Genomic DNA, 72,089 nt, shown 5'->3' with positions numbered 1-72,089 from the left:
TTAAAGAAAACCGCATGAAGAATACAAAAGGAATAATAATTAATATAATTTATGACTTACCTGTTAAGTGTATTTTATAATAATATGCATATTATATTTTAAAATATAAATTTAACTAGTGTTTTGATACAATATTATTGGGAGAATGGGAAATAAGTGTGGAAGAGACAGGGTACAGAAGAGTAAGAGAGAATTAAACCCTCATCATTCATACTGAAGGCAATAGAAAATTTAAAACTGTAAGGAGTAGCAATAAAGACAAATCTTTTTATAAATATGGAGGAAATCACCAAGAGAAGTGACAAAAGTATTGGAATAAATTTCAAAGAGTGAGTTATTGGAAGGGTAGACAATACAAGGCTCTTTTCCTTCTGAGACTTGTAAAACTGTATGATTCTCTAAATTATGTTCATGTGTCACTTAGATAAAAGTAACTATTATATTGGACATAAGTAAGTAGGTTATTAAAATACTGCTGCCAGTGTGGGTTTCCTGTGTGCGATTGAAAGTACTCTACAGGAAGGAAACCCATGTCAGTTCTGTTGAACAGTTAGGGTGAATTTTATTTGTATTTTTGTGAATGCATCCAAATTCACTCCCATCTGCATCTCAAATATAAGTCTGAGAAGATAAAAAGAGGGACCTAATCTAACTTAAAAGATTATGAAGGGTTTTTCTAAAGAATGTTTACTTTATCTTGGTGCTGAAGGATGAAAAATGTTAAGCAGCACAGAGGGAGAGAAGACCATGTGAAAAGCATCCAAAGAGAGAGAAACTTGGAACTGAATTCCACAGCCAGAGGATGAGGTGTACGGGGAAGGAGAGCCTGGTCTGGTGGGGTGGAGGGATCCAAATGCCAAATGGTTCAAATGAAGCTGGAGAGATCACAGGAGCAAGATCATTTAGGGTCTGGGGGTCATGGTAAAGATTTTAAGTTCAGAAAAAGTTAGATTTTCTTTAAGAAGACAAACTTGGTGCAACCAAGGAGAATATAGGTGAAGAAGAAGGAGGAAGAGGAGGGGAAGAAGAAGAAGAAGAAGAAGAAGAGGAAAAAGAAAGAAGAAGAAAGAAGAAGGAGGAGGAGAAAAAAAAGAGAAGAGAGAGAAGAAATAAAAACAATTATTAATACCAAAGTAAGCACAAAAAGGAAGAATTACCACAATGTTATTTATGAATTAGCAATGAAGTACATCTATAGCAACAATGTAAGCAACATGTCAATACAATTCTTGTAGGTAGATTGAAGAAGGCAGGTAGTGCTGTTTTAAGAACAGAGTAAGGGGGCTGAAGATGGCAGGAGAGTAGTGGAAGCTGAGTCCACTTACTCTTGCTCCCAACTTGCATTTTTGGCTGATCTTTGACAATTAACACCAATAATCAATAAAATCTTAGCCAACATGATGTTTTGAAGCCAAGGAGTACAGAAAATGCTTTATACCGTCCGGTAAGGAGCTGTTACAAGCTGAAGGGGAAATGCCCTGTGCATTGTGCCTGCAGCAGCAGAGAGATCACACAAAAATCGCAGCCTAGGAGCTCCCTCCCATCTCGGAGCAGGGGCTCCAGCCCCACACAGGGGTCCCCACCCTTAACTAGGAAAGCTTTGGGAGGATATACGGAGTCTGGGAGACCCAGGTCACACACATACAGTGAGCAAAACATCCATAATGGTAGCACCAACCTGGAGAATTTCAAATAGAGACTCAGTCTCCTAAAATGATCAAGTTGCCACACTTGAGTCTTTCAGAGGTAACAGCAGGCTGCAACCAACTATGACCATGAAAGACATTTTGCTTTTTGGGGAGAGTATGCACAGGGAACCAGTTACTCCATATTGCAGAATGGGTACCGCAGAGTCTTTTTAAAAAGGAGCTGAAAAGTGGCTGGGCAAAGACTACTCACACAGCTGCTCATCCAGCAAAAAGGGCAGATTGAAAGTGCAGTTCATTCTCACTGAATCCAGATGGATAAAGAGTTCAGAAAGTTTTGCAGAGGGGGTTTGCTGGGCCCTGCCCAGCTCAGCTAGCAGGTCAGGGGCTTTGCAGAACAGAGTTCAGAGCTGCATCGCTGGCAAAGACAGTGGGCTTAAAGTTAGATAGGCAAGAATGGAGCACCAGAGATTCTTAGCAGCCAGGCGGATCACCTCCCCCATTGCAGAGTAAAAACATCTAAGAAAGGAAAGGTATGCCCATCCCCCTCCTGTGGAATAGTTCAGCCAGCCTAAGGAGCTGCCGGGTGCATTTCCACAGGCGAAAGAAAGGGAGACACTAAGGGGGCGCCTTTCTGAACTTTTCTCAGTTGTGACAAAACATGCTGGTTTCTTGGGCCCTATTCCACTGAAACCAGTTGGGTAGAGTACAAAATTGGTGCAGCAAGAGGAATTCAGGTCTCCTCCTAGCTTCAGCTCTCATACAGATCCTACATCAGCACCAGGCAGGAATGAGTTGACCATTTTGCACAGACTGGTCTCTCACATGAAACAGCTAACTCATCAGAAACTATACATATTGAAAATAATCTGGGACAGACCAAGAGGTGTGGTGCAGTGGCGGAGGAACACACCCTTCTTCCCTGAAATGTGATCTGTGCCTCCAAGGGGAGACCCAGGGGCCCCATCCTCCCAATAGTCAGAAACAGATAGGTCAGTAGTGAGGTTGACTAATGGCAGAACAGCAGATAGAGGCAGTGGGAGGTGTTACCTATGGTGCTTTCAGACATTGGATGACCCATCCGTAGGGCTTGTGCTGATAAAAAGACAGCAGGGCAGAGCTATGAGAACCATCCCAGATGCGGCCAGACGTGAAGGAGCCAGCCACAGATGATGGATCCGCTTGTAGCCTCTAACGGGTTGCCTAGAGCTAGACAGGGACGATGCCTGACATTGCCAGAGTTGCACCCAGAAGGAGACACCTGCAGCCAAGTCTGGACTCTGCTGAGATGATTTCCACCTCGTTCCTTTTCATTGTTTGCATGATTTTTTCTTTTGCATAGATTTTAATATTTTTCGTTTTCTTCAGTTTTGTTCTTATTAGTTCACTATCTTTTTTAATTTCAAATCTCATATTTTATTTTTCCCTTGTCTTACTCCATTTTTCCTTCCCTTTTTCCCTTTCAATTTATTTTATTTTTCCCTTTTTTTGGCCTTGTTTCTATTCCTTACTCTTGATGTTTCTCCTCATTTTATTCTTTTAAAATCATTGTTCTCTCCTTTGGTCATTTCATATTCCTTTTTTCTGTCTTATAGTATGCTTATTCTCTTTCCACCTTTGTTGGTCTTTGCTTATTTGTCATTGATATTGCATAACTGTTGTTTTTTCCCCAATTTTGTCCCTATTTTTCATAATTTTTCTTTTTTATTATTTCAGACCTCATATTTTATTCTTCCCTTCTCTGGCTCCATTTTCCTTTTTTTTTTTCTTTTTCTTATTTATGTTTCAGAATTTATTTTACCCTTTCTTCACTTCGTGTCTACTCCCTACTCTTACTATTTCTCCTCTCTCTACTATCTTTAAAGCATTTCTTTCCTTTAGACATCTCATAATCTTTTTTATCTTTCTTATAATATTATTACTCACTTTCCACCTTTAATAATGTCTACTCATTTGTCATTGAAATTGCTGTAGTTGCAGGGGGAAGGTGTAATATGGCGGTGAGCGAAGGAGCAGCGCCGTGGGTCGACGCTTGTCCCAGTATGGGCAACAACTGCTGCGGGCAGATGGAGCGCATCACGGGGAGCACGGCACTCTAGGATCTGAGGGTTACCAACCAAGGCCACCCGAGATGGGAGCAGGGACTCTGAATTCTGCAGACCCCGTCCGGGGGTGTCACGGATGGGGGAATAAACACACGTTGTCACAAAAACTTCTCTGTTTGCCAGGAGAGGGGATATGGCACATCCCTCTCATGAGGAAGGCCCAGAGTCCCTTTGTTCAAAGGCTTTTGTTGAAAGGGTTATCAGTGGGGCCAGGTAACAGGAATGCACAGGTTATCTCATTACATCCGTATGTTAATGTTCACAGAGAATGGGTGATGTTTTGAAGAAAATAAATGGCGTGAACACATCAATTTACATGAGTCCCATAGGAGACTGGTAAACAGGAGAGAGGACTAAACATGAGAGGGTGGTAAACATAAGAGTGCCTAAGAGTATAGGTTTAGGGTCTATGAATAATGTATATTTCTTTCTCAGTATGAGCTGGCTATAGTTTCTGAGAGAAGAACAAAGTACATTTTTAAAAATTTACTTTTAGGCCTGATTTCCCTGGGAACTGCCAGATCTGGTTTAGGACTGACTTCAGTATTGTTTTGAGCCTGAGCCAGGCGAGCAGAGGGAGCTGCCAAGGGACAAGGAGACTTCTTTCAGATAGAATGATGACTCCAACCATGTCTAAGCCAAGCCAAGGGGCGCGAGCCTTATTGCCCCTTCTCTGTGTCCTCCAATTTCTTGTCTGCCTCCCATACTGGCCAATATCTGTCTTAGGTTGTTATCTCTGCATGAGATAACTTACCTGACATGGATCGCTGACCATCACAGGGCCAAGCAGAGAGGCAGGATCTACACTGCTGCCAGGGGAAACAGATTAGTCTCCTCAGCCTGTTTCTCCAAGGCCTCCCTGATTATTTCCAGCCTTGGGGCCCTTCTGCCTGCTGGCGGGGTTACAGTTCCTGAAACCAGACAGGGCATTTCCCAACAGGAAGGTATTTTTGCTGGCGTGGGTTTTGTTTTTCGTGTTGCTTTGTTTTGTTCTATCAGCACTTGTACAATAGTAGAGGAGATTAAGGAGACCACATCAGTGAATCCCACAGGACTCCTACCACAGAAGGCCACCCCACAAGGACAGGGAGTCAAAGCAGATAAATCTACATAAAATTAAACAGAAAGAGTCACCCAAAACAAAGAGACAAAGAAACAACTCCCAGTGAAAGAAAAAAGAGATCCCCGGAAAAAAATCTAAAGAAATTGTGGCAAGCAATTTATCATAGAGTTCAATGTAATGGTTATAAAGATGCTCAAGGAACTTAGTGAGAACTACAAGGAACTTTATGGACTACATCAGTATGAAAAAAGACATAGGAACTGTGAATAAGAACCAGGTGAAAACGAAGAATACAATATCTGAAAAGAAGAATACATTAGAAGGAATTAAAAACAGGCTAGATGAAGCAGAGGATCAAATCAATGAGTTGGAAGGCAAGGTAGAAAAGAAAGCTCAGAACAATAAAACAAAACAAAAAATTTCAAAATGAACAGATAGGTTAAGGGAGCTTTGGCACAACATGAAACATAACAATATTTACATCATAGGGATACCAGAAGGAGAAGAAAATGAGTAAGGAATAGAAAACCTGTTTGAAAATATAATAATGGAAAACTTCCCAACCTTGGTGAGGAAAAAGTCATGCAAGTTCAGGAAGCAGAAGGTCCCAATCAAGATGAACCCAAAGAAGCCTGCTCTACGACACATGGTAATAAAAATGGCAAAACTTAAAGACCAAGAGAGAATCTTAAAGGCAGCAAGGGAGAAACAGCTGGTAACATAAAAGGGAGCCCCAATAAGGCTATCAGCTGATTTCTCAACAGAAACACTATAAGCCAAATGAACTGGCACAAAATAATCCAAGTTATAAAGAGCAAGGACTACAACCAATACTACTTCATTCAGCAAGGCTCTCATTCAAAATGGAAGGAGAAATAAAGAGTTTCTAGACCTATCTCCCACCCCTAAAAAAAAACAATTGCAATAAAGGGAGGAACACAGGTACAAAGTGAAAAAATGGCAAGGAAGAAATACCTATCGATAATAGCTTTAAATGTAAATGGATTAAAAGCCCCCAATCCAAAGACATAGGTAGCTGAATGGAGAGGAAAATTCAACCCACACCTCAGAACAAAAGTTTCCTACAGGCTGAAAGTGAATGAATGAAAAAGATATTCAATACAAATGGACATAAAAAAAAGAACCTTTGGTAGCAATTCTTATAGCAGAAAAAATAGACTTCAGAACAAAGACCATAACAAGAGACAAAAATTTCACTACATAATGCTGAAGGGAGTAGTCCAACAAGATATTACCCTTGTAAATATTTATGAAACCAATATAAGAGTACCTAAATATATAAGGAAACTGTAGAAGACCTTGAGAAAGAGATTGAGAGCAATACAGTCATTATAGGGAATTTTAACACCCCGCTGTAAGCAACAGATAGATCTTCCAAACCAAAAAATTAACAAGGATATTGCAGCATTGAACAACACTCTAGATCAAATGGACCAAATTGTTATTTACAGAATATTTAATCCCAAATAAGCAAGACATACATTATTTTCAAATGAGTATAGATTGTTTTCAAAGATAGACCACACAGGAGGACACAAAACAAGACTGAACAAATTCAAGAAAATTGAAATCCTATCAAGCTTCTTCTCAGATCACAATGGTTTGAAACTAGAAACTAACCTCAAGAAAAAAAAAAAACTCAACAATATTCAAATACATGGAGGCTGAATAACATGTTATTAAATAATGAATGTGTTAACAATAAAATCAAGGAATGAGTAAAAAATTACCAGGAAGAAAATAAAGATGAAAACACAACAACCCATAACCTATGGGACACAATGATGGTAGTCTTGAGAGGGAAAGTGATAGCAGTACAGGCTAACTAAAGAAAATAGAAAAATCTCAAATAAACAACATAACCCTGCATCTAAAACAACTAGAGGAACTACAGGAAACAAAACCCAAAGCTAGGAGAAGGAAAGAAATAATCAAGATTAGAGCAGAATTAAATGACAAAGAGACTAAAAATAAATAAATAAAAAAATAAAAATAATTCAATGAATCCAGGAGCTGATTCTTTGAAAGGATAAAGAAAATTGACAAAGCTTAATCCAGAATTATAAAGAAAAAAATTCAGAGGACCCAAATAAATAAAATCAGAAATGAAAGAGGAGAAGTAACAACTGATACTACAAAAATATAAAGGGTTGTAAGAAGTTACCATGAACAACTATAAGCCAAGAAATTGGACAACCCAGGTGAAATGGATAAAGTTCTAGAAACATACAATATTCCAAAACTGAATCAGGAAGAAGAAGAAAATCTGAACAGACTGATAACACCCAGCAAAACTGAAGCAGTAATCAACAAACTCCTGGTACACAAAAGCCCTGGACCATATGGCTTCACAATACAATTTTACCAAACATTCAAAGAACTAACACCTATCCTTCTCAAACTATTCCAACAATTTCAAGAAGAGGAAAGACTCCCATATCTCTTTTTAGGAGGCCAGTGTTATCCTAATCGCCAAACCAGGTAAAGACACAACAAAAAAAGGAAATTACAGGCCAATGTCTCTGAGGAACATAGATGCTAAAATCTTCAACAAAATATTAGCAAGCCAGATCCAGCAATACATTAATATTTTATTGTGATCTTACACCACAATCAATTGGGATTTATTCCAGGAATGCAAGGATGGTACAACATTCATGAATAAATAAACAAAATGAAGGACAAAAATCACACAATCATATCAATAGATGTAGAAAAAGCATTTGATAAAATCAGCACCCATTTATAATAAAAACTCTCAGGAAAGTGGGAATAAAGGGAGCACACTTAAACACAATAAAAGCCATATACAAAAACCTACTGCCAATCTCATACTCAGTGGGCAAAAAATGAAAGCATTTCCATTAAGATCAGGAATGGACAAAATGTCTATTTTCAGCACTCATTCAATATAGTGCTGGGAGTTTTAGCTACAGTATTCAGACAAGAAGAAAAAATAAAGGCATCCAAATTTGGTAAGAGGAAGTAAAACTGCTATATTTGCCAATGACATAATAGTGTACATAGAAAACCCTTTAGATTCCACCAAAAAACTACTTGACCTATTTAGTGAATTTGGCAGAGTAGTGGGATGCAAAGTCAATATTCAGAAATTGATGACATTTTTCTATACCAATAATAACTCATCAGAAAGAAAAACTAAAAATGTCCCATTTACTATATCAACAACAACAACAACAAAGAAAACGTACTGAGGAATAAATATAACCAAGGAGGTAAAAGACCTCTACTTGGAAAAGTGTGGGACACTGAAGAAATTGAGGAAGATACTAATAAGTGGAAGCATATATCATGTTCATTGATTGGAAGGATTATCATTAAAATGCCCATACTACCCAAAGCAATATATAGTTTAATGCAATTCCTATTAAAATACCATGCATATTTCACATATCTAGAACAAATATTCCAAAAATTTACATGAAATCCACCCCACAAAAGAGAAAAAAAAAAGGAAAGCCACAGAAATCTTGAGAAAAAGAAAAAAGTTGAAGAAATCACACAACCTCTACACAGGGCCACTGTAATCACCATGGTACTGGCATAAGAACAGACACATAGATCAATAGAACAGAATAGTGAGCCCAAAAATAAATGCATGTCTCTATGGTCAATTAATATTTGACAAAGTGGATATTAGTATACAATGGAGTAAAAATACCCTCTTCAATAAATGCTGTTGGGAGAATTGGACTGGTACAAGCAAAAGAAGGAAAGAAATTAGATCACCAACTCACACCATACACCAGAACAAACCAAAAATGGATAAAAGACTTAAATATAACTCTTAATACCATAACAATCCTAGCAGAAAACTTAGGCAGAAAGATTTCAGATACCTCATGTAGCAATATTTTTTGATATATCTCCTAAAGCAAGGGGAATAAAGGAAAAAAATAAACAAATTGGACTACATCAGTTAAAAACCTTCTGCATAGCTAAAGAAACCATCATCAAAATGACAAGGAAACCAACTGTATAGGAGAACATATTTGCCAATGATATGTTGGACAAGAGTTTAAACTCCAAAATATATAAAAAACTCATGACTCAACACCAGGAAGACAAGGGATCCAATTTAAAAAATGCATAAAGGACCTGAATAGATACTTCTCTAAGGAGGACATACATAGGGCACATAGGCATATGGAAAAAATGCTCATCACTAGCCATCAGAGAGATGCAAATTAAAATCACAATGAGATACCACTTCACACCTGCCAAAATGGCTATCATTAATAAATTGACAAACAACGAGAGCTGGTGAGGATGTAGAGAAAAAGTAACCCTAGTGCACTGTTGGTGGAAATGCAGACTGGTGCAACCACTGTAGAAAACAGTATGAAATTTCCTCAAAAAATTAAAAATAGAACTACCTTTTGACCCAGTAATACCATGGCTGGGAATTTACCCTAAGAATCCTGAAACACCATTTCAAAAGAACTAAGCACCCCTATGTTCATAGCAGTGCTATTTAGAATAGCCAGCTGGAACCAGCCTGAGTGCCCATCAGTAGATGAATGGATTAAAAAACTGTGGTGCATTTACACAAAGGCATGCTACACAGCAGAAAGAATGAAGGATTTGCTACCTTTTGTGACAGCATGGATGGAACTGGGGACTATCATGTTAAAATAAGCTGGAAAGACAAATACCAAAAGATCTCACTTATAAGAAGAATCTCATGAATAAAATAAACTAATTAGCAAAATGGAACCAGAGGCATAGAATCTTAGAATAGATTGACAGCAGTAAGAAGGGAGGAAAGAGAGACCTGTTTGAAAAAAAAGGTGTCAGGATTAGTCAAGGAACATATATGAAGGACCCATGGACATGGACAACAGGGTGGGGATTAACTAAGGAGTTGGGGTGCAGGCTGGATGGAGTGGGGCAAACAGAGAAAAAATTGGAACAACTGTAAAACCTTAAAAAAAATAAAGAGCAGAGTATTATTTTCATCATTTTCCATGTGTGTGTGTTTTTAAGGAGGGAAACTAGAAAACTTGAAGGGCAAGTCCAGGTGTAACTTATTTATTTATATGCACACATAATAGCCATAGTGACATTATTTACAATTTAGAGAGGAAAGTCTTATCAAGGGGAATGACCATTGTTAGACTATGAAGTATTTTACTTTCAAACAATCTTTTCATTGTTCTGCTTTCTACATATTACACTACCTGTAATGGTATTCAAAATAGGATCAAATTTGCTCTAGGAAAGGAAGCTGACCTATAATGTGAGAAAAGTTTTTTTTAATTATCAAATATTATACTTGGATTCTTTTGCAGAAAATTAGCTTTGAGGAACAAAATATTTAAGAAACCATTTCTATATTTTCAGTCAGGTTGGAAGGTAAAATTTCACTTAGAATAGACATTGAAAACCCTGTTCTCAACCAGGCTTTGGTCCTGTGAGTATTAAATGTTACGTCTGCCCATGTGATGCAGCCTTGCACAGGTATTTAAATAAAACCCAAGTAAGTTAAAACCATATCTGGTGAATTTTGAGTGTCAAACCTGTTAGATTCAACTAATGATTGCAATGGTTAAAAAAGCTGTGTCAAATAAGGAATAGTTTTAAAGTACTTCTTAATGGACAAGGACAACTTTAAATTCTTTCTCAATAGAGAAAAATCAAGAATGGAAAACATCAGAAATGCAGTAGATGGAATATAGATGTAAGAGTAAAAACTGCCAAAAACACCGCTATACAATATTAGCCAAATTTTCCCTCATGAGGCTCTCTCACTGAAGAACTCAACCCATACGAGCAGCCTGATCCAGGAAACTCTTAGAGAATGCTTTAAACAGGGTAATGCACCCTTTGAAAATGTGAAAAACTTAAAAAACTTTAATGTCACATTCATACAGGATTTCTTTAAGAGATTCAAAGATTTCTGATATAATTTCTGGTACTGAAAGAAAAAGTACTCCTTGCTAATTAACTATTGTGATTTTGAATTGAATTCTGGACACCACTCAAGTGTGCAAATTGTTGTCAGGGAAAAAAAGAAATAAAGTGAACATGGATATATACAAGAATGAGAGGAAGGAGAGAGGGAAGGGAGGGAGTAAAGAAAGGAAAAAAAGAGGAGGATGATGATACTGGTGATGATGATGAAGGTGGTGATGAAACTTAAAATGAACCTAAAAAGCCAGGGACATGTGACAATCTCAGAGCATTCCCAAGAGCCCATGTGGTGCCTCCTTGTCTGACAAAAGGCATTTCAATGCAGTTGTATAATGGAGATGTAGTCCAGTTTCAAGGGCCATTTTTTATTTTGCTTGATTTCAAAAGGAGGGGGGAGAAGGCCATGTTTGCTTAGACCCAGAGCAATTTCCATGGCAACCCACAAACAGAAAGTGTACTGCTCATTGTGAGTAATCACAGTTGCAGAGGCAGCTTATGAAAATAAGCTCCTGTAATGGGCAGAATTTATGACCAGCAGAGTGATAGATAGGAGGTTAGTCCAATCACAAGGAATGAGTCTTTATTTGCCCTGTCCATTGGCATGTGAAATGTGTTGTAGATTGTTGACTACTCTATATTGGTTCCCCTTTGTTACTTTTGCTAAAATGAAAAGTTATTTTTTCTCCTTATTTTCAACATTATTGTATTTAAGTCACTTCAAGTATGTTAAGAGTGATTAGAGTTGCCTTTAATCACATAGGTTTGTAGAGTCACAGACAAATGTAATAAATGAAAGAAGTGAAAATCATAAAGAAATCTCTTGCCCTGGTGAAATGGGATGTAAACCAAGGGATTCCCAGGAAAATAGGAGAAAATCCCCATAGCCCATGGTTTGGGGGATGGAGAAGCAGACAATATGGCTTAAGAAACTTTTCATAGCAAAGGCTACTTTAATAGCTGTACTACTGCCTTGGGACAGAGTGAGAGTGACTTTCAGGATATATCCTGACTCTTGATGTTGCTAGGGAGGCAGTTTCCTCTGGATCACTGAGTCACTCTTGCCCTGATTTGGAATGCCATTAATGTAAACTATACAGAAAACTGGCAAATAAATTTAACTGGCAAATATAGCTCATTGTAGGAGGAGTTGAAGATGAGGTCACGCAGGAGGCTCTGGGTCAGGGTTTAAGCTAAGGGCAGGAAGCCATGAGGGGATTCGGACATGTGGCTTGGCAGGGAGTAGAGGAGCCATAAGGAAGGAATGATGTAGCAGCCCTGTGAGAGGGAGAAGTAAGCAAGCAACTATGTAGTTTATTGTCAGGATCTGGCCATGTGGCCTGGTGTAGTAAGAAAGGAGACATAGTTGCCTCCTACAACTGTGCGTGTTCTAGCTGACTCTGAAGACTCCCTCTTGCCAAATGCTGACCTGCTGCCTTGCAAACCCAGACTCTATCTGGAGTCTCAGGATTTATGTCTTTCCTGGACTTCACCATGATCCAGAGCACCATGGTACATGCTTTTCTGGACTATTACATGGAAGCTGATGACAACATACCCCAGATCCTGATGGACAGAGCTGCTGCGAGACTGTTTGCACAACCAGACTAAATTTATATGAAAAATTGGAGAACTTTTGGAGTTTTGGGCTTGTAGCTTGGTGGGGAGCAAGGGAAATGCTGGGTCTCCTGGGAAAACAGAGCTCTAAGCTTAAGTGCTCTGAGTCCCACCAAGGTTGGAATATTGTAAATAAAGACCTGTTCCTTCCAGCATTAATTGTTGGGTCATTCACCAAAGTGCCTCGTGGACAGGCTCCTGTCTGCTTGGTTACAGTTTTGGTGAGCACAGATGGGACTAAAGAAACCTACAATCAGGTATGAGCCACTGGGTCATTCACCAAGGCACCACATGGATGAGGCCCTATTTGCTCGGTAATACTGGCTGGTATTGCTTGATTGGTTGTAGTGTTGTCCCTTAAACCAAAAGATCACAGGTTCAATTCCCAGCCAGGGCACATGCTTAGGTTGTGGATTTGGTTCCAGGTCAGGGTGTGTACAAGAGGCAACCGATCTGTTTTTCTTTCATATCGATGTTTCCCTCCTTCTTTCTCCCTCCCTTCCACTCTCTCTAAAATCAATGAGCATGTCCTTGAGTGAGGGTTAAAAGAAAATCTTGATCTGGGAGCTAAAGGGAGCAGTTAGGTGCAAATTTCAGTTGTCAGACTTTTTCTTTATTAATAAAGCCAGGCTTTAGTATAGGGTAGTAATCTTCCCAGCAAGACAACTATATTTTCAAGCTTTCTTTGTTGGCCTCATTATCCATGTGTTACAATTTTTGGCCAAAAAAAAAAAAATGTAAGCTGAAATTTGATAGCTTTTTGAATGAAAATTTTACTTTTCTGATATTGGCTTCACCCTTCTGTTTTTTCACTTTTTTTCTTTTTCCTAATAGCATTGTGACGGTGGGGCAAAAGTTGTACAGGCCATTTTTCAGATCCAAGAGATTCAATTTACAAACACTGAGAATGAAAGCCACAAGTTAAAGATGGTATAGAGACCTGTTGAAGGAACCTAGGACATCAATGGCATCATGGAGATCATATATTAGTAATGAATTGTCTAACTCTGGAGTCCTCATTGGGTGAGAAAAATAACCCACCATTATTTGGATAAACCACTATTAATGGATTTTGTTAAAGCAGTGACCTTATTGGAGTTGTGAAATGGTCAGGGGAGTAGGTGGAATACAGTGTTTGGGAAAAGTGTCTCGAGTGTGTTCTGAGAGCTGAAGGTAGACTGTAGTATGCATTAGTTTTCTTCCTCAGTGTTCTCTCTTCTCCTTTGAAAAATATTCCCTTCCTTTTGAGACATTGCTCTCCTCCCAGCATCACATACCACTTCAAAGTTTCTGAAGCCACTATTTCTTAAATAATTTGCTTGCATATTCATAGTGATTAGTGGAGTCATGAGCTATGGAAGAACATGGTTACATTCATAATACCTGGGGCCTAAAAAGAGTCAAGTCTAGTGACCACACTCCTTTCTGGGAATTTTCAAATTGGAGTTGAGAGAAGGAAGAGCCACTTCCTCCCTCATCAGAAGTTTGAGGATATGAACTTAGAACTTCTATAATTTTATGAGGAGAGGATATTGACTTTAACCCCATGAGAGAACCAAAGATCATAGACACTGAGAATTCTACTGCAATGTGTCCAGAAACCCAATTCTCACTGCTCTTATTGTGGCTAAGTGAGCCAACAAATCCTGTATTTGTTTAAGTTAGACCAATTTCAATGTACAAAGAGGCATCAGGTTTTATTTCTAACTATTTTAAAACATAGACTAATTTCAAATTTGTGGTATTTATACTTAATAACCTAATTCTTAGAGTCATTAAATGGCCTCTCATTAACTGATTTGTTACCCTTGACAGAAATGTGGGAAGTATAATCATTTCTTCATTTAAAAATACGCCATGATTGAAATCATAGCCAATTAGTTAACAGATTTAAATTCATTAAAGAACTCAGACCCAATTATGACTAATAGTACTTTCTATAAAATTATAACTCATAGTAAGTAACCATAATGACTTGGAAAGTCATCTAATATTTTTCTCTCTGCCATTTGGATTTATATTTAAAAGTTCAGGGTTTTGAACCAGTCTAGTTATATTAAACGAAAATAGTTAATTAATTTCCCCCAAATAGTTTGTACCTACAAACATTTTTATTTTGATTAAAAATGAAAGTATAGTTCTTCAAAAAGACTTCGCTTCCCATTTTTATTGTTATAAATCAGTGTTTCTTAAACTTCAACATCAACAAAAACAAGCAAACACCCTGAAAATAAAACCATTTTGGATACCCAATACTGGTTAGAATAGTACAAAATAGTACATAATATGTGTATAATAGTATCTAATAGAATGTACATAATATCATAACTAGCTATACATTAATATATACAAGTTTTGTTCCATGACACAATTAACATCAACAAAATTACAAAATTTATAACAATTATGTGTAATGTGATAAATCATATGCCCTTTAATAAAAAAACATGAGCAACTATCAAAAGCTGATATATGATGTTGACTCCTATAGATTCTTTTGTCATGAGTGGGTTATACCTGTGCTATGACTGACTCAGTTCTCCCACTGTTGACCTCTATCTGAACCATAAAATCTTTATGTGGTACATGAAGTCACTGTGATTTTATTTGGGTTGGCACAAAAACTTCTTTTACATATTAAGGTTATCTCTATTTTTGTCATTACCCTAATAATACATAGTGCAGTACATGGTGGCAATCTCATGAGGTTAAAAACTTATTTTAAAAAACTAGTTTATTCTATAAAAATATACACTGGTTAAAATTATACCTGAAAAAAAATTGTTCTTCTTTATAATTGTAAAGAAGGTTCACAAAAATGAAAATACAGTTTTGGGATCATTATTGCCATCTTGGTTTTATAACAATCTGAAATTAGTAAGTGTAAAACATTTTGGGGGGGAGGTGATTACTCTGTACCCACACTGAGAAATATAATTAGATGAGCAACAAAATTGTATGGGTCATAAAATGATATGTAGAATGAATATGTAGAATATTATTTTTAGATTATTAGCAATATGAGAGCAAATAAACTCTATTTTTGCTACTGTAAATAAGTATAAAATTGAAAAAATACAGAATAAAGTTGTTTTCAGACACTGGAAGAAAATAGCATAGGAACTAGATTTCAGATAAAAAGGAAAAAGCTAGCCTTACAATTGTCCTGAATTTTTGACTAAAGGAACATTTCACATTGCAGTACATGACAGGAGATCACAAAAAGATAATGGCAGTCATACCAATCCTGGGGGATAAGAAAGAATAAATCTGGAGGACACATACAACCTGATTTCAAGACTTACTATTAAAGCTGCTGCAATCCTGAGAACTTTATTTGGCCTTTGAGTGTTTTCCAGTCAGTCTTCTCTCTCTCTTTTTTTTTAAATGGTCACATCAAATTTACTTATTTTTTCCATTTATATTGTTAGGACTATTTCATTTTTTAAATTTTTAAATCACATTTATTCTGGAAAAAAAAAACTGCTACAATCAACTGTGCAGTATTGGTGTAAGCATATGCCACTGGACCGTTGGAACCAAACACAGAGTTTAGAAGTAGACCAAAACATTCAATTAATTTTTCCAAAGCATGCATTCATTCTTGAAGAATACTTTTATTGGATATAGAATTTTTATTAATATTTATTTTATTTCAGCACTTTAAAGAGGTTGCTCCACTCTTTTCTGGCCTTTATGATTTTTGATGGGAAGATTGTTAGTGTTTGGTTTCTTCTTCTTTTGTATGTAATTAATGTCATTTTTCTTTGACTGCTTTCAAGATTTTCATCAGGTTACTATAATGTTCCAAGCTATGGTTTTCTTTGATTTTATCACATTTAGTTTTACCAAATTTAATGAATATGTAACTGTATGTCTTCCATTCAATTTTGGGAGTTTTCAGAATTATTTTTTCCAATGTATTTTTCTGTCCACTTCTTTTTCCTTGTGTTCTTGTACTTCATTGCTCTTGTAATTGGCATTTTGAAATTTTCCCACAGATCTGTGAGGGTCTGCTTATTTATTTTGTTCAATCGCTTTCCTTCTCTGTTTTGATTATATAATTTTGATTGATCTATCTTCATTAACCCTTCCCTCTGTCAGTCCTATTTGCTATTAGGCTATCCAGTGAATTTACTATTAAATAGTGTATATATTTAAGTCTAAAGTTTGCATTTGCTTGTTTTTTAATAATTCACATGTCTTTGTTGGGACTTTTGTTTTTTCATTCATAATGAACGCATTCGTTTTTACCTCATGAAGCAGAATAAAAACAGCTGTTTTGAAGTATTTGTCATATAATTTTTAGCATCGCCATTATCTTCAGGTTGACGTCTTTTTATTGTCTTTTTTCTTGAGATTGGGTCCCATTTTCCTGGTTCAATATATGCTAAAAATTTTTATTTTCTATCTTGAACATTATAAATACAATGTAGTGTGAATCCTAGATTATAAATTCCAAAGTGCTGATATGTTTGTTTTTATATGGCAATTAACTTGGTTATGCACAAATATATCAGTTCAGCTCTTTAAGCTTTAGTTGTTACCTGCTTGTAGTTTGCTCAGGGCAGAAGTGGCTCAGGGAACAGCATGGACTTAAGAATTTATGCATAAAATTAGGCACCTCTGATTATCTTTTCTGGAGCTTTCCTCTCAATCTTTAGAAACTGTTGTTGCCACCAGAGTCTTTCATCTGATTCCAGAAAGATGGTAAGAATTTGAGTCTCTTACCATTATAGTCAAGGTCAAAGAAAAAACTCACTTGGTTAGATGTTTGCTCCAAGTTTTGACTCCTCTCCACAAATGGCCTGCCTTCATTCATTCTCCAGGTATGAAGAAAAGCCTTCAGGTATTTTTTGTTGTTGTTGTCATTCATTGTGTGTTAATTCTTTATTGGTCAACAGACCACATATAGTTCCATTGTCCTGCTGTTCTTGTGGCCCCACCTGGTTTGCAGTTTTGCTTGGGTCTTTCTCCTTTTCTTGCAAATGTACTTGAATGTCTTTTGATAGGACCAGTGACTCTTTAGCCAAACATAACCTGCTGCTTGCCAGGGGTTCTTCTGCTATCACAGGCTTTGGTCCAGAAAACCAAATTCTTTCTTCAGCACTGTAAATGTAGCTGACTAATCATTTCTCAGATCTTCCCTCCTTTCTTCAAAATTACAAACTGGAGGAGAAGATAAAAATACAGAATGAAATTAAACTAAGATTTAAAAAGGGAAATGAAAATGACAAATTTCTTAATCGGGGTTTAAATTTTTATCTATTCATTCTGATATCATTCTTTGTTTGGTTTTGTTTTACAGTTTATTTTCTGGTTTGGAAGAATGAGCAGTGGGAATTTTAATGGGTATTGCCAGGTTTCTTGCTTCATTTTGCGCTGTGTCTCTTAGAGTTTCATTCAATGAAAGTTCTCCATCAGAAATATTATGGATGACATTATCTCAGGGGTACTATGGAAGAGATCCCTACCCTCATGTAAAGTTGGATTTAATGTCTCTAAGGTCACTTTCAGCTCTAAGACATAATGATACACTTTGCAATATATCACATCACATCTGAAAAGAGCTATTATTTTTACTTAACTATATATTTTAGGACAAATAAACCATTGGAATACATAGAAGTTGTTCAAAGAATATACACCTTTTCATACTATTCTGAAAATCACAAAATTAAAGGAACCTGGTTTAATAATAAGGGGTCCATTTGTTGCTTTTTTACACAAGAAGTCTGCCATTAACCTAACAGAGGCTCCACACAGAAAAAATAACTCTGCAAGAGAAGAAGCCAGAAAGAAAATTAGCCCTGTGCTGAAAGAGAACCGATTATGGTTGATTTGATGATATTAATGGCATTTTTCTCCCTTTGCAGTATTGTGAAACTTAAACATTTTAATGGTGCTCATATCCTCGCATGGAAGGGAAAGATTACATTGCTCTAAGCCCTTTGTAAATTTTAGAGCATATGTTATATAGTAATTTGATTCTCAGACTTTACTGAGTTTAGGGAGCTTCATTCCTTTGATCAGAAGCTGTGAAGCGAGAGCTACTCGGGGCTCCAGATCCCGTCTGCCAGCCATTGGCTTTCATAATAGTTCCTGCTGCCAAGTGGACAGAAACAGATTATTTTCTGGTTCCCAATTTCTGAGCCCTGCACTGTAGGTTAGACTAACCCATAAAGTTGACTTTGTATATACAGTACTCTGAAATGGCATAATCAACACATTTTTCTTCCTGCACATGGCAGCATAAGAGAACATGCTCTATTAATTGATCTGCTGAAACCTTGGTCCACAGGGAAATAAATCTTTCAGCCCTTGGGTTATAAGAACTGTAGTTTTTCTAGGGCAGTACAGATCTTTTAATTTGCTTTTCTGTGTAAAGCCAAACTTTAGTTTTCAGTCCTCTCATATATTCAGGAACACTAGAAACCATTCTTATCTGCCTACTATTTTAATAATTATTATATTTTCTAATATTAGATTCCCCTATTTTTCATGGCCAGAATATATAGCTACAACAATGATCTCATTTAGAACAACAGTAAAAGTAAAATAAATTAAGGATATATAGTTGTTCAATCCAACCAAGACGCCAACTCCTGAACCATTTCTATTACTGAAGAACAACTGAAAATCAAATTATTGATAAAATCAAAAAGATGCTGGTGGTAGGGTCAATCACTGTGTCTTAATTTTTCACTACTCTTCGTATTTAAAACCTTTGTCATGTAATTTTCAAGTTTTCCCACCAAAGTTTACCCCAGTTACTTCAATCTCTCCCCTTTGGGTTTGGCCCATGGACATGAGTGAATGTAACATGGCTAAAGGCAAAAATAGCAATGGCATGAATGAGCTTACTCTCCTGAACTTCTGCCATTGAGAGAGGAACTGGTCCTTTGGTCTAAGGAGACAGACATACCAGGGGAGACTATGCGGCTGCTCTGAGGCAGAGATCAGCCTAGGTCAGCAGATATTTAGCTAAAACACAGACTCATGAGCAAGCTCTGCTATCACTGAAGTGGCTCAGCCAATTTTCATTCAGAGACAGAGTGGTGAATATTTATGTGAAAAATGGTTTTTTTCCTATGAGTTTGTGATATTTTATTACGGAGATCTTACTAATGCTGTGTACTTTTGGTTAAAATGATTATCACAAGTTCACATTTACTAAAGTCCATGTCTTTAGCTCATAGTGGATCTCCCTAATGACCTTTACAGAAACTCAATTACCTTAATCACCTGTAATTCTAAAATGTGGTCATAGAGTAAAACTATAAAAATTTTCAGTTATGAAAAGATATGTACTCAATTTTTTAGAAAATTAAGTGGCCAAGAACAACTCATTTTCATGGAGTTACATAATTAATCACCCACTGCAAAAGTAATTAAAGCATTCAGTGAAAGCTGATTTATTTTACCATCCTAGAAAAACCTAGTTTAGATTATAATGAATAGTGACATGTGTCTATATAGTGTACCTCATTCTGAGTTCAACACTGTCATTTCACATCAGTCTTTACAAGATCCCATGTGGCACTGGAAGAAAAATATGCTTATTTTAGTTGATAGGAGTCTCAAAAGCATGTGTTACTTTAGATATAAAAGAAATATTGAAAATGATGTTGGTGTTAATATGAAGTGAAAGGACTTCAAATGTAAGGAGAAATTCTCATATCTATAGCCACCAAAAAGTATTTATGGCTTATCAATTCAGTACTGTGAAAGATAAACTATTTATTCCCACCTATTCTGCTTCAAAACTTTTACCGTTTTGTCAAGGATATTCTCATCTATGTATTCTCATTTGGAGGAATCTGAGTTGGAAGCTCAATGCTTTAAATACTTAATACTAGGGAGAGGCCATGGTAGATATTGTTGCTGTCATCAGCCTCCACTGAGTAAGCAAGCAAGGATTGCCAAGATTAATGAGTGCTCCCCCATGGAAAGGTCATTTTGCAGTGTGGCAGGAAATGTTTTCCAAAGTTCTGTTTGTAAACCAGGAGATCCCAGCACTCCCCATTTAACCAAGTTTTACCTATTTGTGAGTATTCTGGCCTACACAAATTTCCATAATTCTCTCTCCAAACCCACTCTGTGGAATCATTGCCAAGCTCACCCATAATCATTATTTTGCTTTATGACATTTTTGGCACTTTCTGGTTGTTGGTACCATCTCCAGGCCATTCCCCTGGAACTGGGAATCCTTTGACAGCTTGTGTGATTATTTTCTTCATGTCCTAATTTGGCCTTCCTTTACTACCACTGAGGAACTTCTAGGTCTATGTGTATATGAGTAAAGAATAGCCTAGGTAAACGCTTAAGAAAAAACACTCAGGTAGATAGAACAAAAAATGAGATTTCTGTCAATGAAGGGAATTGATTCAAACAGTGATGCTAATGTTTAAGGTATGACTGTGTTTCTGGTGGATGGCTGACATTGATGGAAACCATAATTAAACCTCTTCAGGGAAAGCACTATAAAAAGAAATATCTTATATATTAACCTGACAGTGGTATGTGTATTTAGCATTTGGTGGTATTCTAAAGTTAAAAATATCTCAGCTTTATTCCTGACTAGATATAGCCTCAAAATTAGGAATGGCAGTGCCCTAAAATTTAGCCTTGCTGTCAAGTGTATTAATTATTTTATTTAACATGCATTTATTTAAAATCTACCATGAACTAGATCTGGTCTTAGTTGCTAAGGGAGCAGTAGGGATCATGTATCTTTGCACTCATAGAGTTCACATTCTAGTGGCAGACATAAACAATAAACAATAATTATGTTAGGGCTCAGTTACATTTGTAAGGAATGCTGTATTTAAAAAGAAATGCCGAACTCAATAAAGTATATAATACAATCTAACCTGGTGAGAGAAAGCAAAGAAAAATAACATTTAGCTAAAATAAAATTTCAAAGATGGAGTTAAATAAGTTAGTGAAAAGTTCTGGGTGCGTAATTTTCATGCAGAGAAAAGTACACCTGAAGCTAGTGGGGAAATAGTGTGCCTCAGTTTCCCATGGCTACTATAGCTGAGTGCCACACATTGAGTGGCTTCGAACAGAAATTTATTCTCTCATAGTTCTGCAGATACAGATAGAAATAAACTTGAGACTTAGAAAAACAAGAAAAGTTGGACATGCACGCTAAATGTAAAGGATACTCCTAAAGTAATTGAAGTATAAGGTTGAAGTAAAAATGTTAAGGACATATTTATCTAACTATTGTTAGTAAAGAGAAAAAATAAAGAATAAGTATAGGAAACATAAAACCTTAATAAAATGGTGGAAGTAAGTCCAAATGTATCATAAAGCCACATTAATATTATCCTTGCCTACTAAAAAACTGGAAATCTAAAATATAATTTTTACAGTTTTCATTCTGACTAGCATTACAACAGGAAGATGTGTTATAGGAGTTGAAGATGGATTGAAGTGTAAAGGGAAGTACAAGTTCAAAGAACATTTCACTATTGGTGGTGGGAATAGAAATAGAATATGGTAGATATTTTAAGGACTTTTAAGATACTCTTGACTTTTACATTCTGCCTCTAGACTTTTCCAGCCCTCTCTTCCCTAGATCCTCAACATGGGCTGAGACACCAGCCAGGTTTCCAGCCTCCAGGTGGGTCAGCCCTGTGATCCACTCCAGATCTTCTGTCCTGTTGCTGGCATGCTAACTATCAAGGACCAGCTTGGCTCTGGATCAGTTTTTCCAACAATGGCAACCAACTTTTACTTCAGTTCCTAGTTGATTCATTCCCCTAAACGTGTAGACAAAAATCCAAATGGCTTGTAGCTCCTCATTCCAAAAGAAGACCTAGAGGCCAGAATTAAGCTGCATAATGGTGATTTGAAAGACAATAAAGTTTTAAAATTAAAAAAAAAATTAAAGAGATACTTAGGAGTGGGTTTAATAGTTTATTTTGTATTCCAAGTGTTGGAAACCCATGTACTCCTAAATCTTTAAAATAACTGACTATAGGTACCAGTCCCCCCAAAATGAGACATCTTGTCTCCCCTTTCTCCTTGCAATATCTCCCAAGGTTTGTATGTAACCAATGTGTCTGTCCCTTAGGCACCTCATCCTCACATCTTGTCTCTTCTGAGTCTTCTGTCTGTATTATACATTCCGTATCCTGAAACTTTCTCCCTCACCTTGCCTCAAATGTGTGATATAAGTCATTTCTCTGTTTCTAGTAACCAGTAATATCACAAAGCATTTAGTATATCAGACTTTTATTCATAACAAGGAGTCACAGTAGTGTAATAGAAGAATAGTATCGAATTTAAAACATTAGTCATCCATTTACCTTAAGACTTCCGTGGACATCACAAGTTTATCCCTGGTCATCATTACCCTTAAGGCTATGTCCCTAAACCATGTGATATGGCTTTACTTCTTTTGTTCTTACATCTAAATCTTCCACTCTTTTTGTAGGGCAGCTCATTGCACACTGCTTTCCTGAAGAAAGAGAAAAACAGAAAACTTTATTTTTCTAATTGTTTTTATGTAAGCAGTTTTATTCTTTTTTTGTACTGCTCCTTCATTTTAGATGTTAAATTAGAGGAAACTTTTAATATCCAATTAGACTATAAAGACATTTTGTAATATAAATAACCATTTTCTTCTCAAAAGGAAATCTAAAGTTTAGGGAGATTCCCAGGTTTCTGCTTGTACCATTTATTGCTTTGGAAGCATCGAAAGGCCAGGGTTTTGGGAGGTGGAGGGAGAATTGGAATTACGAAATCTATTTTGAGAATGTCACATGTCTCATGTCGAGTTTAAGGTGCAAAAGCAAAACCCATTTGAACTGCAAGTTGAGGAAGAAGCTAGGCAGACACACAATATTGTAGGTGACAGAACTATACACTTTAAGAATTCTTTTCATATAGGTAATAATTTATATGATAAACACAGAAGGTAGTACAGTGTGAGAGGATAGCATTCAGTCAGACACAACTCCAACATTCAGAGTTCGACTGGATGAAGAGCAGGAGGGACTGAGGAGTTGCCAGAGAGACAGAACAAAATCCAGGCAGATCTGGTGATGGCATAATCCGTGAGGGCAGGGATGAGAGAGAGCATTTTTCAAGAAATTTCTGATTAACAGTGTGTGTCGCTGTTACCATGGTGTCCAACAAAGGAAGATAAAGATGATCCATGAGGTATAATTAGCAACTTTAAAAAAAATTAAATCAATTTTATTTGCTGTGCTAGCAGCCTGACTTCCTGATGTAATTAGCAAGTTTTAATCATAGTTTCAGTGGAGACATATGGGTGGAAGTCATATTGGAATGGATTTACTTAATGAGGCAAGGATACAGAGACTAAATACATATACATAGTTTTCTAGAAGTTTAGCCTTTAGCAGAGGAACTGAGTAGTTGGATGGAAAGGTAAATTCGAGGAGGAAGGGTTTCTCTTTTCTCCAACAGAGAGGATTGATCATGTTTCTTTCTTTTTTAACATGTTTAAAAGCTAATCTGTAGAAGTGGGAAAGATGATGAAAATACTTTTTAAAAAAAAACTAAGAGGAGGGGGATAAAAACTCCTGACAGAATATATATGCTATCTGAGGCTGTAGACTAAGCAAGCCTTTATATTCACTTGAGTAAAATTTAAAACAATTATACACACAGAAAAATCTTACACTAAGTATTGGATTTCTGCTATTCAACTAACTAAATAAAGGGGCACAGATTAGTGAAAGGCAAATTATCTTGGAGAAAGTTTCCAGTTTTTGTATGTCTTTTCATTAATTAACTAATTAATTAATTAATATATTTATGTATTTTGGCAGCAAAAGACATTGTAAGTAGGAAATGTAACAAAATCATTTTCTTTTCTAGTGTCCTTGAAAAGAGTAACATTTTTTAATCTAAATTTTCTTATGTTCAGTTTTTAATATTTGTATTTTTCCATTTCATTGTTGTACAAAATATACTCTGAAAGAATGCTGTGTTTTATTCAAAGGGAAAAAATTTCAACTCCGAACTCTTTGGATGTAATTGAAGCAATAATGCAATGCTGAATTCCTTACAGTCTGCCCATCATGTTTCTATCCACAGTGTTAAACTTCTACTTTTTGGAAGTGAGAAATGTGAAAGTTTGACAGTCATAGTCAGTGGATAAGTTCACTTCTGGAATGTGTTTGTATAAAGAAGCCCTGGAAAAAATAAAAATTAAAAAAAATAATAACATATTCAAAATTTTTGGGGTTTAGGATATATACCTTTGTTGGAGAGTCTTATTCTTCCTATTATAGTCTTTTTCAGAAATATATGGGGCCCTGTCCTAGCAGCTCTGTTGGTTAGAGCACCATTCCAGTACACCAAGGTTGCAGGCTCTATCTCTGGTCAGGGCACATATAAGAAGCAACCAATGAATGCATCAAAAAGTGGAGCAACAAGTCAGTATTTCTCTGTCCCCATCTCTCTCTCTCTCTCTCTCTCTCGCCCCCCATCCCTCCCCTTCCCCATTCCCTCCATCTTCCTTCTTTCTCTAAATTAAGAAATAATTTTTTTTAAGAAAACAAGTATTTTAATCGGGACTTTGGCTCAAATCTGTGTTGGCCTCTTGCCTTTCTCCCTGAAGAGCATGAGCTTCAGAATCTGTTCCAATTTCTCCACAAACTACCAGACCCTGAGATCCTGCTGTGGCCCAGCCACCGACCGGCCAGCCAGCCAGGCACGCAGCCAGCATTTATTCAGGCACGGAGGGAGCTTGGGCTTGCAAACCAACATGTCCCACTCCATCAGCATATGGGTGGGTGGGGGTCTGGGGGAGCAGCTGGTTGTGGGGATGACCGGGAGTCTGACAAGCATAGGGGGAACACAGAGCCAGAGGAGTCTATGCAATGCCTGAATGACCCCTTGGCCTCCTACCTGGAGAGGGTGAGAAGCCTTGAGGCTGATAACTGGAGAATGAAGAGAAAATCCGAAAACACCTAGAGAATAAGGGACCCCAGAACATAGACTAGGGACACCATTCCAAGACCATCGAGGACCCGAGGGCTCAGATCTTTACAAGTTCTGCGTGCAATTGCTCTGCAGATTGACAGTGCCCATCTTGCCGCTGAAGACCTCAGAGTCAAGTGTGAGACAGAGCTGGCCATGCACCCGTCCCAGGAGAGGGATGTCAATGGGCTCAGAAAGTTTAATATACCCCTTTTATTTATTTACTCAAATTTCCATTTATTTGAATTCAGCTTCTCTAAACAAAAGAAGTACTTAAGTGTATCATTCTTTCTGTTCTTATAGATAGACATTTTCTCTTTTGTCCGTTATCTTACTCTTAGAAAGTTTCCTAAATTTGAATAAAAAGTATTTGAGAATTCCTATTTATTTCTTGAGGCCATATCTATTTCTTAAGAATAACTTTTTCTCAAATGGCTCATATGGCATCAAGAATTTTCTTTTGTGTTACTGAAAGAATATTCATGAGTTTTGATACCCACATGAAATATGATATAAACTACATTTGTTAACAACAACAACAAAATAAACCAAATAACCAACCAACCAAACAAACAAAAAACAGCTCTGGAATTCAAAGCACCAGTTGAAGACAATTTTAATGACCCCTTATCATAATAAAGACATTGTACTAAGTGTAGGAGATTAAAGAGTAATGGGACTTCTGGAGTTATGTTTTAGGAACCCCATTCTAACTAAAATTTTATGTATACATATGGGAAAGGGAAATACTATAGGAACTATAACCAAGATCTTACATATTGACATTATGCTTTAGGAATCACTGTCTAAGTAGCATCCTCACTCAAAAAAAAAAAAAAAGAAAATTATATATATATATAAAATTAAAAAGGAATTCCAAAATTAATTCACATTTCAAGAAAGACACTAAATAAGAAGCAGTCCATAGGCCCCTCATATCATTTTTCATTGCCCTTCTCTCATTTCCTTGGTTCCCTCTCACGTTCATACACTATAGACCTTCTCATTTACCACTATGTAGAAAAAACACTCACTGTACTACTCAAGACTTCCAGTCTCTTCCATTTACCACTTCATTTTCCCCACCCTTACAATGTCCACCCACAATCACAGCCTCATAGAACATCCAGTGTTCTTACCTTTGCTGACTATTTTGCCTTACAGAGATAGAGAAATCATGAAACAAAATATCTAGGAGAATTGGTTAAACTTGTCCTTTCCCTTGACAGTTGTTAGAAATTAATCCCAGGGCCTGGAGCATGAGGCAAAATGTTCTGGGATTTTTTCTTTCCTCTACTTCTGATTGTTTGCTGTATTTCTGTGTTGTATATTTCATATATATGATATATGTTGTTCATATCTTTATTAAAGCGTGGTGTTTAAGTTATTTTACAGTAATATTTGTTTTGCATTTGGGTACTGTTTTGGAGTACTGAGGTATATTGAGTGATATTTTTAATCATGTTCTTTGGACTATGTTATCTTTCTCATAATTAGGCTTTCTGGTTTTAACTTTTAAGTCATATATTTATTATTCATATTTTCATTTTATCACTTTGAAATATATTTTTGTCTTATACTTCTTTAATTTTCTAATATCTTTGGCTTATTAATTTGTATAGCTTCTTAAACTATCTTAATTTTTATTTATTTCTTCATTTTATATTCATTCTTTAGCTCCATAAATTGTTATTTACTTTAATTTACTCCTAAAGCTTTTAAAGGTTACTTTTAAACATTACTATTTTAGCCCTGGCTGGTGTGACTCAGTGGCTTGAGTGCCGGTCTGCAAACCAAAGTGTTGCCGGTTCAATTCCTAGTCAGGGCACATACCTGGGTTACCAGTCAGGTCCCCAGTTGGGGGCACGTGAGAGGCACGTGCCTCTTACATTGATGTTTCTCTCTCTCTTTCTCCATCCCTTTCCCTCTCTCTTAAAATAAGTAAATAAAATCTTTTAAAAAATTACTATTTTATTTCTTGTCTTATCCCTTCTTTTTTGGTTCCTATACAGTCGTACTATTAGTAGACTTCAATTTTTTGCCTTATTGATATTATTGTTATAATTTTGGCCTTGTCAAAAAGTACATCTTTACATTTCTATTGTAATTCATTTTTACTCTTCTAATTTTAAAAAATTTACATCCAATTTTAATTTTTCTTCTAACTTTCATCTTGAGTGTTACTTTATAATTTTAACATTTTAACTTATTCTCATCTTTTAAAGTTGGTATAAAATCTAAAACTTCCAGAAGAATGGATAAAGAATATGTAATATATAATGAAATATTATGAAGCAAAAAAAGAAAGAAAACTTGCCATTTGCAACAACATGGATGGATCTAGAGGGTGTTATGCTAAGTGAAATAAGTCAGGCAGAGAAAGACTATGGTTTCAGTTAAATGTGGAATCTAAAAACAAAACAAAACATATGAACAAAAAATAAAAACAGACTCATAGAAATAGAGGTCAAAGAGATGATTACCTGATTACCAGAAAAGAGAGGGTGTGGGGATAAGTGAAAAAAGGAAGGGGAATACAGTCAATAATATTTTGATAAGTTTGCACTATGGCTATTACTAGAATTAGCGAGGTAATTACATTGTAATGTATAAAAATGTTGAATCACTATATTGCACACCTGAAACTAATATAATCAATGTAAGATTATATACCAATTATATTTAAATAAGAAAATAAATTTTCTTTTAAAAGAAAGATTAAAAACTAAAAACAACTTCATAGTTTCTGTGATAGATGGGGAAATCCCACATGATGGCTGAGATGTGTTTTCAGATATAACACAATCCCACATTAGGGCTAGTGTGGAAGGGGAAGTGATTAATTTCAGCTTACGGAAGACAGGTGGACAGCAAAGGAAATGGTATTTCAAGTACAAAAGAGAATCTGCTTCATTGAGGTCTTTTTAGGTATGCAGCATGATGAAAGCAATTTACTCTAATAAATCCCTTTATTTTTCTAACAAACAAGGGCAGTTGCTATTATAATACCCAATTTATAACTAACTCAACTGAAGTGTCATGAAGACTAATTTTTCCTGGGTTGTCCAGCCAATAAAAAATAGACGCCATGTCCATCGGACTAATATCTCAGTCCTTTGCATCATATTAACTCATTAAAATGGTGGGCCAGGCATTGACAGAGAGCCACTGTGACCCTAACTACTACTAAATGAGCAAAACCAAAACCAACTAATATACCAACTGCGAGGAAAATGACCTTCCTCATAAAAATATATTTGAAATCATATGCATTTTACTTGCTTTATCAAGGTGGTTATTAAAAGTGAGGGGCTTACATTTTGAAATTTACTCCATAACTGAGGTATTCAATACTGAGAAGAAAAATTTCACATAGGGTGCCTTCTAGTGGCTATTTTTTTCTCTCATTAAAATTCAAATGTTTAATCTCATCCACTAACATTAATAGAAATTTTCTCAGTAAAGTAACTACTAATTGGCATCTAATTACCATAAAATGTTCCTGGGAAATGTGACCATATCATGAAATCACTGGATTTGTTATAATTTTTGTTTAGAATTCTGAACTAGTACTATGATGCTCCTTAAGCTTTCCACTACTTTATAAACACTCTTGTTGGCCACAGAGTATTTGTAGTGTATATGCCAAACTTAATTCAACTAAGAGCCTGAATTTGTTTTTCAGTGTTTTGAAAACTGCATAAATTTTGATGATTGACACTCAGAGTATGATTCTTTTTCCTGGACTGAAAAATAAATTAAATCTTTCTACTTTTGAATAATAAACACCCACAATTTAAACAGAGTAAGAGAGCTTTGGTTATTTGTTTTTCAAAGTGAATTCACTATTAGAAAGTAGACCTGGAAGAAACAACCTTTGTATTCATTTGATTTAAAAATTTCTCAGGAGAGATAATAGTGACTTGTGTTAATACTTTTAATAGTTCCCCTAATATTATCAATGCATTCTTCTTGGAAAAATCAATTAAAGTCAGTGTTATTACTTGCGTAGCTTCAATTTCTTTCTGATATTACCAAGTGAGTTAACATGTCAAGTAAACAGCATACATGACTTAGACTACTAAATTACAGGTTTTGAATCTTATACGTTATCGCTTTGAGCATATTTACATGTGACTGTAATCTTGTTTATATTGCACTGATTGTTAATTAAATTTTTAAATAATTTAATTGTATTAATAGCCTTCATCTTCAATATTGAGATTATAAACTATTTCAGATAATTTAGTAAATTTCTTAATTTTTCATTAGCAAACTAAAGCCAAGATTTTTTACAATGCTTATAAAGAAATCCATACAAGACATCTAGTGAAAGCCATATACAGTCTAGGTAAAGCAGTAAGGGCTTCAAAAATAATGAAAAAAATCACAATTATGATAGTAAATCATGAAAAGAAGTACCTGTCAGGTAATAGAAACCACATGGAAAATAAACCACATTTCATTAGATAAAAAGGTTATCCAGTTTTTGTTGTAGCTAGAAAGTTAACTTTCCATTCAATCGCATTATATCCCCTTAGTTCAGGGTTCTAATAACTGCCTAAGATACTCTTTTATTACTTTACTGTTTTAAATTTTTTGTTTACCTTTATTTTTGCTTTTTAAAAATATGTTTTTTCCATGTATTTCTTGTTGGCTCTAGGAATTAGGAGGAAAATGCTTGTAAAAAATTGAGGGGGGGTGGAAGTAAAAGAGGATATGGGGGAATAAATGGTGATAGAACAAATAAAAGTAAATTTCACAAAAAAAAATCATCATTACTTTCAGTACAGATAAATTAAGATGAGCCAAAATGAGCATTATTAAGCTACTAGTTAAAAATGCAACAAAAAGGCCTAAGTAGACAATTACACAAAGAGGTAAGCAGGGACATATTAAGAGTCATCTGACATCATTGCTTATCTGATCTCTCCCTGTTGGTCCTTAATCACAATAATACTAGCAGAGAGGAGCTGGCAAACTGAGGCATCATTAGTTACTCCTCTCAGATAATGACTTGACTTAACTGGGTGTCCTCTTCAACCTCTCTTTCTGAAGTTGATGTAGAGTATGGTCTGGACACAGAACACTGGTTTTAATGTGAGTATCAAGCGTCATCTCAGCAAGGAAGGTGTAAATGTATCAGTCCAACCCGCTATGAGGCTGTCAGCCCTGCAGGGCTCCCCCAAAGCCTCTGCTCTGCATCGGGTCTTCTTTTAAAGGTCATTGGATCAGAGCGGAGAAGAGAAGATCTGTAATACAGCTTCATCAGAGTTGGCCCTTTGTTGTGATTTGGGCTCATTATAGTTTTATATTTCATTTGTAAATAATAGAAAATCAAGCTAGCTTACATCTCTCCCCCTCTGTTGCTACCTCACATAATGGAAACAGGTAAGGATGACTCATTTCCAGGATCCAGGGTCTCACACAGGATTCTATCCCTCTCTAAGCTCTGTATTCCTCTGACAGTTTTCATTTTCAAGCAAATAAATAAATAAATAACAATCACCAGCAGTTGGAGATTTACATCACCTTTAGAGTAACAGTCCCAAAATGAATAGGATGCCATTTCTCAATTGGCCCAATAAAATTTCTGAGGACCACTGATTGCTCTAATTTGAATCATTTGCCTATCCATGCCCTTACAACTATATTCATATCAATGTGGTACTCTGATTGGTCGCTCATGACATGTACCCAGATTTGTGTAGCTCATGAGAGCCCACCACAATTTAAACAAAAGAAACAAAAAGTGAGGCATTTAACATATCTTTAAGTAGATATGACATTGCTGATAGCCATTTCCCTATTTTTAAGTTGATTTACTTTGGTTATTTTTTTAAGTATATTTTATCGATTATGCTATTACAATTGTCCTATTTTTTCTCCCCTTCCTCCCCCTCTGCCCTGCACTCCTACCCCCCGACCCCGCCCTCCACACCACTCCCGCCAGCATTCCCCACCTTAGTTCATGTCCATGGATCATATAGAGAAGCTCTTTGGCTTTTCCATTTCCTATACTATTCTTGACCTCCCCCTACCTATTTTGTACCTACTAATTATGCTTATTCCCTGTACCTTTTACCCCATTTTCCCCACTCCCTCTCCCCACTGATAACCTTCCACATGTGATCTCCATTTCTGTTCCTGTTCTACTTATTTTTTTAGTTTTTTTTTTTAGGTTCAGTTGTTGATAGTTGTGAGTTTGTTGTTATTTTATTGTTCATAGTTTTGATCTTCTTTTTCTTAGGTATAAGTCCTTTTAACATTTCATATAATAAGGGCTTGGTGATGATGAACTCCTTTAACTTGACCTTATCTGAGAAACACTTAACCTGCCCTTACATTCTAAATGATAGCTTTGCTGGATAGAGTAATCTTGAATATAGGTCCTGGCTTTTCATGACTTTGAATACTTTTTTCCAGCCCCTTTTTGCCTGTAAGGTTTCTTTTGAGAAATCAGCTGATAGTCTTATGGGAACTCCTTTGTAAGTAACTCTCTCCTTTTCTCTTGCTGTTTTTAAGAGTCTCTCCTTATTTTTAATCTTGGATATTTTAATTATGATGTGTCTTGGTGTGTTTCTCCTTGGGGCTTCTTTGGGACCCTCTCAGTTTCCAGGACTTGCATGTCTAATTCCTTTGTCAGAAAAGGAAAGTTTTTCTTCACTATTTTTTCAAATAAGTTTTCAATTTCTTCCTCGTCCTCTTCTCCTTCTAGCACTGCGATGATTCAGATGTTGGAACATTTAAAGTTGTCCCAGAGGTGCCTAAGCCTCTCCTCATTTTTTTGAATTCTTGTTCTTTCATTTTGTTCTGGTTGAATGTTTATTTCTTCCTTTTGTTCCAAATCTTTGATTTGAGTCCTAGTTTCCTTCCCTTCACTGTTGGTTCCCTGTATATTTTTCTTTATTTCACTTTGTATAGCTTTCACTTCTTTTATTTTGCATCTGTACTCAATCATTTCTGTGAGCATCCTGATTACTAGTGTTTTGAACTCTGCATCTGATGGTCTGGCTGTCTCCTTGTTGCTTAGTTATTTTTCAGGAGTTTTGATCTGTTCTTTTTCATTTGGCTATTTTTCTTTGTCTCTGTGCACTTGTTACATTGTAAGGGGCGGAAACTTAGGTATTCACCAGGACAGGACAACACACTTTGCTGTGCTTTGGTGCTGCCTGGGGGCAGGGGCAGAGAGGGAACAATGCCAGGCACTTGGCTCTTGCCCCTTTTACAGTCATTTCCCCCACTATTCACAAGCAAATTGGGCCTCTCTGATACAGATTCTCAGGTGGGTGAATTTGTGTATGTTAGGACCCCATAGGTCTCTCCAATAGACTCTCTTGTGAGATTGGTGGTTTCTCCCACCACTGCAACCCCCACAGGTTTTTACAGCCAAAGGTTTTGAGGCTTGTTTTCTCCATGCTGGAACCCTGGGTTGCATGGTCTGTCTCAATTACCAGTTGTTCCTCCTGGTTATCAGGTCTGCCAGCTGCTGCCTTGCTGTACATCCCCTCTGCCCCGGCTGTCCATCTCTACCAATTTGGATGAATGTTTCTTCTTTAGGTCTTCGGTTGTTGGATTTCCACACAGTTTAATTTTTTGACAATTCTGGTTGTTTTTTGTTTCTAAATTGGTTGTCCTTTTGGTTGTGCTAGGAAGCAAAGTGTATCTACCTACACCTCCATCTAGGTCAGAAGTTGTTTTGGGTTTTTTTTTTGGATATTTTTAATGGTAAACATTTTCAAGCATTGGGTTATTTCTAAATTAGGGAATAGTTTTATAAGGTAAATTTCTAAAGTGATATTTTTGTATTGAAGTGTATGAATATATGTATAACTTTTATATTGACAAATTTATTGCCCAAATTGCCCTTTTTTATGCTATTACTGTTGTTCTGCTTCTTTTTTCCCTTTTCCTACTGCCACCCAGTCCCATCCTCACTCTTCCCTCAATCCCCATATTGATGTCCCTGTCCAGGGGTTGTCTATAAATGTTCTTTGTTTAGTCTCTTCACCAAATTTCATCCAGTTTCCTCCATTCCCTCTGGCCGTTGTCAGTATGTTCCATGTATCCTTCTGTTTCTATTTTGTTCATTAGTTTAATGTGTTCTTTACATTCTACATATAAGTAAGTGAGATCAAATGGCATTTGTCTTTCACTGACTGGCTTACTTCACTTAACGTAATATTCTCCAGGTCCATTCTTGCTGTCACAAAAGGTAAGAGATTCTTCTTTATTATCGCTGTGTAGTATTCCATTGTGAATATGTACCACAGCTTTTTTATCCATTCATCTATACTGATGGGCACTTAGGCTGTTTCCAGATCTTGGCTATTGTAAATAGCGCTGCTATAAACATAGGGGTGCATACATTTTTTTTTTGTTTTGGTGTTTTGGGATTCTTAGGATATGTTTTCAGAAGTAGAAATGCTGGGTCATAAGGCAGTTCCATTTTTAATTTTTTGAGGAACCTCCATACTATTTTCCACAGTGGCTGCACCAGTCTGCATTCCCACCAACAGTGCACTGGGTTTCCATTTTCTCCACAACCTGGCTAGCACTGTTGTTTGTTGATTTATTAATGGTAGCTCTTCAGACAGTTGAGAGGTTATGTCTCATTGTGGTTTTAATTTGTATCTCTCTGATGAGTAGTGATGTTGAATATTTTTCGTATGTCTATGGGCCATCTCTATGTCTTCTTTGGAGACCAAATTGCCCTATCTTTAAATATTCTCTGAGGTTCATTTTTCATCTTACTCTAAACATTTTATCATGGTAAACTAATACACTCCCACTACTTTAATTACATCTTTACTTAGATGGTTAATAAACATGCCTATTTCAATGGAGAATCATTTTCCAAGTTCCTGACTTCCAAATCCAATGGCACATTGACATCTCCACTTGGTGTCTCACTGGTTTCAAATGTAACATGTACACAACATGCACATTGTCATATCATGGTCCTAAAGTGTTGGCTATATTGGTTTTTTCTTTCTTTTTCTTCAGGAGTCCTTTCTTTAATGTTCTTAATAGATGAAATCACAGCATTTCCACAGGGGTGACTGAGAGGCCTAACTCAGTTTTAACATGTCAATTCTTTTGTTCTCACATGGAATTGAAATTTATGGCCATAATAAAAGGGAGTGCTGCACATCTGCCTTTTTGACAATCTTGGTCATTAAAATAAAGAAAGAAAACAAATTTAAAAGTTATTTATAAGTAAAATTTTATTTCATTTTTAAAAAAGATTTTATTAGTATATTTTTAGACAGAGAGGAAGGGAGGGAGGAAGAGAGGGAGAGAAACAGCAATGTGTGGTTGCTTCTTGGGCGCCCCTTACTGGGCACCTGGCCTGCAACCCAGGCACATGCCCTGATTGGGAATCGAGCCAGCAACCCTTTGGTTCACGGGCTGGTGCTCAATCTACCAAGCCACACACTAGCCAGGGCTATAAATAAAATTTTGGTACTAACAAGTTTAATGTATGAAATTTTGAACAGTAAAATATAAAATGGAAAAAAATTGTTTTATAAATTCAGATAACTTGCTTTAGTATATAAAAAAAATCTCCTGCTACCTCAAATAAAAATTAAATTTAAATTTAAAATAATACCACAGGGTATAAAAGCAAAGACAGTAAGTCATAGAACTGAATGCATACGTAGGCATATTTTTGGAATACTCATAAATATGGTATGTTTCCTGGTACAATAAACTCAGTGATTAATAGCAAAGAGCTTAAAAAGCCATGCATCCCTATAGAATTATTTTATGTTTTTTTTGTTCTGTTATGTTAGTTTTATATTTACAATTTCTTTTACCATCCTCCTAGAATGAAAGCATCTCATAGTCTGTAGTTTTTCTTAAGGTTCTCCTTGAAAAGAACAGCAAAAGTAATATTTCTCATGAACATAAGCACTGATGTAAGTTGAAATTTTTTATATAATAACTTTGCATGTATTCATTTATTGAATAATGACAAACCTGAAGCAAATTTTCTAAGAAATTTCAAATGGCTTCTCTTATTAAAACTTCAAATTGATACTGGACACTTGTTATTGCTCATGATGATTTTTTTTTCTGGCTTATCTGGCTGAGAGAAATCAGGAGTTTGACTAAGGCTCTTTCTGAAATACATCTGCCTATTTTCTGTCAGCAAGGATAGAGAGTAACTGGGTTGTTCAAGGTCTAATTTCCAATTTTGTGTAAGCATGGGTGACAGACAATGCAGCCTGCTTATCTGAAATCACAGCCTTCTTCCTCATGTCTATTTCATATTTAAAAAGGTGTATTTCCTATCAAATGCACAGCTACATGAATAATTAAATAGTTTTCTGTGGGTTGTAATCCATAGTAAGTGGACGGCAAATAGTGCAGGAAATTCTCAAAATAAGATGAAACAAGTGAAACTACAACACAAATACTTAAAATTTACCTGGAATAATTTATCAAAATGACACTTTTATGTTCATGTTGCTCTTCAAATTTTGAGTCTCTTTGTTAATTGGCAGAAAATGATTAATAAAGAGAAAGGAGGTATTTAGCAATATCCTATTTCAGTCCATTACTTCAATTAAGGGAACAATATATTTGGACTTAGTCTTTAAATTTTACATGAACTTTTATATAATTGGACCATCTAAAGCTGGGGCCTGAATTATACTCTTAATAATGTAAATAAATGTATATATATTATTTTTACTAAAATCATTTGATTTCTCTTTTCAAAAATCTACCACGATTAAGTCTTGAGAGGAAAAGTTATTCTATTTTTTTAACATTTAAGAATTAATTTACTGAAATAAATTATAAAATGACATTGATGTTCACCATGGAGTAACTTTGAGAGACTGTGATAGTATAGCATCCAGAGACCATCTTGGGTTAGAGCATATGCTTTCTAACACTGAGCAATGCCAATGACAATGTTCTTCCAGAATTTCTGCATCTTGACTTTATGGATGAGATTGACCCATAACAGATAATACAAAAGGCACACTTCAAGTCTTAAATTCATTCTGAGTGCATTTTCCCCTATGGTACTGCACATGTATTAATTTATTCAAACTTTAGGCATATTGTATAATTTGTGATGTAACAGGGACTATTTAAAACACAAACTTAACGTGATTGTTGCATTAAGTAGCAAAGCAGGTGACATTTCCTTTTCTGGATGAAACTAAAATTGTTGGATGGAACCATTTGGAACTAAAAAGCAGTTGATAAGGCTGTCAGTAGTGACTGGTGATGGTATCATAAACAATGTACAATATACCACTTCAGAATTACAAAATCTCATAGCCATCTAGAGCGAAGTCATAGACAAAACCATACAAGAAGATTTGCAGGACTCACTATGCATTGCACACGTAAGGTTGAACTAAATTTAATTTAAGTAGTTCTTATGCATACCTAGTCTCATTTTTCTCTTCTTTCTCTGGTGACTTAGAAGAAGGCAACATTGTTTATGTTGGCAAGGAGACTTTATACATAAGGCAATTTCTCTTGGCCTTGAGACCACCAGTGTTTAAATGTACTAAATTGCTGAGGTTTCCATACCACTAAGATTCACAAAAATCTAAATGTGTAGAAATAGCTGCTGGTGGATACAAACTTATCTATAGAGTCATGAAGTTAGTATAGTATCAGAGAGACATTCTCATTTTGAAGGACAAGGCAAAAAACGTTATAAAAGAAATAAACTGTAAAAGTTCACTGCTCTTTAGCAGCATCTCCATTTCTATATTCATTTAAAACTTGTTTACATGCTATAATGTTATATTGTATAGTAAAAACATAAATGCTTATAGGAGATGGTGATGGATATGCCTGAGTCATCTAAAGGTAATCCAAGTAATAACCTATGTAAACCACACATGAGATTTGTCATTAAAAGTAAAGATTCATGATTCAGGTACCATGGTCTCCAATGTATGTGCTCTACTGTACCAACTTTCATAGTTGCTACAAACTAATTTTAAAGATGTTAAAATTTCAACTTCTATGAAATCTTAATAAAAGTTTCTTAAAACCTGAGCCAATGTAAAATTATTTTGCAAAATTATTGCAGATTCTATATAATTTTTTTTATTGCTTTTCCTTTGCTGTTGCTCAGTGAAGAATAAAAATATAAAAAGTCTCTATTTTTAAAACTTTATTTTAGGTTGAAAATCATCAGTTTCCTAAGAAATCAGTTAATTACATGATAAAAGAAAATAAAAATTATTAATTCATACAACAGGTTAAAGTGTAACATAAAGAACAACAAAAGTGCAATTAAGTTGCATAATACATAACTTCTAAACCCCCTGAGTGTGCTAGATGTCTTTCATCTGTTCCTTCAGGTCCATCCACCCTTATTCTTAAAGGCGATAGCAATGGCTTCCAGCCCTTTTAGCTCCTAAAGTACTTGCACTGTTTTTGTGTTTTTCATAGTCTGCCTATGCCTTGCAGCTAGTCGTTTTCTAAAAAATCTCCTCAAACATATGTGTGACATTTATGTCTTACTAGGACCCTCACTAAAACACAAAAGTTATAGACAGCTAAGTATCTGGTAGCCATTGTTATTATTAAACATGAAAATAGCATATATCAGTATCTACTCAAAATTTTCTCTACATGGAATGTAACCTAAGTTTCATGGAATATAAAATAAGATATTTTATGCAAAAATTATTCTTTGATAAACACTATAGAAAATTGTTTAAAAAACAATAATCCTTTCTAGAGTTTAAATGACCACTTAGTATTTCCTCACTCTTCCCAGAGTTTGTCAAAATACTATTAAACTATTCTTGTTTATGAAACTTTATTCAATGACCTAAATGAAGTTTGGTAAGAGGAAACCTCGCTATATAGACTTTCCAAATTCCAAATGAAAATTTATTTTGATTCTTAGCCAGTTGACTTGGCAAATGCATAAAATACTTGGCCATTATCAGATTGCACTAAAATTTGAACTTTGCCAAAACATACATTTGGGTTAAACCTGTATTATATCCTTTTTAAGGTTGGAGTTAAATGAAAAAATTTGTGTCTATTTTATCTTTGTATTATTTCTCTCTTTAACTGTAAAAAATAGCGGGGTTTTTTTTTTACCCTTTTCTTATTACAGGTTGCTTTTCATTAATCAATGTGACTGTATTCTTATAAAAGTATTTATAAGCTTCTTTACAGTAACTCTTTGAAATCAGATGTGTTTTTTGTTTGTTTTATTAAGGATGAAAGTTCAACAGAAAGTAGTTGATGCATTTGGATTATTATTACTATCATCAGTGTCACTTCCCTGCACATAAGTGTCTCTGTGATGTGCCCTGACTTTTCATTGGGTTTACCCTTCTGAACCACCTCTCTCCTTGTCTGACCTTACATAATAATCCTCATTTTTATATCCGCTTTAGCTTTTCCACCAGTCACTTTAGGGCATAATGTTCTGAGATGGCTCCTTTGAACAGAGCCCTGAACCTGATGTTTGAGTGTAAGCTGAATTTAAACAACCTTTAATTGAGTACCTAGGATGAGATAATTGAGTAGATGTGAGTGCAATATCACAGCTGGCCTATTAGCATCTTTTTATAATTTGGAGACATAGTAAAATTTTTCTTCAGAGGTTATAGCTCCTCACTAGGGCCCAAACATTGGGTTTCAGCCACCAATCCTCACTTTGAGCACCTTTAGGCAGTGCATGTATAACATGACCATACGTGGTCACCGTACATACAGTGTGAGTATTATACAACCTACACTGCAGATAAAACAGGTAAATTACATACTGTCTTTGCTTTGTCCTACATTGACTGTGGGGACTGGGATGAAGGGATTTTTTTAATCTCTTTTTTTGCTATCATTTTAACACCCTCTCATGCTCATCTTTTTAAGTTATGCAAAACAATGCAAGTTAGTGTCATTTCTGTATAGTGTATGCATTTTTTACCCGATTTGTGGTTTAAAATAACATTCTCCCCAAAAAATAAAGAAATAAAAAATCTGGGGAAAATATTAGGTAAAAATACTAAGGAGTTTATCTAAATTGCTTTACTGTCTGTTGACTGTTATTTTTTGAAGAAAAAAAAATCATCCCTGCAGCCAGCTCTTGGAATTGTTTGGATTTTGCAGCAATTTAAACCCTATCTAATGTAGTTCTGCATAGACTGTTACTATAATTTTAAGTGTGTATGTGTGTGGGTGTTGACAATTTGTATTTTCTTTGGAGGTAGAAAAAGAAAACAAGCTAATAAATTTATTCTTAAGTATTCATTGTTATAAATTTAATTAAAGAATTTTGTTAAACCACAAAAATAAAAAACCTATAATTAAGGCATGGAAAATATGTGCCATGGAAACCCAAAATATTAAGCTAATAATTTAAAAACTTAACAAACTTCCACAACTCTTATGTAGCAAAGAATTGCAAGCATAGGGACTAAATTACTGTGTTTTTGAAAAATGCAGCCACATCAGATACATTTTTCCTGGATTGACTTCTGTTTGTGAGCATTGAGGACAATTAACTAATCTCAGCACCCCTAACATGCTTGTGACATAGGAGACTTCTGCTCAGGGCCAGAGAAAATATACAAACTTTCACATAGACCTCATGCTAACAGTAAACAAAGTTTTGTTTTTTGTTTTTTTTCTCATCTGTTGTCTGGTAGTGTCCTCTAAGAACCTGAATATAATATTGCTTTGTTGTGTCAGGGTTTCACAGCGAAGATGTACTTTGTGTATTGCAGGATTTCAGATGAGGAAATTTCTCCTCAATGAGCATGAATTAAGTGATGGGAGAGCATTCTGTCGGGAAGAGCTGATGACCAAATGCTCTGACCTTCAAAAGCACAAAAGGATGCAGCGTATTCAGTAAGGAGCTCTGAGTTGCTGCAATCCAGAGTCTGCTTATGAGAAGTCCTGGGGAGAGAAGGTGAAGAGAGGTAAGAAAACAAGCAAACAAACAAAAACATGGGCCTTGTGGGGCATGTGGGTTTTTCCTAAGAGGCAGCTGAGAACCAGAAGTCTTTAAAGGGGGAGATGGACATATCAGATTTGGTTTTCAGGATATAACTGGGACAGTAATGGAGGGCAGGGGAGAGGGGGACGAGACTAATAGGGTGAGAACATATCTGAGGTGGATGCCATATACAAGTCAATGCCTCTCACCCTTGGGCAATTTTGTCAGTGTCTGGAGAAAGTCAGAGAGTGGGGATTGCTTCTGGACAGTCTAAAGGCCAAGGATGCTCTTCAGCCCTATAATACATAACACAAGTCCCCAAAATAAAGACTTCTTGGTGAGGTGGATGGTGGAGGGTTGCTTCCGTCATTTAGTTGGTAGAGGCCAGTACAGCCCAAAATGTGAATAGAACTGAGAGTGAAAAACTCAGATCTATGGAAATGATTATGAGTTTGTGCACCAAGGAATTAGCATGGTAAGGAAAGGAGAAGCCCAAATGAGAACTACTTCTGAGGCCAAATAAACAGTATTTGAATTCTAGTTGTATTCATTTACACCAGAGTGTGAGTCCATTAATTTGGATGAAATACAATGAAAAAGAGGGTCTTAAGAGAAAATGAAGGAATCCTTCCTCCTGAAAATAAAAACAGAGAAAATCGTCTCATCTGCTGATAGGTCTGATGAAAGGGGAAGAAATCTAATCATTTTCCAGGCACCACATTTATAGCAGTTGATGATTTCAGGCTACTGTGCAATCACAGAAAATGACTGTGAAAGTGAATTGGAGAATCTTCTAAATTAAGTTTTGTTTTGTTTCAATTTTAATTCTTTGATTTTTGTTTTTTTGATGTATGACTTGTTGATATGTAACATTATAGACTCAAAAATTATAACATCAGGGATTTGTTGGCATTAAGGTTTGAGAAGGACTCATATATCTCTGCCATCACTGCATACCCCTTCCAAAAAAATTAATGGAATGATGAGGTAGTCTTAGTGCTAAATTGTATGTCTAACTTCAGTGTGTGAATGTAAGAAAGTTATGGAAATTACATATATGCTAACTATGGCTAAATATAAAATATTTATAGAATATTAATATTATATATCATATTTAAATATATTAAATATATTTAATATAAAATAATACATATTTAATATAATATATAAATATAAATATAAAATATTTTGGATAAAATATTTAGAACAAATTATTTCCTAAAATAAATATTATGAATTAATGTTGGACCACTTAAGTTCAAGTTTGTCTAGACTTCAGCTATTTATTAGGAAGCTGAAATACAGATATTGAGTTTATAAGAAAGTGTCAGACTACAGATAGAGTTAACATATAAGTAAAAACAGAAATGGAAAAGAACACCCAGGGAAAGTGCAAATCAAGAAAAAGAATGATCTGAGAAATTCTAATGTAACACGGAAGTTCCTAAAACATAAGAGTACACAAAATTGTTCCTTTATATAGACCATCAAATAGTAAAACCTTCAGTTTTTTATGCCTTAAATCCAGGGTAAAAATGAGGTTTAGACTGTCTGCTGATATATCTGTAAACTTAAAAGCCATGTGAGTGGATACTTAGTAAAGTAGGAAAAGATTATAAAACTTTGTAATGAATTATTTTATAAGGGCATATAGAAATATATAACACAATATAAAGTAGTTATCACAATAATTTCAATGAACCATTTTCTGTTTGATATAATTTTATCCTCTATCTACTGGCAAAAACACTTCTGTATATTTGGGATTCAAATGGGTACCAAGCATCAAGTTGGCCTGTATCTATTAATTCTTGAGATTATGGAATGAACTCTTCCAGAATTCTTTATTTGTAATACTCACTGTGACATCATAAAGAATTATTTAAAAGCTTTGTAATAACTGCCATGAAGAGGACAAATAAAAACCACTGATAGAATCTCTTGAAGAGCAGGTTGTCATTAAAACTCCAGGCCACTAAAGACTCCTGTAGGCGTGCTATCAGTCTCCTTTCTCCCTTTACTTTTGACAGTTTCTGATTTTAGTTAATCAACTATGTTCTCCCTTAACATTTGGGAGTTGTTTGTTCTCTTAGGCAGAAAAGTAACATTTAAAGAAATAGTTACATTATGAAATAAGATTTATTTTTCAAAAGACAAAAGCATTAAAGATGTTGAAGAAGAAGTCATGGTTATAGTGTTACCATTTGTCTGCCCACTAGTGTTTCCTCACTGATTAAACCTACAAAGAAAGGTATTATTCAAAATTTGAAATATTATTGAGAAGTATGCTGGGAAAATTGATATGTTGTATGGGCTCAACCAGAATCTTCAAATATTTTAAGTAGACTCAGTAGTATGTTTACATCTAGAATCCTATTAAAAATCAAATATTAAGCAGAATTTGGAGAACACTGTGTTCTTTTTGTCATATTTGCAGAAATGTCTGCTTATGATAATTAACATTTCTTTCAGATGTTAGAATACACATGTTCCTAAACAACTGAGCATATTTTATGGGACAAGTACTTTTTTAAAGACCAGAAGTTAGACAGGTCCTGACGTGCCATAGCAAGAATGGTGCAGAAATCATAATGTTTTTAATGGTGTTCACAAAATAAAACACATTGATATAAAAGGGGAAATATAATGGTTTTTACAAGATACATTTATTTACTTATTTAGTCATTAAAAATATTTACTGTTCTATCAGTTCTAGGTAGAAAACGGCAAACAGCTGAGCCATTAAGCAGATTAGAAACTAGTGGAAAGGGCAGAGCAGGCTGAACAGGTGGTAGCCGCTGCACAGCAGTGCTCTTCCACTCATGCTGCTACAGTGAGTCCTTTAATAAAAGAACGTTGAAGTTCTGCCCTTTTTAATGTCACTTATGTCTTGATTGATCCTGCCCCCAGTTATGGAAAATTGTTTTTTTGACTCATTACAAGTCTGTTACAATGATCTATAATAAGTGATAACATCTTACTTGTCAGAGAAACATATATTTGACACAAAATCTACATATATTTTATTATTTCTACAAGATATTGAGAAAACTCTTTTGAGTATATACAATACAGATAAAACATAACCTTTTTTATTCTCCAAGATATTGTGACTGAGAGAGAAGTGAAGTCAACTGGCCTGTGGTTTGTTTGCTCATATTTGCTCCTGGACAGTGGGAGCCTTGGGTCATTCGGGTCTGAGAAGGTGCATGATGACTTGGACCAATCTCCTTTTCTTGTGCACCTATGGATTATTATTATTATTATTTTCTAAAGAAAACAAGCTAATTATCAAATGATACTTAGCAGAATGTCCCTGGCTAAAAACTACTTTGTAAATAAACGTGTAGTTTATGGTCTAATGAGACATGAGTCTCTGGAGAATGTCATAAAAACTATAGAAATATCTGACATATAAAATGGAAATATTTTATAACAATTTTTTCATGAATATTTGCCTTTCTTGGCTAAGTTTTTACATATTTGTAAAAATATTAAGGGGAGAAAAATAGGGCAAAGCTTTTAAATCATTATGTTAGAAGGTTAAATTTTCTTCTTCAACCATTAAGCTGGCACCTTGAAAATCTCAATGAGAAAATAGTTGAGTGAATGAGCTACAAATTAATTGGTTCTAAGTTTCATTATTAAACTGCTTGTCTAGTCCAATTCCATCACCCCCCAATAGTAAACTCTTGTCATGTCTATGAAAAATTATTTTATATCTGCTCAAGTCCTTCCATGGTTAATCAATATCATCCTGATTTTGTGAACTTTAAATTCAATAAAATAAATTCTACTTACTTCCTAAGTAATTAAAGCTGATTACATCATCTGAAAGAGAGTACAGAGAGAAAACGGGAAGATCTGATGATGCAGCTTGGTGGTTCTGTCACTATGGGGACAAGTGAGGAAAAAGATTCCTGATGAGGACTGACTAGAAGAGCCCAGGATGCAGAAGTATGACTGGGAGAATGTGCTACATCCCAGAAGAAAAGAAAGAAGAAAATTTTGAGAAGAGCGTATTGTTAACAGGCACTAAGACTCCTGTAGGAAAGAAATAAAGGGGGAGAAATCATACAAGAGGTCTACATCATTGCATTCCTTCACTTCTGTGAAGAAATTTCAGTAGAGTGATCAAATTTTTAAAAATGATTAAAATAACCATGACCTCAAGCATCTCACAGGCTGGAAGGGAAAACTACTTCAACAAATAACTAGAATACCTATCATCCAATAGGCCAGGTATTAAAACAGAGACATATAAAAATATTACAGGAATGGATATAAGCAAGTAATTAACTCTGCTTGAGTAGAGAGGACAAGAGCTTTTAAAGATGCAGTGACATTTGAACTGGACAGTTGAATATGGACATACATTTTGTAAAAAGCAAATACTCATACTCTAGTTCTGACTTATAGGAATAAAATGTCATATGTGAAATGGTGAGCAGTATGGTGGATTATGTAGTTCTTATAGCTCTATCTATCTTATAGCTCTTTCTCGCATCTCTTAGGAACTTGCCACTTTAAGTCATCCTCCCTGGCCTTTCTGTAGAATGCTGAAACATGTCTATTAATAAAAGTATACAAATATTGTTATTAATATTAATTAGCATAATATATAGTAACAGCAGTTTTGTATATTAGCATTAGTGCATTACTATTCCTCTGCAGAGACCCAATATTAAAAAAAATTAAGTGAAATGTATTTTCCTCTACTTATGTCACAAATTCATTTAATTCAGAAAATATTTTGGAGTATCTACTTCAGTCAGTATCTATTCTAGATGAACAAGAAACAAACCTTCCGTAAATGACCTTGCATTGAACAAGTTGTCTCAAGGATGCATAGAGCAAAGTCTTAACTTTTCTGAGTGATGAGGGGATATTTATTGAAGAAATAAGATGAGGACTGAAGAGTATCAGGCTGTATGTTGGCAAAAGTGTTTGCAGAAGTGAAAAGAACAGGGAACTAATCCTGGCAGGGGAAGGAATATGTACAAATATTATGAAAGAGGAAAGAATATTTGAAATAATTAACCCTGTGCCTGAAAAGTGGAACATGAATGGAAAAGTGGTAAGTGATAGGAAGGAAGGGGTGACTATGAGACGGATTCTGGTAGGACTTGTGAGCTATATGAAGTGCTTGGTGCTGATCCTGGGCAAAGAACTATCAACAGGGAAGTGATATAACCATATTTGCTTTTCAAGAAGATTGCTATGGCTGTATTTCACACAGCATGGATTTAAACAAGGCAAGAATGGATGCTAAGTGAACTGGTAGAAGACTACTGCTGTACTACTAGTCTGGGAAAGAAGATGGTGGTTTAGACTATGGTACAGGTAATCAGAGTAGATAAAACTCAATGAATTTTGAAATTCTTTGGTGGCAATATTAACAGAATTCGGTTGTTAAACATGGGGATGGGGAAGAAAAAAGCAATAAGGATGACTAGAACACTTCTGGGTTCAGTAACAGGTGGGTTGCAGTATTATTTAATGAACTAAGAAATACCAGATGAAATACATATTTGGAGATGATGACTTCATTTGTAAGTGTTGCATTTTAGGCCATTAGATTCTCAAATACAGATGTCTAGCAGGTGACTAGATATGCAGGGCTAAAAATCAGATCTTGATTTAGAATAAGTTAGGGAGTTAGTGGTTTACATGGAAGGTCAAGGAAGCCACAGAACATAGAAGGGAGCCACAAAAATGCATAGAATAAGAGAAGAGAGCCTAAAACAGAGCCCAAGTGCAAAACAATTTTTTTTCTCTCATTCTCTGTGCCTAATCAGGAATACAAGAATTCCAGAATCATCTCATGATAATATAGTTCTTGTTCCCTCTAAAGAAACAAAAAAATCAAAGCAAACCAAAACAAAATTATCTTTCTGATAGGTGAATCTTCAAAGAATGTCACACAATTATGGCAGATAAAAGGGACTCTGAAATATTTGAAATTTCTATGATCCAAATGAATCTGTTGATGTACATATCTTGGAAGTTCAAAAGTAAGAAAGGATCCAAGAAAGGCAAACTTTAGAAACCTCCCTCCAACATCATTTCTCAATAGCTGTCATGGTTTTAGAAGCGAGCAGAATTAGGAGACCAGAAAACATCCATAAAACATTGGGGGGGACAAAAGGGGCATGAGGACCTGCAGGCCGGGTAGAGCTCCATCTTCTCTCGAATGTCAGTGTACTTTAAAATGCCACAGTTATAGAGATGGGGCATTTTCTTAGCAAGAATATAATTTTATCAAAAGGTCCAAAGGATGAGATGTGATGGAAATTCGTCAAATTATAAATACTTCCAAGTTATATTAATGATTTTTTGATCAAATGACTAGTTAACAACTTAGATTAGAGTTTGACAAATTACATCCCATGGGCCAGATCAGGCCCACTGCCTATATTTTTAAAATAAAGTCTATTGGACATAGTCATTTGTTTACACATAGACTATGGCTGCTTTCACAATGAAATGGCAGAGTTGTGTAGTTACAACGGAAACCATACCTGGCTGCTAAAACCTATAATATTTAACTGTCTGGCTGAGTCCTAATTCAGTTTATACTTTATATCACAGTATAATGACAAGAATTCATTCATGTTTGTTTTGCTCTTTATAATTTATTAAACATTTGCCATAATTTACTACACCTTTCAAGATAGGTAAGGATGATTTTATTACTCTTCCAATTTAATAATAGTTAACTTCATAGCTTAAATAAATTTATTTGTATTCTTTGAACTTATGATAATATTTTGGATATATGCCTTTAAAGATAAAAATATAGAAAAATAACTAGTATACAATTATTAATTTTGATGCAATTTCCAATTATGAAAATGGAAGGAAATTGTTAATTATGATAAAAAATAACTTGGACTGGGTGTTATACAATCATTAACTATTTTAATTAGGAAACGTATTCAGTAACATGGAAAAACTCTATAATTGCATGCTACACAAAACAAATAACTATCAAAGTGATACATACATTATGAATATAATAATATGGAACATTTATGAAGAAAAAGAAAATACACAAAATTATAATAATAATTAGCATAACAGGATATTATAACCTTTTGATATGTTTGATGAGTCATCTTGGGTAGAATACAGTCTCAAATTATTTAATCAAACACAAACCTATGTATGGCTGTGAAGGCATCTTGTAGATGTGATTAAAGTTCATAATCAGTTGACTTTAAGTAAGAGAGATTATCCTAGGTGATCCAGGTGGGCTTGATCCAGTTTGTTGAAAAAACCTGAAGCAGATGATAAGAAATTCTATTTGTGGATTGCACTTACAGCCCCACACAAGAGGCCCAGCCTGCCCTTCCTGAAGTCCTCTTGTCTTATGGATTTCAGACTTGCCAAGCCAGCCCCTACAATTGCATGTTATTTCCTTGCAATAAACCTTTCAATATATATCTCCTATTGATTCTGATTTTCTGGTTGAACCGTGACTAATACAGATTTTGGTAACTGTAACAAACACCTAAAAATTTGGAACTGACCTTGAAATTGGCTAATATGTAGAGGATGGGAGAATTTTGAGAAGTATAATTGAAAAAGCCTACACTGCGTTGACTTGACTCTTAGTGGAAATGTGGATGTTAACAAATCTGTTAGTGAGGATTTAGAATGTAGGGAGGAATGTGATTTAAAAAAACATTGTCAGGGAATGTCTAAATGATCATAAACAGAATATTTATAGAGTTACAGACATTAGAGATACTCCCAGTGAGGGCTAAGGCAGAAAGGAGAAACTTGTTATTGGAAATTGCAGAAAAAGAATGCTGGCTATATAATGGCAGAAAGCTTAACTGAATTGTGTCTTTCTATTATGTGAAAGAAGATCTTGTAAAAGATATACGTTGCTGGTATTTCCAAGCACTGTGTGAAAGGTGCCACCTGGTTTCTTCTTGCTGCTTATAGTAAGATCAAGAGGAATGAGATAGTTTAACCATTTATCTGTTAAGTAAACAGGGACCAAGACTTGGTGAGTTTAGAAATTCTCAGTCCTTCTAAATTGCAAAAGATACTAAAATTAGGAGATTTGCTGTCAAGAAAGCATGGTCTTGAGAGAAAGCCAACAGTGTAGCTGGAAAATTTTGGTCTAGTGCCTCAGCACATCAGAAGATCAGAGTTTAGCCCTGGCCAGCATGGTTCATTTGGTTGGGAGTCATACTGCAAGCGAGGGGTCGCTGATTCACTTCCCAGTTGGAGCCCATGCCTGGGTTGCAAGCTGGGTCCATAGTCAAGGTGCTTATGGGAGGCGATCAATTGATGTTTTTCTCCCTCCCTTCTCCTCTCTCTAAATAAATAAAATAAAAAAAGAAACCAAAGTATTCAGTCACATGGAGGACTTGAAGACATCAGGCATGTGACTCATGTGTCCCCTACCCCACATCATCAAAAGCCAGGAACAGAGATGTGGTTATTCAAGAGAAGCTTGTGACAAACCCTACATGGGAGATCCACAAAGTTCTCGCTAATGTTATACTAGCAGAAGCACCTCCAGATTAGGCCAAAAGGGATATTGAGAATACTGGCTATCATGTCCCAAATAGGCTGATGAAACTAACCAAATGAAATCATGTCCTACCTTTGAAGTCAGAGAGGATGACTCCGGAGTACAGTCAGATGCCCTGAGAGTGGTGCCACAAGCCATAGAGAGCTATTTTCCAGACTTGAAACCAAATGGAGCTTTCCCAGATGACATAAAAATTGTTTTGGACCAGTGACACTTGAAAAAATTTTTTCTCATTTTTTAAATGAGAATATCTATAAGACAGTATCCTATGCTTGCCCATTATTTTATTTTGGATGTAAATAATTTGTCTCTTGAGTTTCACTGGGTTCACAGCTAGAAATGAGTTGTAACTCAAGATGGGTTAAATTCAGAGTCTCGGTCATACATGATTTAGGTACTGAGATTTGGGGCTTTGGTACTGTACTAATATTTGAATGAAATGTTAAACTTTGAGTTGATGCTGTAATTGGTTGAGACTTCGGAGGATGTTAAAGTAGGATGAATATATTTAGCATATGAGACAAATGTGACTGTTTCAGGGCCAGAGGGTAGACTGTTTCAGGGCAGAGTAATGCTCTCATCAGAAGGATGTCCATGTCCTAATCCCAGACTTGTGAATAAATTATGTTACATGGCAAGAGGAATGAAAGTGGCAACTGTAACTAACATGTTAGTCAGCTAAACTTAGGATAAATAAGAGATTGTTGTGGATGATCTAAACAATCCAATAATGTAATTACAAGGGATCCTGAAATTCTGACCAAAGAAAGAAGAGTCACTGACAGAGTGATGTTATGAGAGAAAAACCCAGTGGGCCACTGTTGGCTTTGAACGTGGAAGAAGGAGGTAACTATCCAAAATATGCAGATGGCCTCAAGAAACTGGAAAAGGCAAAAAGACAGATTCTTCCATAGGGTCTCCAGAAAGTAACACGGTTCTGCCAACACATCAATTTCAGCCCAATGAGGAGCTTTCAGACTATGACCTGCAGATCCAAAAGATACCAAAGTCTTGTTTAAGCCACTAAGTTTGTGGTTATTTGTTATAGCAGCAATAGGAATTTAAAACAAAGATTTAGGGTAAATTTTTTCTTATTATTTCTATTTTTCAAACTTTCTCTAATGGCTATATTTTTGCAAATGAACAGATTTTTTTCTCAATTTCAGAAAAGTTGGGAAATTTTCCCAATATTCCTAAACAAGTAGATGACAGAGTAAGAATTTAAACCTACAGCATCTAATTTGTGCGTGCTATCTACTCTATTATATTGACCTAAATATGAGGAAACTAATAAAAAATAAAAGGGATATAGTCCTGATTGCCATTTTACAGATTGGCAATTATTTGCCAGTTTAACCAGCAATTATTGTGTTTCTTCCAGAAGCTGGCTTTATGGGAAGCATTGAAAGTACAAAACTAATGGAAGATATTTGCTCTAGAGAAGCTAAATAAAATGTATGTAAATTAGAAAGTCTAAAGTTGCTGTGAGGTGCAAATTACCTTGTCATTACAAAAATGTTTGATTTATTAAGTAAAGCTGCATGTTGGGGAGTCAAGGGAACTAAATTCTGCTGTATTGGTTGGGATGATATCCTAGGAGAGCTTGCATCTCAGACAGGACTTTCACCTGGATGTGGGAGGAAAAAAATCACTAGAGATGTCTTGGATGTACAATAAAATAATGAAATCATCATTTAAACAAGATTGTTCTGGTAGCTGTAGAGAAGGAAATTCAAAGGGAAAACAGAGAAAGAGACGTCAATTAAGAAACTGTTGTAGTAATTCAGATACAAGGATGAGAGTTGGCATTAAGGGATTTAGCAAAGAAAAAAAAGAAAGGCTCTTGGACGCAGACAACAGTATGGTGATTGCCAGCAGGAAGGGGAGGAGGGAGGAGGGAGGAGGTAGAAGATAGTAAAAAGGAGATAAATAGTGATGGAAGGAGATTTGACTTGGGGAAGTGAACATACATACGGTACAATATACAGATGATGTACTGTAGAATTGTATACCTGAAACACACATAATTTTATTAACCAATGTCACCCCAATAAATTCAATTTAAAAACACAGGAAAATGAATGAATATAAATAAGTTTCAAAGAAAATATTTATGTCTTCATAATTCTGTGACCTGATGAAGTGAAAGAAGAAATAATCACTGTGACTCTATACCTACAATTTATGAGGCATGAAATCATATCAGACCTAGCAATGGATGCAGTCTGTATGTGTCAGTGTCCAAAGCAGAAAAGCTCAACCCAGTAGGGTTCTCTGTGATTAAATGCAAACCTTTAAAAAGAAAAAAAATGGCTTGGGGGAAATGACAGGTCAGGAAATGGCATCTAGTCTGTCCTAGGCAACATTTGCAAGAAATGGAGAAGGTGATAGTTTGTGATGGCAAGTGAGATGAATTATGCGTTTGGGAAAGAAAGAATACCCAATGCTTGTAAAGCACCCAATGCTTACACAGATGAAGTGGACCAGGAATTAAATCAGTAAAAGATTCTAAAAGAATTTTCCAACAACCAACAGGCAGATAGAAGAAATAGTTTCAAGTAGGTAGGGGTTAGCTCTAACATATCACAGGCTATTACCTGACCCTGAATTTCTAGAGAATATGATTTGGATGATACTATCACTGCATATGTCCAGCAAAGTGACATCTATGAAATTGTATGATATGCCTTTGTAAATTACCTAAAATTGGTTCTAATATAAATCTTTGAATTTTATAACTGAAAAAGCATATACACACTTAAAATGTGAGTCAGTAAAAGTAGTAGGATTCAAAGATAAAGTGTGATTTATACCTTCAAAAAGCTTAAAATACAGTTCTACTTTTCTATTTATTCAGTCAAATGAATTGTTATATTTAATAACCTTGGGGGGAAAAGTTCCAAAGTATTGAAGATTGTCTAAAAAGTGACTTTTAAGTGAATGCACGCATGCACCGATTTTAAATTAAGTTTAAATATTTATATTTACATTTCAATGATAATGATTTAAATATAAATGGGGCTCCATTTTCTTATTTCTCAAATTGTGACTTTACAATAAAAAGCCTTGGTTTTGAAAATGTGGCAGCTGTTGTGTGCCCTCTAGTGGCCACAAAGTATATCGTTACGTCTCGCCATGAATTTCAGTGGTTTTATTAAGAATGCATTTCACATGTCAGACATTAATTTAACTAACACCACATCTTAAACATTCCACTAATTCTCTCATTATTTTAATTGCAGTAGTTCAAACTCAAGTTATAACCCTTTAGAATATAGGAAAATTTATCCTATATGATTCTAGAGGACATTCATTTTTAAACTACAGAAAATTTTATAAAGGTAACAGTAAGAGCCACATTCAATAAATGCAAAACACATGCATGCAATAAAACAAAAACAGGTTAAATTTTCCTTAGAACATTTACACACACACACACACACGCACACAGACAAAAAGAGAGAGAGAGAGACAGGAATTTTAAGGAATTTCACATGATTGTGGAGGCTAGAGAGTAGGAAATCTGTAGGGCAGCCCAGAAGGTTCTCAATTCATGTAAGAGTTAATGGTACAGCCTAGAATCTAAAATCTGCAGGGTAGGACAGAAGTCTTCGAACTCAGGGAGGAATTTTATGCTGCAGCCTTAGAATTTCTGAGTAAAGATCCTACTGTCCTTACTTTGTCTGGTAATAACAGACCTACTTATAGTTATAACGTGCCTGGTATATATTTTTCCATTCATCCTTTTTATTTTCTTTAAAATAGATTTTATTTTTAGAGCAGTTTTAGATTCACAGTAAAATTGAGTGAAAAGTGCAGAGTTCCCATAGACCTCCTGTCTCCACACATGCACACACAGCCTTCCCCCTACTATCAGCATCCCCCACCAGAGTAGTACCTTTGTTACAGTTGATACACCTACATGGACACATCATTATTCCCATAATCCAAAGTTTATATTAGGGAGAGAGGAAGATGGTGGAGGAGTGAATGGGAGTCACAATGACCTCCTCCCAAGACCAAACTGTAATTGCAACTAAATAGTGGAGAAATCACCTGGAAAACAATGGAACGATAGAGGGAAAGGAGCCTTGGAGCCGTGGACAGACAGTGGATTCAACTCTCACACATCCCAATGGGTGAGAAGTACAGAGGAGGCTCGATAGGGTGGGCTGGGTGCCCTGGGGCACCAGCACCAGAGGGACATTGAAATGGCCAGTTGGATCCCCCTGAGAAGAACAGGATCTGAACCATAAACAGGGACCCCTAGACTACAGCAGCTGAAACCAGGAAAACATAAAGACAAAACGCAACCCCGAAAAGCTTAGGGGTGCTCTCTGCCAGAGACAGGCGGCTGGAGATGCAAAGAGACATTTAAAGGCCCAACGCAAAAATTTGCAGTGGCAGCCGCCCTCCTTGATCTCTGGGTAGAGGCGGCAGCAGAGTGGGCTGGTGCCTGGGAAAAGACTGGTGAGGAAAACTTTGTGAAGAGAACTGAGACAGTGGGCAGGGGAGCCCGGGTGATAACTCACCTCCCACTCTGCAGCTACCATCTCGCTCAGGCATAAGGGAATCAATTAACCTGCCTTTCCTGCGCTTTGCACACAGCTTGTGCTCGTGTGAGCTGGGGGGCTAAGTGCAGACTAGCTGGAAGAAAAAGAGGATTCCTGGCCAAAGGGGTCACACAGCTGCATAGAGAGCCTTGAGGAGAGACTGGAGAGGGAGGCGTTGGGGAAAGAATGGGAGGAGGAACCAGGGAGTCCCGACTCCCTCCCCATTCCATAGTCTCCAATTTGAGCTGGGAGGAAGCACCCCCAAAGAGGCAGAAGCAGGGCGTGGGGAGCCATATGGCCTACAGTTACAACGTGGTCCACAGAAATAGTGGATCCTTGGCGGAAGGGGTCATAGAACTGCCCAGAGACCCCGGAAGAGAGACTGGAGACAGAGGTGTCGGGGAAAGAATGGGAAGAGAAACCAGGGAGTCCCGACTCCTTCTCCGTGCCATAGTCTCCACTGTGCGGGAACAGGTCACATCCCCAAAGAGTCAAAAGCTGAAAAGCACACAATAATCAGCCCAAAACCACCCAGTGCAGGCACACACACTCCTGCCGAGTGGCCGGCGAGGATTGGCGAGCGTTGGCGAGCGTGTGTGTGGACTGCGCGAGCTGGAGAGGGCTCCCGCAGGTTGCTACCCGCCGGCCTGTGCGGGAGTATGCAGATCGGCGAGGGCAGACATAAATAGACCCGTGGGGGCCCCCAGAGTGCAGAGTGGTCCGCAGAAATAGTGGATCCCGGGGCGAAGGGGTCACAGACTTGCCCAGAGTCCCTGGAGGAGAGACTGGAGACAGGATGAACCGGAGAGTCCTGGAGCTGAATTCCTCCCATTTCCATAATCTTCATTTGGCAAGGGCAGGCGAAGCCCCCAAAGAACCAAAAGCAGGGAAAGCACCCAGCGGGAGACCCTAAACTACCAGTCCTGAGGCGCCCACCGTGCGCAGGAAGAGTGTGCGAGGTTGGGTGAATAAGTGCCCAGGCAGGTGGGGGATCCTGTCAGGCTGGGATCCTGTCAGCCGGGGAGCACGCTCAAAGAGCCTGCGTGAATTTGCAAAGCGATCCGCAGTAATAGTGGATCCCTGACTGAAGGGGTCACAGAGCTGCCCAAAACAGGAGTCAGACACAGACAGTAGACTCCTGGAAGGCTCAAACAAATGACACAAAGTCATATAGGGTCAACAACTGACATCATAAGAGGCAGGCCCAGAAAGAAAAGTAAAGAAAAAAGAATAAATAAATAAATAAATAATATAAATAAATAAATAAATAAAAAGAACAGCCTACTACCATAGAAGTTTAATTCACAAAGTTAGGTACTCTAGATGGCCCAATTGAAGCAGAAGCAAAAATAAATACATAAATTACTTAACAGAGTCTCACAAAAATGGGAAGAAAAAGAAGTTCCCCCCAAATGAGTGGAAAAGGGAACTCCCCAAAGAGAGAGCTAAATGAAACAGAGGCAAGGGAACTATCAGATATTGAATTCAAAACAATGGTTCTAAGGAAGCTCAATGAGCTCAGCCAGCTCAAAGATAACTATGAGAAATGCAGAGAAACTATCAGGACCTACAGCAAACTATAGCAACCTGGAAAAGGACATAGAAACTATCAAGAAGACACAAGAGGATATGAAGAATACCATTTCTGAATTGAAGAACACAGTAGGCGGAATCCAAAGGCAGGCTGGATGAAGCCGAGGATCGAATCAGTGACATGGAGGATAAGGTAGAAAAAAGCTCCCAGGAAGAACAAGAAATGGAAAAAGGACTCAAAAAGAAAGAAGAGGCATTTAGGGAAATGCAGGACAACCTGAAACGCAATAATATCCACATAATAGGGATACCAGAAGGAGAAGAAGAGGAGCAAGGGATAGAGAACCTCCTCAATAAAGTAATGATGGAAAATTTCCCTAATTTGAGGAGAGAAAGGCTCTCATGGATCCAGGAGGCACAGAGGACCCCACTCAAGAGGGACCCAAGGAAGTCCACTCCAAGACACCTCATCATTAAAATGGCAACTATCAAAGACAAAGAGAGAATCCTCAAGGCAGCAAGGGAAAAGGAGAAGTAACATACAAGGAGCTGACTTCTCAACAGAAACACTACAAGCCAGAAGGGAATGGCAGCAAATATTCCAAGTAATGAAAAGCAAGGGCCTACAACCAAGGCTGCTCTACCCAGCAAGGCTCTCAACTAAAATAGAAGGGGAATAAGGAGTTTCCCAGACAAAAGAAGGCTTAAAGAATACATCTCTACCAAACCAGCACTACAAGATATGCTAAAGGGACTGGTTTAAAAAGATGAAATAAAAGTGTGAGAAAGAGAAAAACACAGGTAGAAAGGGAAAAAATGAATAGGTTTCTATAGGTAATAACTCTCAAGGTAAATGGACTAAATGCCCCAATCAAAAGACACAGGATAGCTGAATGGATAAGAAAACATGACCCATACATATGCTGCCTACAAGAGATTTATCTTAGAGGAAAAGACCTACACAAATTGAAAGTAAAGGGATGGAGAAAAATATTCCAAGCAAATGGGCAAGAGAAAAAGGGCAGGGTTGCAATACTTATATCAGACAAAATAGATTTCAAAACAAAGACCATAAAAAGAGACCCAGAGGGGCACTTTATAATACTTAAAGGAAGTATCTATCAAGAAAACATAAACATTGTAAAATTATATGACCCCAATATATGAGCACCCAAGTATACAAGGAAAATCTTGGATGACGTCAAAAAAGATATAGACAGCAACACACTGATAGTAGGGGATTTCAACACCCCACTGTCAAAAATGGACAGATCTTCCAAACAAAACATCAATAAGGATATTGTGGAGCTGAATGACGCACTCAATCAAAGAGACTTAACTGACATATATAGAACCTTACATCCCAAAGAAGAAAAATACACATTCTTTTCAAATGCTCATGGCAGTTTTTCAAAGATAGACCACATGATAGGACACAAAGCAAGCCTCAGCAAATTCAGGAAAATTGAAATAATACCAAACTTTTTCTCAGACCGCAAGGGCTTGAAACTGGAAATCAACCTCAAAGAGAAACTTCAACAACTTGCAAACTCGAACCCAGAAACTGAGGATATGTGGAGTCGCAGTGTCTGGCGGCTCCTGCTATCTGAAAGCAGCGGGTGGCGCCAGGTTTCAACCCCGCGACGGGCGTTTCTCATGGGCACTGCGGAGAGACTTCTTCACCACCACAACCAAGGAAGAATATGATACAAGGCGAGTGGACATAACTCCTTCAGAACAAAGAAAATTAACTTTTGATACTCATGCATTGGTTCAGGACTTGGAAACTCATGGATTTGACAAAGCACAGGCAGAAACGATTGTATCAGCATTAACCCCTTTATCAAATGTCAGCTTGGATACTATCTATAAGGAAATGGTCACTCAAGCTCAACAGGAAATAACAGTACAACAGCTAATGGCTCATTTGGACTCCATCAAGAAAGATATGGTCATCCTAGAGAAAAGTGAATTTGCAAATCAGAGAGCAGAGAGTGAGAAAATGAAAATTGAATTAGAACAAGTTAAGCAACAGTTGATAAATGAAACCAGTGAAATCAGAGCAGATAATAAACTGGATATCAACCTAGAAAGGAGCAGAGTAACAGATATGTTTACAGATCAAGAAAAGAAACTTATGGAAGCAACCACAGAATTTACCAAAAAGGATACCAAAACCAGAAGTATTATCTCAGAGACCAGTAATAAAATTGACACTGAAATTGCTTCTTTAAAAACACTAATGGAATCCAACAAGCTTGAGACAATTCGTTATCTTGCAGCCTCAGTGTATTCTTGCCTGGCAATAGCCTTGGGATTTTATAGAATCTGGAAATAACAGTGAAACAACTATATTATGCTTCTACTGCTGCTGCTACTGACTTCTTAAAACACTGTACCAGGATAGATTTACTTTGAACATTGAAAGTTGCAGCAAGACTCTATAACAAGATTGTTCAAAGTACATAGGGACTAAAAAGAAATGTTTTAGAATAAGATGTATTTTGCCTTTGTTTTTATGTCTTTATTTTATTATGTTGAAAAGCTGCCATTCAAAACATGATTAATTTGAGATAGAAGGGTCTTTTGTCTTATTCTTTGATAGTTCATAGAAACTGAACCAAAGTTTTCTTGTGTTTGCTTGAACAATTGTGTAAATCATATAGGATTTCTTTGGTTATCTTCTTCCTATATATTTTGTCGTTCAACTTTTCTGATAACTATTATACTATTGCCTTTTCATATAAAATAAAATGTTGTAAGACAAAAAAAAAACTTGCAAACTCATGGAGACTGAGCAGTACACTATTAAACAATGAATGGGTCAATAATGAGATAAGAGAAGAAATAAAAAAATTTCTGGAAACAAATGAAAATGAACAGACAACAGTCCAAAACCTATGGGACACGGCAAAGGCAGTCCTGAGACAAGAGTTCATAGCAATACAGGCTTACCTAAAAAAGATAGAAACATTTCAAATAAAAGACCTAACACTACAACTTCAAGAACTAGAGCAACAACAACAAATAAATCCCTGAGCAAGTAGAAGGAAGGAAATAGTCAAGATTAGAGCAGAACTGAATGATATAGAGACAAAAAGAACAATTCAAAGGATCAACCAAGCCAGAAGCTGGTTCTTTGGAAAGATAAATAAAATCAACAAGGCTTTAAGCAGACTCATCAAGAAAAAAAAGGGAGAGGACCCAATTTAATAATATCAGAAAGGAAAGAGGAGTAATAACAACTGATACCACAGAAATACAAAGGATTATAGGAAACTACTATGAACAATTACATGCAAAGAAATTTGAAAACCTCAATAAAATGGTCAAATTTCTAGAAAAGTATAATCTTCCAACACTGAAGGAGGAAAAAACAGAAAGCTTGAAGAGATCGATAACAACTGGGGAAATTGAAGCAGTAATCAAGAAACTCCCAGCACACAAAGCCCAGGGCCGGATGGTTTCACAGGAGAATTTTACAAAACATTTAAGAGCTAAACCCTGTCCTTCTCAGATTATCCCAAAAAATCCAGAAGGAGGGAAGACTCCCAGACTCTTTTTATGAGGCCAGCAACACCCTAATCCCAAAACCACATAAAGACCCTACAAAGAAAGAAAACTGCAGGCCAATTTCGCTGATGAACATAGATGCTAAAATCCTCAACAAAATATTGGCAAACTGCATACTGCAATACATTCAAAAGATTATCCAGCACAATCAAGTGGGATTCATCCCAGGGATGCAGGGATGTTTCAATATACGCAAGTCAATAAACGTGATACATCACATAAATAAAAGACAAGACAAAAACCACATGATCATCTCGATAGATGTAGAAAAAGCATTTGATAAAGTACAGCACCCATTTATGATCAAAACACTCAGCAAAATGGGAATAAATGGAGCATTCCTCAATGTAATAAAGGCCATATATAAAAAACCTACAGGCAACATCATACTCAACGGGCAAAAACCGAAAGCTTTCCCACTAAGGTCGGGAACATGACAAGGATGTCCACTTTCACCAATTCTTTTCAACATCGTATTGGAAATCCTAGCCACAGCGGTCAGACAAGAAAAAGAAATAAACGGCATCCAAATAGGAAAGGAGGAAGTAAAACTCTCCTTGTTTGCAGATGACATGATAGTGTACATAGAAAACCCTGTAGACTCTACCAAAAAACTCCTCAACCTAATAAGTCAACTTGGCAAAACAGCAGGATACAAAGTCAATATTCAGAAATCAAAGGCATTTTTGTACACCAACAATGAAATAGAAGAAGAAGAAATCAGGAAAAAAATACCATTCGATATAGCAACAAGAAAAATAAAGTACCTAGGAATAAATTTAACCAAGGAGTTAAAAGACCTGTACGCAGATAACTATAAAACATTGAAGAAAGAAATTAAGGAAGACGCAAATAAATGGAAGCATATACCGCGCTCATGGATTGGAAGAATTAATATCATTAAATGTCCATACTACCCAAAGCAATTTATAGATTCAACGCAATCCCTATTAAGATACCAATGACGTATTTCACAGAAATAGAACAGACATTTCAAAAATTTATGTGGAACCATAAACGACCCCGAATAGCCACAACAATTTTGAGTAAGAAACACAAAGTAGGAGGGATCACAATACCGGACATCAAACTATACTACAAAGCCACTATACTCAAAACAATCTGGTATTGGCACAAGAACAGACCCATAGACCAGTGGAACAGAATAGAAAGCCCAGAAATAAGCCCAGGTCTATATGGGCATCTAATATTTGACAAAGTGGGCAGAAGCATAAAATGGAGCAATAACAGCCTCTTCAACAAATGGTGTTGGGAGAGCTGGACGACTACATGCAAAAAATTGAAATTGGATCATCAGCTGACACCATACACAAAAATAAACTCAAGGTGGATAAAAGACTTAAATATAAGTCGCAACACCATCAAAGTCCTAGAGGAGAACATTGGCAGGAAACTCTCAGATATCCCACGCAGCCATTTTTTCACTGATATGTCTCCTAAAGCAAGGGACAGAAAGGAAAGAATAAACAAGTGGGACCTCATCAAAATAAGAAGCTTCTGCACGGCTAAAGAAAATATCAGCAAAATGAAAAGGGAGCCAACCCTATGGGAAAATATATTCACTAATGATACATCAAATAGAGGTTTGATCTCCAAGATATATAAAGAACTCACTCGACTCCACTCCAAGAAGACAAATGATCCAATCAAAAAATGGGCAAAGGACCTGGGCAGACATTTTTCCAAGAAAGAGATACAGAGGGTCCAGAGGCATTTGAAAGGATGCTCAGCATCACTAGCCATCAGAGAAATGCAGGTCAAAATCACCATGAGGTACCACCTCACACCAGTCAGAATGGCCATCATAAACAGATCCACAAGCAACAGGTGCTGGCGAGGCTATGGAGAAAAGGGAACCCTAGTCCACTGTTGGTGGGAATGCAGATTGGTGCAGCCATTGTGGAAAGCAGTGTGGAATTTCCTCAAAAAGCTGAAAATGGAACTGCCTTTTGATCCAGTGATTCCCCTGCTGGGTCTATACCCTAAGAATCCCAAAACACCAATTCAAAAGAACCTATGCACCCCAATGTTCATAGCAGCACAATTTACAATAGCCAAGTGTTGGAAGCAACCTAAATGCCCATCAGTAGATGATGGGATCAAAAAACTATGGTACATTTACAATGGAATACTATGCAGCAGAAAGAAAAAAAGAACTACTAAACTTCGCAACAACATGGATGGAACTTGAGAGCATTATGCTAAGCGAAATAAGCCAAGGGGCGAAAGACAAATACCATATGATCTCACCTATAAGCGGAACCTAACCAACAATACAAAGATGCAAGGAAAATAAGACCAGCAACACTGAAAGGAAAAGAAACCAACAGAGACAAGAGGGAAGGACGGGGGATGGGCCGGGGGAAAAGGAAGGGAATGGGCAGGACAAGAAACATATAGCAAGGACTCATGAACAAAACCAAAGGGGATAGGCTGAGGGAGGGAGGGGGTGAGGGGAAAATGAAAATGATGCGGGGAAGGCAGAGACAAATGTATTTGAAAAAATTAATTAATTAATTAAAAAATAAACAAAGTTTATATTAGGGTTCACTCTTGGTGTTATACATCCTATGCATTTTAACAATGTATAATGACATGTAGTCACCAATAGAGCATTATATGGGGTAGTTTCACTGCCCTAAATATCCTCTGTGCTCTATTAATTTCTGCCTCCCCTCTAATTCTGGCAACCACTCATTTTTTTTACCCTCTATAGTTTTGCCATTTTTAGAATGTCATATACTTGGAACCACGCAGTAAGTAGCCCTTTCTGATTGGCTTCTTTCCCTCAGAAATATACACTTAAGGTTCACACATGTGATCTCATGGCATGCTAGCTCATTTCTTTTGGGTTTCTTTTTTCCAGCTTTGACACTTATATTTTTTAGATGCTTAAGGAATATATTTTTATTTCTAAACATTTTAGATTTGTATTTAGTTATGAATGCTTTTCCTGTTACTTAAATGGCTAAGCATATAAAAAAATGATTTTGACCCTACAAGGCAATCAGCAAAAGGGATTTTAGTAGGATCTAGCTAATTAAATCATGTGTTTTAAAACAATCAAGAGGAGATATATATATGTTTTTAAGTTGTATGCTCATGGTATATAATAGTTAAATATGGATTTCTAAACCTTTACATGATTTGAAAATCTAGAAGTTTACACTTTTTGGTTTTTGATGTACCAGTATGAGACTTCTTTTTTGGACACACAACTTGTGACATTTGTTGAAAGAGTTAAAAGCTGATCTGTGATATCTCTGTTATGCCCCAGGTTGTCATGATACTGACACTTGACCAAGATAGCTATTAAACATACTAGCTAGTAATTTACAAGGTGTTGTTTAAAGTCTGATACTTGCCTGGAGGTACTCTGTACCACTTTGTCTGCTTTGTTGATTGAAAATGGTTTGTATCTATTTCACCTGTTTAAAAAAGTTGGTTTTGGCTCCCTGACCGGCAGAGCGTGAAAGAACACCCAGTGAACTTTCACCTTGGTGATCACGATCCTCAGATGAAGCATGTCATGCATCTGAGAAAAGAGATTGAAAGCTCTGTCTAGAAATCTTCATTCTTTCTTACATTTCTCTATGCTTCTTTTTTTTTTTATCTCCTGCTGCTTCTTTTTGCTTTTTTAAAAAGCTTTATATGAGTATACCCCGTGGAGTTTCATGAATTCTTTTCATTATCTGACTCTGTGCTTCAGGGTGCTTGGAGCTGGATACTTGAAGTGACCCTTGGCTGTATAATTAAGTGATGGCTAAGGTTTTGTTGGGAAGAAAGGAAGATGAGGAAATAGGCTATGATGCCAGGCCAGCTCCCCGAGGCTGTGTCCCCTAGGCTAGACTCCCCCAGGCTAAATCCACTCCCCCCCAGGCTTGCCTACAACCCAGTGATACTGTGACCGTTGACAGAGGGGATAAACATGTCCTCTTAGAAGTGGGTACATCTGGAGCTGCGGGAAATACCTCAATGGATGAAAAAAGAAATTTAGACAAAAGGGAAGTCAGTCAAGAATTCTGTGCCTTGGCTGCTTTTGGCTGCTTTGGCAAAAATGAGAGTAACTAAGAAAAAACATGAGGCATCTAGTCTGCCAAGTTACCAGCACTGATTCTGTCTGTAATGGGAAGGGACATGATGAGAGCAGGGAATAGGACAAATATTTCTTTTGATCAGAATGTTACCCTGCCTAACTGATGATCCCTACATAGACAATAGAGGTTTTGGATGTGGATAAAGAGAAAGCGGTAAGTAAGAGATGTCCTAAACCTGGGAATATTCAAAGAGTTCAGGCAGACATGTGGATACTCTAATCTGTTGAGTTGGTGGAAGGCAGGGCTATGTAAAAATACCCTGAAGGGGGAATAGTATAATTCTTCCCTTATATACTCAATTGAATAATCCTGAATGTACTACAATGTTGAAAGTGCAAGCACCTTTAGATTGATTATATAGTGATAAAGCATGCTACAATTTTAGGTCTTTACTCAAGAAATCATTGATGTGATAAAGGGTACTCAAATGCTTGGGACTCTTGTGTCATCCTGCTTTTGGCTAAAAGCACTTGAGAAAAACCTATCACAGACCCACCGGCTCAACCTATCCTACAGGGTGAAGTGTTAGGAGAAAAAGATTAAGAAAACTCAAGGAAACAAAAGGACATTAGGATAAAAAGGGATAAAAAATCCTGGCTGGTGTGCCTCAGCGGATTGAACGCCAGTTCGATTCTCAGTCAGGGCACATGCCTGGGTTGCGGGCCAGGTCCCCAGTTGGGGGCATGCAAAAGACATGCAAACAGTGCTGTTTCTCTCCCTCTCTTTTTCCCTCCCTTCCCCTCTCTCTAAAAATAAATAAATGAAATCTTTAAAAAAAAAGATTTAAAAGGATGGAAAAATTCTCAGGACTATTAAACGGGGTGGGATAGTTTAGGTGGTTGATTTAAAATGCCATGAAATAGGAGGTGATAGATGAACTAACTCCTAAAATTTTAATAGTTAGAGAGTATGTGGTACAACTGCCCCAAAAATTATAAAAATGTTTGTTCAGTTTATCCTAATCATGATGAATTTTTAAAAATCTTATGGTGATCCCTCCAAAAAGGGGCAATCCTTATAACCAGCACTGATTAAAACAATGTGAGTTAAAGTGAGTCAAAGAGATATGTCAGGTCCCAGGGTGGAGAGGAGGTGCCCTTGATAGCAGGTATTCCAAAATTGGTGTGGATGGAATGTCATGGGCGTGATGAAGGAATTTTATTGGAATTGTTCTACATTGGCTCATAGTGTATTGTTATACGTAAACCTGCTAACAAAAAGTGAAAAGGCAATATAATAATTAAGTTATAGGGGTGTGGTAAATTGTCAATGACAAAATTAAAACTATGGCTTCCAGTAGAAACTTATGAACAAACTTTCTCCTTATAGTTGTTATCAACTCTACCAGAATGTATTATTGGAATGTGATATCTTGAATGGGAGGGAAGGGAAGCTCTTCCTTTACTCAAACAGGAAAGGAAAGGAAAGGAAAGGAAAGTTGTAAAAATTTGCTCTCTATCCTGCTTTAATTGGACATGTTTGATGGACATCCTTAGAATGATCTTCCCAACTCATGACTTGGAATATACTACATTATAGCATATATAATCATAGCAGCATAGCATACCTGGGGCTCATCAGTGATTCCTGATTTGATTAAGGGTATATTGGACAGAAATATTGCCCATAAAATTCCCTTTTAAATACTCCAGTATGGCTTGTGAGAAAAGTTGGTGACTTCTGGAGGTTAACTGTAGACTAATTGTAGAGGACTAAATAAAGTGAGTCCTCCAACAGCATCAGCTGTGCCTGATATGGTGTTAACAATTCAAGTTTGAAACAAGCCAAGAAGAATTGGTATTCTGTGATTGACTTATGTAATGGTTTCTTGTTTTATTACTATTATGAAAGAAAGCAAAATTTACTATACATTCAATAAGGGAGAGTCCAATATAGGTCTACTGAGTTTCCACAGAGATTTTAACATTCTACTGCTTCTTTCAACAACATGTTGAGAAGAGGCTTCATTCAATTGAAATGTACTGTTATACATTATATTGATGGTGCAATGTTGAGCTCAGTCCAAAGATCAGGTTAAGATAATTAAATGTGCTGAATTAATCATATCCCTACCAGGGACTAGCTAATTAACCAGCTGAAACACAGATTTTATAGTAACATTCATAAAATTGGGCCAGAGACATTAGCCATGTTCCTCAAACAACCAAAAATAAACTGCTATTTCTGCCAGCTCAAAAACTGAACAAAAATTAATTGGTTTGTTTTGTTTCATAAAATTAGCCACCACTCACAAAGTTACCAGAATAAAAATGAACTGAATTTGACAAATTCAGAACATCTATGGGGTTTTGAACAGAACATCTATCTTGAAGTGTAGAAGAGCCGCTCCTCAATGGATGCTTTTGGTGTCATACAACCTCAGTGATGTTCCGATAGAAGCAAGAGCAACCCCAACTACACTCACCAGGGCACTGGCCAAAAGCTTGTTATTACCTCCCAGTGGTAACCACTGAGATGTGTCTGTCAGCCCTTTGGTAGGTGATTGGATAAAGAAGAAGTGAGATATGTGTATATATATATATATACATATATGTATATATATGTGTGTGTGTATATATATATAATCTTATTCAGCCATAAGAAAAGATATACTGCCATTTGCAACAACATGGATGGATCTTGAGAATATCATGCTAGGCAAAAAAAGTCAGGCAGAAAAAAATCAAGAACCATATGATTTTACTCATATGTAGGCTATAAAACTGAAAGCAATAAATAAACAGACAAGACAAACAAACAAAAACTTATAGACACAGACAGTGGTATGGTGGTTACCAGAGGGAAGGGGAATGGGGGGAGGTAGTAAAGGGCAAAGGGAGTCAAACACATGGTAATGGAAGCTTTGACTTTGGGTAGACATACAGTGCAATATATAGATGACACATCATAGAATTGTACTCTTGAAACCCATGTAATTTTATCTACCAATGTCACCCCAATAAATTTAAAATAAAAAAGTAGAAATTTTTCTAATTCAGTTCCTAGTTATAGTCTCTTTGACAAGTAACTGTTGGCCTATTATTGTGCTTTACCTAAACCAGCTTTTATTACAGAAGGTGCAAAATTATTTTGAGATCTGAAATTTCCACCATGGCATGCACCATGCAAAAACAACATTCTAACAGGGAGAAGATATTCATCAAATAGAAATGATACATTCAAGTCCATGAGACTGGGAATCATGCAAAACATAAAGGGTGCTTCCTTGACTTTGGTCCTTCATTAAGAACCCCTGAGGAGTTATGTAACCCCTTATTTGAATGGACCCCTCCCTGAGATCAGTTCTCAGAGGATATCTGACAAGCAGCATGGTTTACAAATCATAGTCCTGGGCTGGAAGGACAGCACTCAGTCTGGGAGGCATTGTGATGGGTAACGGATCACACTTTGAATAAAAAATGTAAAGACAAATCTGCTCAACGGATAGAATTAAGAATTGTGTTTCTTGTCGTGGAGAGGAACTAGAGCATAAAAACATGACATAGATTTTTATAGATTCTTGGGTAATAGTCAGTGAACTGGAAGTATGGTTCAAAAAATAAGTGTTTTTCTTAATAAGTTTTTTTAGAATTATTGTGTTTTTAAACAATATACACATTGAATATTAATGTAAAAATTAAATTTAAAGAATACTGTAATACATATACATAATATATCCTAACAAAAAATGTTTTAATCAATCTCAAAAGTATGTCATCACACTTATGAAAATGGTTTCCCTTCCTTACCTGTTATGTCTTCTTTCTCCCAAATGTGTCTGTCAATTTCAAGGGAGGAGTGGATAAAAAAAGAAATTGTTTCACTTACCTTCTCTATTGCTCCATTATTTTTTATGTAAATAGACCTATTATATCTCTAAGTAAAAGAAAATAAGACCCCCAGTAATTTGACTCCACCTCTGACATCATAGTTGGCACTATAAAATAAAAGAGAAAGAGAAAAGATGAGAAATTAATAAGGGCACTATTGTAGCTGGTTATTAATCATCAGAGCAAATAGAATTTGAAAGGCTTTACACTAATTTAGGAAATGTCACGCTGGTGATAATTGTAGCAGAGTGCTCTGTTTTGACACCTAATGTTCATAGAGAACTGTAAGAAAAGTTTGACTATGGACTTGGGCAGGACATCAAGTTAGGCCAACCAGCTGTGTGGGTGTTCTTACTTGATGAGTTCCTAAAAAAAAAAATAGGTCATATACTTGGCAAATACACATAAGTCATAGCAATTAAACACCAAGAATGACACTTATTTGGATGAATGTCTGTTTTTAAAAGTAACCTTTCCACAAGTCAATAATAGAAGATATAAGAACATATAAAATTTAATGATTCTACTTAGTTTCACTGAGTGCCCAATCAACAATTGGTACAGTAGAGATGAATGTGGCAATTGAAACATTTTATAGATTTAGATATAGATATATCTTGCTTACAATATATCAATAGATCATTTACACAGAGAAGGAAGGGTACACATAGGCTCTTCAGTTGGCTCTGAGGCAGATCTAAAAAGCAATACCAGGGGCATTAAGCTTTTATTAAAAAATTTATCCCTATAGAAAGCCTTTGTGCTGTTTTGTCTTTTGTTCAATATATGACCTAGTCAAAACTAACATGTCAAAATTAAATGGCAAGGCTTTTTATATTCTCTGTAAATAGAATGACATTTCTCAACACATCAAAAGCTGGTTGAGGTTATTATTTGACTAGGAATTAAAGAGAGGCACAAACCTACTGGGCCTATTTCAATGTCCCCACTCCTGATTATTGGCACATCAGGTAGAGTACTGTTGGTCTCTCTTTCCAAAAAGACATTGTCATCATCCCTTCTTCCATTTCCATGACATAATATTAGAGTTATACATTTATGAAAAATCTTCAAATGTCAGTTCTGCTGCTCTTTCTAATGGTGTTTCAACACCTGCCCCACTTTTTTCAGTGAGGTCACAAAAAATGTGGCAGACTCAGCTGAAATTTAATTGGATAGAACTACTGGAAATATTATTGAATATTCAGATGTGATTAGGAATATATTATAGTTTGTCTATAGGTACAGATTTAAAGGTAATGTATTACATTGTATTTTTCTTTACGTGTAAATGGGTCTAGAGCATCACTGCAGTATTAAAAGATTTTGTTGTTTTTTCCTCAGGAATAAATCTGTGGATTAGGAAATATTAAACCTTTATATGCTTGTACCATATAAAAAGAAATACCATGTGTTAGTTAAAGGCTTTTGGTCAAGTACAGAATTACCCAAACTGTATGGATTCCTAAAAGCTTTAGGCATATTTAACATTTGGGGCAAGTAGATCTGTTATAAATGGGACTATTTGAAAAAAACAAGACTGTTTAAAAGTATGAGACTGTTGGCTTTTAAATACACCGATCTTCAAAGAAGAAACATTTTGGAAATAAGGAAAGTTTATATTTTCAGCAGTGACTTACAGGGTGTTGTTTTTTCCTCTTTGAGAACAGCAAAGGTGACTGAGTGCTGTAGGAAAAACTTCCTAATAGTACCCTGTCTCATAACCAAACTAATTCTTAGCTTTCAGATCTCACTTTGCCCAGTTCAATATTTCTCTATTCATCAAAGAATAGCTTTGAATAACTTGATTTATTAGCATTATGAAAAGATTTTTTCCTTTAACCCTTTTGAATTTGTACTAAGAATAGTAAAATAAATAGCTGTTTAATCCTTTTTAAGAGAAATGTCATTATTTCTCTTCAAAATATTTTATATGTGACTCAACCATAAATCATCATGCCCAATGAACAGAGGAATACTATTATGGGTAATCAAGAAAAGTTGCAGATCCAAAAATTACAAATAAATATTTTATGTGTAAGGTTTATGTTACATGGATCGTAGATAAGAGAGTGTCATTGATTTTCACATCTTCCTCAACATCTGGAATAGCCATACTCTAAACCCTTACTCAAAGAGTGCCTTGGTTGAGAAGCTGACCTTATTCTTGCAACTGATTTTTCTCTCCTCTCTGATTATGTTATAGTATTTTGTAGATTACTTTGTATTATTTGTGTCTGATGTAGTTTAATTCCCGTCTAGCTTGTGAGCTCCTTCAGATCAATGGCCCTATTTTACTTGTGTGTAAATTTAACACCCATTAATTGATTCCTTCACTTGACAAACAGTTATTGAAGGTTTGTTATGTGTCAGGCACTCTGTTAGGTACCTAGTTCAAAACAGTGTTGAAAATATAATTGTTCTCTTCTTTCTAAAGTTTTATTCTAGTGGAGGAGACAGACATATCGTATATTTATTTGATTCTTAATAACATCAGAGAAGTGTTAAGGTGAAAATGTATGTGATGCTATGATAGTGATAAACAGGCAGATATAAGCTAGTAAGAGGGTTAAGACTGAGCTGACATCTATAGCATTAGAATAAATTAACCAATCACAAGTGATGGCAGATGGATATAAAGAAGAATTTTAGGAATTGAGAAAGTACAGGAAAATGTTATGCAGTGAGAGCAAACACAGCCGTTGAAGTTGCTGTTCCCAGAGTGACTGGAGCACAAAATGAGGGTTTGGGGATGAGGAGAAGCTGAAGAGGGGGGCAAGGCTAAGCCATTTAAGGGTCTCATTGGCCATGTTAATGATCTCCTACATTATCTTCAGAGCAGTAATAAATCAATGAAGTGACTGAATGGGCAATGATTTAATGAGATGTGCCTTCACTCTAATTTTACATGTATTGATAGCTGTCATGGGAAAACCAGGTTAGAGTAGAGCAGGAATGGATAGAAGAAGCCAGTGAATATGGATCTTAGCCCAGGGCTTATAGTATCAATGAATTGTTACATCACACCCAAATAATCTGAGTGGTTTACCCACACAGATTTTTATAACCAAATGAGAAGAATCTTAGTGTACTACAAAAGACTGCATTTGAATTTTTTTTTAGTTTTAAGTAATTCCTTGAGATTCTGGTAGTCAAAAGAATGTGAAGAAGTGATAATGATTGTTGGAAAAGAATATTTCAAAACCATTTCATTAATAGGTGTATAGATATGTACTGTTTACCCATCTTTTAAAAGCTTCTCTGTGTGTTCATTGGTTTTGTATATAGTGAGACTGAATATACAAATGGACAGTGGCCAGAGCACATATCAGATAGAATTCTGACCCACAGCCTGCAGCAACCATCCCAGGAAAATAATCCATCATATAGAGTCACCAGCCCAGGAACCCAACCTGCTATATATAAGTCAAACTTGAAGGAAGTCAGAATTCAATCTCTAGTAATAATCCAAGAGCCAAATGATAACAATCTGGCCAAAGTAGACTAGAGATAATTAGTAACTGAAAGCTTGCATAATCTTTGTCCCTGCTTTCAACTTACTAACAGCCAGAGAAAGCAATTAGGTACCCCTAACTAATCACATAAGATGACTGCCTTCTAGTTAGCCCATACACAGCCTCTTTCTGCCAACACTTACTACTCAGTGTATACTTGAAGCCTTTCATTAAATTTTTACCTCTTCCTGCTGCTGAACCTATCAAACCCAGAAGTGATGACAGCTGATTTCCCTGCTATAATCAACTCTGAATAAGTAGCCTTTGTTTCTTCTCCTTTGGTAGGTCTTCATGTATTTCCACAATAGACTTTATGTAGTATAGAGCTCTATTGTAGAGCTAAATGTCCATTTGCTACTTCTAGCCATATATCCATTTAATCAGGATATGAGATAGTGAATGGACAGGTGAATACGTTTTTGAGTTAACATGTATATAAGTATATTTGTGTGAGAAAGAGAAAGAAATAGAAATAAAGAAACAGAGAGATGAACAGAATATTTGTGAGTGGGAGTTTGGTCATATTTTTTCATTCAGTTTGTTTATATTGAGTGCCCACAAAGAGGAACGATTTAAGGCCTTTTTGATTAATAGTGGATAAATCAATAATCCTTATCCTTATGGAGCTTACATTACAGGAGCATACATAGCATACATAGACAATAAAAAATGACTATAATAAGTTTATTAGCACTTTAGAAGATGGGAAATGATATTTTAAAAAAACAAAGGTGAAAAGGTATTAGGGGCCTGGGAGGAGAGAAAGATAAGTAAGTGGTCAGGAAAAGCCACCCATTTAGGAAGGGGACAGCTGAGTAGAAACTTGGAGAAGAGGGTGAAAACTGAAATAAGTATCTTTTAAGCTGAGAAGAGCTAACCTGGGGGACCTGAGATAGAAAGGTGCCTGGTGTGTTCATGAAATAATGGAGATGGGAATGTGGCTGGAGACATGTCAGTGAAGTGGGGGAGAGTAGGCAATGAGGCTAGGAGATGATGGGGTCAGGCTGGGAGAGGGAGACAAAGCTCTTAGGCTGTCATTAGAATGTTTGCTTTTTATCTAAGTCAAGGGGGCAGTAACTACAGAGTTCTGAGCAATGGCATGACAAATTTTTAAAAACCCTCTGCAGCTTCACTAAGAATAGGTGAGAGGGAGAAAGAATGGCTTTAGAGTAGGTTTGTGTTTATGTTTAAATACTAGTGTGGTGAATAAGACAGACATTCACACAGTGGCTAAAAATATAACTAGACAATTTTTGAAACACCAGTTCCAGAGGTGTTAGGGACTCGGATCTCTTACAATTTTTTTCTTCCTGTCACCTTCTTCCTAGTCCATCCAACTAGTGACCAGGCCAAGCTAATCTACTACCCCTTTTCTCTAAGCTTGACTACTCTAGAAATTGAGTGAGCTTGAAAAAGGACACATGGCCTCAAATAAACATATTAAAACAAAACATTCCAGTAATATCCCCCAAATTCAAAGCCCAGTTTACTAATTAGATGATGCTTGCACACACTCTGTTATTTTCAGTCTATGTAACAATTATATCCAATATTATCCCACCATAAATAACTGAGCCAGATGCATTGAGAAAAGAGTAAGAATCATCAGAGGAAATTGTGATAATTGCTAATTTGTAAGAGGAGAAAAAAATGATTTAAATTTTAACATCAGTCTTAAGCTCCAAGGAATTTACTCCCTCAGACTCTTGCCCAGGGCCTGTGGAGCTCAGAAAATCCCAGTAGTTTCATGTTAAAGGGATGCATAAAAGTAAGATATTGGACTGATACCAACAGTAAAAGCAAACACACATGCACAGAATGCTGACCTGCGTCTAAATGAAAACCAGAAGAAGTGTGGTTCAGAGGAATTTATTACCTGAAAATTCAATCTGTTTTCTAACTAATCTCATGTGAAGACAAATTTGAGATGGAGAAATGTGAAATGGCTTACATTTTGGCATCAAGATGTTAGTGTGCTTCTCTGTATTTTCATGGAAAAGAAAAATGTAGGAATCCAGAAAGAATGCATGTTCATTTAACCTGGTTATGTCCAATTGGCAAGGCATTCTTTTCCAACCATAAATGTTTTCTGATGATTGAGGAATACTTTATGAGCATAACCC

General features: G+C 36.3%; 1 protein-coding gene across 1 annotated transcript; it reads left to right on the top strand.

The window, feature by feature from the left end:
• The first annotated feature begins 56,502 nt into the window (after positions 1 to 56,502).
• On the top strand, positions 56,503 to 57,268 carry LOC129087870 (coiled-coil domain-containing protein 90B, mitochondrial-like). The gene is given in 2 exon segments (XM_054594909.1): positions 56,503 to 56,571; positions 56,573 to 57,268. Coding segments are annotated over 2 exon segments (765 nt in total).
• The last annotated feature ends 14,821 nt before the right edge of the window (positions 57,269 to 72,089 follow it).

This window comes from Pteronotus mesoamericanus, unplaced genomic scaffold (assembly GCF_021234165.1).
Source record: "Pteronotus mesoamericanus isolate MK-2021 breed Mesoamerican mustached bat unplaced genomic scaffold, CSHL_Meso_final scaffold_54, whole genome shotgun sequence".
Lineage (NCBI taxonomy): Eukaryota > Metazoa > Chordata > Mammalia > Chiroptera > Mormoopidae > Pteronotus > Pteronotus mesoamericanus.
Note: the sequence above shows the minus strand (reverse complement) of the source record. Positions and strands in the feature narration are given on the sequence as shown.